We start from the raw sequence: 72,089 nt of genomic DNA, 5'->3' as shown, positions 1-72,089 counted from the left end.
GCGGTTAAAGAGGACTCGTCCGCTTTCCTCACATGTCTGTTTTAGTAACTACTTGCATTCTTCATGTAACAACAATTCTGGAACATCTTTTCTTAGGACTGTATGTTGTGTCATTCCTGAAGTTTATTAAGTTTATGAATGAGATGCCAGCAGTCTGCAATAAAGGTCCAGCTGGGTGTTACCAGTTGGGGGTGTGTCCTTGCACAGTCTGACACTATCCATTCAGAGTTTCTATAGTACCGCAGAGCGGGCACTACCATTCCTACACCCTGCTACTGTCTGTAATGGCTAACAAATAATGTCATCTGTGTATTTGATTGCAGGTCCTTTGGTATTGTGCCTTAATAACATTGATATCTAGCTTATGTATTGTATTATATGCACTGTGCCAGGTTGTCCAGCAGGTGGCAGTGTATCTGGCATTGAGTTATAGGTAGAATGGAGCTTCCCATTCCATTCTCCCCCTTTTGAGCAGAATTGGGCAAAACTGTTTCCTATGAAGGGAGGAGTTACAGGAAGCTGTAGTAAGTCGTTAATTGAGATTTGGAGATAAGAGACATGGCACAGTGATAGGAGCAACCCCCCTCCTGCCACAGGAGTCTTCCAGGAGAAGCAGCTCATAGAGCACCATGACTTCTTAAAATTAACGGACAGAGTATTACGAGAGGGTCAACAGCCAAAGGCACCCCACTCAATGGTACCAGAACTGTTGGAAAGTCCAGCTACCGGACCAAAGTCAGAGTCTAGCACAGCAGAAAAAGCTAAAGCAAGGTATCCAAGTTTGCCTGCCAGTTTACACCAAAACCTGCTGGAGCCAAGAGAAAGACCAAATACTGTCTGGATACAATTTTACTCAAGTAAAACTGTTGAACTCAACTTATTCTCCACCAGCTACAACTCTTCCCTTTATTGCTACGGAGCCTAACCCTGGGGAGCGACGGGACATGATCGGCCCTGGGGGGCGGCGCGTTGCACTTCCAGTGTCAGACTGTGAAGGGACACACCCCCAACTGGTAACAACCAGCAGGATCTTTATTGTAGACTGCACACAACACAGAGTTACAAGAATAGATGCCTGACATGTCAGGAGAGGCGACAGGTCCTCTTTAAGCCAACTGCAAAGTCACTGAACTATCCAGTAAGTTTATTAATTAGGCTTGTGCGAACCGACCTTCGGATCATAGATCCGAAGTCGATTCATTCAAATACTTACATTTTAATGCTGTTTCTGTACAACATAAATATGTGTTGATTCTGTGGAGCCAAAGTTCTTCTCGCCCCAAACTCACACGGGAGTCCGGGACTTTGTTTAATTCCTACTGTATGCATATCTGCATATTGAGAAACAATTTAAAATAGCAAACCAAACTGGACTTTGGTACCGAGGTACCAACCAGTAACAAAGCCCAGTTCCGATCGCTTTGTTTTTCAATACGCAGATATGCATACAGTAGGAATTAGCCGAAGTCTTGTGCGACTTCGGCTGAAAATAACTTTGGCTCCATGGAGTCAATACATTTTAATGCTGTGCGGATACAACAATAAAATGCAAGTATTCGAACGAATTGACTTTGGATCTATGATCCGAAGGTTGATTTGCTCAATCCTACTATTTATGATGCACTTCTCATAGCCTTGTGAGGATAGGTAAATTTTAAGGCAGGAATTGTGAGAGTTTGCTTCCTCTCACTTTTTTTATTTTACTATTAAATTACTATTTGGCTCCAAATTAGAACTTTATTTTGGTTTTCAAAAATAACCAAGCCCTTAAATCAAAGAGATATAAGATGAAAAATAATAGAGTAAATCAATAGTTTTTCATTCTATGACCCAGTTTCCGTGTGATTCTTTCAGTCACGTTAATCCTTTTCCGTGTCATTAGCGAAGATACAATCAAAAGATAAACACAAGAAACCACAAAAGTGATTAAAACAGCCAGTGGGTTATTTTGATTAGCTGATCATACAGCTCTGTGAGCAACAGGTTCAACCGTTTCCGTGTATTATACACGTGATTCTTTAGCAACGTGTTCAACCGTTTCCATTTGGCCCTTATAGTAAACATGGGTATATTTATACTCTATACAGTCATGTAATAAAGTATAATATCCGCTGTATTTTATGAGATATGGATGTGGGGGTTATTCTCATTTTCTATTAAATCCTGTTTTGTTCTGCAGGAAAGGAGGGAAGAAAGAAGGAAGGAAGGAGAGGAGATAAGAAAAGACTGGGAAGAAGGGGAGGGAGATTATATGTGGATTTCTTACAAATTAATTTGTCTCAAATCTCTATGTTAAAACCCTTTTTAGCCGATCAATCAATTAGACCTTTTTTAACAGGCGCCAAGACAGAAGTGCACCCATCAAACTGCAACTAAAACAGTAATACGCTAGTGCAATATGGCCTTTTGGGTTTAATAGAAAAATTACTTGTGATCACACTGTGGGAGCGCCAGTGATGTGATCATGCTCAGCACAGGTCCTTCGACAGGCCATTTTCAATCAAGAGAGGAGCGACTACCTTTGCGCGAGTAAGTGTATGAGGAATTTTTTTTCATGCTCTTTCTAAGACAACTTCAGCTGCCATTTTAGGAAAAATGATTTGTTACTAGTGTTCATCGAGCACCAAAGTGCTCGGGTGCTTGAGTAGAACACTTTGGGGTGCTCGGATGCTCTACAGAGCACCCGAGCACAAAGGAAATCAATGGGAGAACCCAAGCATTAAACCAGGCGCCCCCTGCTCTGAAGAGGGGAGAGTGTCTGGTTCATAGGAAAAGGTCAGAACTTGATGGAAACACCACTGAAATGGTTCGGGAACATCATGGGGGGATGTCTGGATGCATCTTGGACTCACAGGTCGCAGCTGGGAACGATGTTGTCCGAGTAGTACGTCACTTTTACAGACTGACAATAATACGCACCAAAATGAAGATGAAATCAATTTTAGAGGAAAAATTGTTAGGAAGTGAAAGGGCTGCCAAAAATTACAAGGAACTGGCACTCCAATTCACCCTTCATTACACATAAAGGAGGGCATCATACACACCCTTGAAAAATTATGATTGGTGGCCTGCTGGTGACCCTCAAAAACATTAGAAGCAAGGGCCTGCTGGTGACCCTCTAAAACATTAGGGGCAAGGGCCTGCTGCTGATCTGACCATCTAAACAATTAGGGGTGAGAGCCTGCTGCTGATCTGATCATCTAAAAAATTAGGGGTGAGGGTCTGCTGCTGAGCTGATCATCTAAAAAAATTAGGGGTGAGGGTCTGCTTCTGAGCTGACCCTATAAAACATTAGGGGCAAGGGCCTGCTGCTGATCTGACCATCTAAAACATTAGGCGTGAGGGTCTGCTGCTGATCTGACCATCTAAAACATTAGAGGTGAGGGTCTGCTGCTGATCTGACCTTCTAAAACATTAGGAGTGAGGGTCTTCTGCTGAGCTGACCATCTAAAACATTAGTGGCGAGGGCCTGCTGCTGATCTGACCATATAAAAAATTAGGGGTGAGGGTCTGCTGCTGAGCTGACTATCTAAAACATTAGGGGTGAGTGCTTGCTGCTGATCTGACCATCTAAAACATTAGAGGTGAGGGCCTGCTGCTGCTCTGACCATCTAAAAAATTATGGGTGAAGGTCTGCTGCTGAGTTGACCATCAAAAAAATTAGAGGTGAGGGTCTGCTGCTGATCTGACAATCTAAAACATTAGGTGTGAGGGTCTGACTCTGATCTGACCATCTAAAACATTAGGGGTGAGGGTCTGCTGCTGAGATGACCCTCTAAAACATTAGGAGAGGGCAGCCTAAAAAACATGTTGATATGATGGAGGAGAAGGAGAAGGAGGACAAGAAAAGGAAGATTGAACCATATACCCTTTTTTGTGGTGGAAGGGATGCATGGGAATACAGTGTATTCAATACACCATAAAAGCCACATTTAAAGTGCCTTTATGTTCAGCTGCTTTTCTCTGGTGGAGTAGAGAAGTCAGGGGTAATCCAGGCCTTTTTACTTTTTTTAAGAGTCAACCTGTCAGCGTTTTCAGTTCATAGTCGGATGCACTTATCAGTTATAATGCCCCCAGCAGCATTAAATACCCGCTCTGACAAAACACTGGCGGCAGTGCAGGCCAGCACCTTCAAGGTGTAGAGCGCCAGTTAGTGCCACGTGTCCAGCTTGGGCACCCAATAGTTTTAAGGCACAGAGGGGTCATGAGGACACTGACACGGTCTGCTACGTACTCCTTCACCATCTTCCAAAACTTTTCTCTCCTTGTGACACTAGGCTGCGCATCAGGGTGAGGGTGCTGGCGGGGTGTCATGAAACTGTCCCAGGCCTTGGAGAGTGTCTCCTTGCCTCTGTTAGAACTGCTGTGTGTTCCCCTCCCCTCCCCTACTCGCTTGCCCAAGGAACTACGTACTCTGCTGCCAGCGTTGTCAGCTGGAAATTTTTGGAGCAATCTTTCCACAAGGACCTTTTGCTAGTCCTCTCCACCACAAGAATGAGAGATGAGAAGTTCTCTTTGTAGCGGGGGTCGAGAAGGGTGGACAACCAATAATCGGTGTTGGCCCAAATGCATATAACGCGTGGGTCACGGGAAAGGCAGCATAACATAAAGTCAGCCATGTGTGCCAGAGTCCTAACAGACAAGACTTTGCTGTCCTCATCAGAAGGATGACTCTCAATATCCTCATCCTCTTCCTCCTCTTTGACCCACCCACGCTGAACAGATGAAATAAACCTGCTATGGATACTACCCTCTGTAACGGAGGCAAACACCTCCTGCTCCTCCTCCTCCTCCATCTCATTATCCAATTTGCGCTGAGAAGACGAACTGTGGGTGGTCTGGCTATCACCCTGTGTACTGTCTTCCCCCATTTCAGCGCTGCTAAAGCATTGCCAGACTGGCAGCAGCTGTAGATGACTTTCGGAAATGGGCACACACGTGGCTCACCTTCACCAGTAGCTCAGGCAAATTGGGGTAGGTATTGAGAAACCACTGAACTACTAAGTTGAACACGTGGGCTCGGCATGGTATGTGTGTGAGCTTGCCGATCTCCAAAGCCACCACCAAGTTATGGCCATTATCAGACACAACCATGCCTGGTAGTAGGTTGAGTGGCAAGAGCCACAGTTCAGTCTGGTCCCTTATACACTGCCACAGCTCTGCGGCGGTGTGCTGTTTGTCACCTAAGCAAATTAGTTTCATCACGGCCTGTTGCTTCTTCCCCACTGCAGTGCTACACTGCTTTTAGCTACTGACTGATGGCTGACTGGTGCTGCAAGATGAGAATTCAGAGGTGGAAGTGGAGGAGGAGGTGGAGGAGGAGAAGGGGGGGTTGCAGCCACTAATGTAGGTGTTGGCGGAAATCCTGATGGAAGTAGGTCCCGCAATCCTTGGCGTTGGTAGCAGCTGTGCCATCCTAGGGTACGATTCACTCCCGGACTCCACAACGTTCACCCAGTGTGCCGTCAGAGAAATGTAGCGTCTCTAGCCAAAAGGACTTGTCCATGTGTCAGTCGTTAAGTGGACCTTCCCAATAACTGCGTTGGTCAGGGCACGGGTGATGTTATGGCGTCGCTAGGGGGGGGGGCGAGGGGGGGCAATCGCCCCCCTATGTTGTTCTTTGCCCCCCCGGGTGCCCCCCCCCCGCTGATTCCCCCAAGTGAATACTAATGAGCGCTTCCATTATGGAAGCGCTCATTAGAACCGAGGGACCAGGAAGTGGTGAACGCTCTGTACTTACCACTTCCTGGTCCTCGGCTGTCGGCTGTGCAGGGCTGCGCACAGCGTGAGGGCGCTCTGTGACCTTACGCTGTGTGCGCCAGTTCAGAGCACAGTCGACTGAGGAAAGGCAGGTGGCGTCCAGGAGCAGGAGAGGTAAGTGATTTTTTATTTTATAAAAAATGTGGCTGCTGGGGGCATAAGGGGGCTAATGATGAGAGGCATATGGGGGCTATTGATGAGAGGCATATGGGGGCTAATGATGAGAGGCAAATGGGGCTAATGATGAGAGGCATATGGGGGCTAATGATGAGAGGCATATAGGGGCTAATGATGAGAGGCATATGGGGGCTAATGATGAGAGGCATATGGGGCTAATGATGAGAGGCATATGGGGCTAATGATGAGAGGCATATGGGGCTAATGATGAGAGGCATATGGGGCTAATGATGAGAGGCATATGGGGCTAATGATGAGAGGCATATGGGGCTAATGATGAGAGGCAGCATATGGGGCCTAATGATGAGAGGCATATGGGGGCTAATGATGAGAGGTATATGGGGGCTATTGATGAGAGGCATATGGGGGCTAATGATGAGAGGCATATGGGGCTAATGATGAGAGGCAGATGGGGGCTAATGATGAGAGGCATATGGGGGCTAATGATGAGAGGCATATGGGGGCTAATGAGAGGCATAATAAGTGTCATCCACAGATGCCCCCATAACAGTGTGTCATCCACAGATCCACCATAACAGTGCGCCTGCGCACTGACGAGAGACAGAAAGAAGGGGAAAGAATCCGCAGAAGCAAGCAGAGGATGGCACAGCAGACGACTGAAAGCTTCTTTTGTAAGTAAATTGTTTTATTATAAATGTATCCCTGCAGACCGCAATTCTCTCATATTTTGTAATCTTATTTATATATACTTATTTTGTTTTTGCCCCCCCATTTTTGACTGTGGTATCTTTGTGCCCCCCCTATATATTGTTCCTAGAGTCGCCACTGGTTATGGGACACATGCTGGTGTAAGGTGGGGACGGTACAGATCTCCTCATGTCCCTCTTCAAGCCCAAATCAAGGACTGGCGATGAAAATAGCTCCTCGGAATATCCGAGTGTGGGATCACTTGATTGCCTAGACTCTCCATGGTGGGAGGAAGGAGGATCAGCGTAAGGATTCTGTTGACCAGACCCTTGGCTACTAAGACTGGACTTTGTGGTGCTTAACCGACTGGAAGCATTATCTGCTGCAATCCAACCGACCACCTGCTCGCACTGGTGTGACGTCGAGAGTGATGTCCTGTGCCGCCCTGCAAACTGGGACATGAAGCTGGATATCGTGGATGAGTGTGTTTCTTGTGCTCTAGCAGTAGGCACAGTTTCACCGCACACAAGGGCATAGCTTCTGCGTGCACCATCAGCAGCACGGCCACTTCCCCATCCCTTACTGCTCGCCTATAGCATATTAAATGGTATATATGCTTGAAAGTATGTCACACGTACAGTAGCGCAGGTTTTGTAAGTGTATGGGCAAATAAATTAGAGTGAATGTCACTGATATTTAGGATGGGCAAACGTTATACTGGAGATGTAGCGCAGGTAATGTCGCTGTCACTGAATTTCACAGCGCAAATGTAACACAACAGATGTAGCAGAGGTTGTGTTACTGTCAGTAGCGGCCAAACAATTGCATGCAATTTAGCGCAGGTTGCGCTAATAATATATATTGCAGCCAGATAAAACAATAGTCCTTAAAAGGACTTTTGGGTCTCTAACACCTTTCAACACTAAACCCTGCCTAAAAAACAAAAAAAACAATTCCTGTCCCTACACTATCTGTCCCTTTTACAGCACAGCTCTCCCTGACTAAGACTGAGCCGAACCACGTGTCATTGGGTGCTATATAGCACCCTATGATGCGTTCCGGCCAGTCAATCACTGTAATGTCTGTAGCCAACATGGCTACGGCATTACAGTGAGTGCCAGAAACTCTGCACACATTTATTAGCTGTGTAGCAGCCAACAAACGTGTGGGGAGGAGACTTGAGCATCGCACACTCGAGTAAAAAAGTGTTCAGCCAAGCATGTTCGCCCAACACTATTTGTTATCACAAAACCCAAAGATATTCAGCTTCGTTGAGAATCTAATTTTTCCTAAAATTCGGACTGAATCCCACTTTGGATGCTTCGCCTCGCTCAATACTAGTGATGGGATGGTAGAAAAAGATTTAATACAAGAAGCAAAGAGAGAAGGAAGGGAACATGGTAGGGATAAAATAGAGGAAGGTAGGAAAGAAAGAAAGAAAGAAAGAAAGAAAGAAAGAAAGAAAGAAAGAAAGAAAGAAAGAAAGAAAGAAAGAAAGAAAGAAAGAAAGAAAGAAAGAAAGAAAGAAAGTGACGAAGAAAGAAGGGAGGAAAAAAAGAGAAAAAGAAAGAACGAAAGCGAAAAAGAAGGAAGGTAAGGACGAAGAGAGGGGGACAAAAGAAGGAAGACTGGTAAGAAGATTGATGTTATTGTTTTTCAGATTTAATATGAACTGCTCTGAAAGAAACGTAAAGGGAAGGAAAAATGAAGCAACCAAGGAAAGAGAAGAGAAGAGAGGAGCCAGGGAGGTGGAGGAACGAAGTAAAGGAGGGATCGAGAAGTTGATCCAGTTCATTTAAATGAAATCTGCTATTTAGTATTTTCTGTAAAGCAGATGATTGATTGTATATAATGCACAAATTGACAGTAAATTGTGTCGATGACTCAATACAGATAATGTCGATGTTGCTCGTACATCATGAAGATGAGATAAAAATCCCAGGTGATGTTTTTATTAGGGCTTTATAACATAAACACGCCCTAATTACCCTGTCATTGGTGTAATTGTTCTGCGGTTTCTTCATGTTTTCATGTGACATTTCCCATTGTTATTGACATAAAAAAAGGATTAAACGGAGGAAAGAAACATGACAGAAACAGTGTAAGTCTGAGGAATCTGTATGCAATCTGTCACTGTGACATACCTCGCCGGACTGCAGCTGGAGGCTTTGTTGTGTATACAGAGAATGTTAACTCTTCAGTACATGTAGATGAAGAACGTCTGCACAGCAGATTTAGATATGATAGGTAGATGTTACAGCGGCCGGTTGCGAGCCTCTGCTGTACTGCTTAACTGGCAGGTCCGGATGCTGGGTCTGCAGTGTCCCTCCACTCAGGCTGTGGTCTGCACTCTGGAAAGGCCTCATCTCCTCTGCCTGTAGGGCCCGTGTGTGCACCTCCTCTGGCTCTTAAAAGGGCCTGCGCGTGCAGCCTAATTTTTACCAGCCAGCGGTGGCAACCCTGGGTACTTAAAAGGGTTTTCTGAGATTTTAATACTGATGACTAGTGTTGAGCGAACAGTTCGAGCATAGTTCGGGTCCGTACCGAATTTTGGGGTGTTCGTGACACGGACCCGAACCCGAACTTTTTCGTAAAAGTTCGGGTTCGGGTTCGTCGTTCGGCATGTATTTTGGCGCATTTTGAAAGGCTGCAAAGCAGCCAATCAACATGCATCATACTACTTGCCCTAAGATGCCATCGCAGCCATGCCTACTATTGGCAAGGCTGTGATTGGCCAAGTGCAGCATGTGACTCAGCCTCTTATAAGCTTGTGCGCACGTCGGGACGTGCTCACTCCCGATGTGAATAGAACAGGGTTAGACGCAGCTGATGCTAGGGCGAGAATAGGCAGGGATAATTGAATAACTGGAAGCAAATTTCTCTCCTCCACCTGTGATTCATCTGAACAACTGCAGCTGAGCTGCTTTTTTGATAGGGATTGGCTATTTTTAGAGTGGCCAGAGTGATTTTTCCATCCACATGTACCCGGGCTGACCGCCGGCCGCCATTTTGCGACTTGTAGTGCTGCAGCAGAAGCTGCCACAGTGTGCATTCCAAAACTCCAAACAAGTCAGACATCTACACCTGGGATTCAGACCAATAGCGATTTAGCAGCACAGTCCAAGGCTATTTTTTTTAAAGGTTGTGCAGACCATTTTGTGGCACATGTTACTGGGCTGATAGGCGGCGGCCATCTTGGGACTAGTGCTGCAGCACAATCTCTCCCAACGTCCATTAATCACTTGTAATAGTGGTCTGTGCCATAGAAATCCTACATCAGGGACTTGGGTGTGCTTGTGTCACCCCTACTAATACCAGTCCACCTGTAATCCATACAGTGAAAAGCCATAAAGTATTCCAGTGAGGGAATTTTTTTTTTATTTAAAAAAGGCCAAGTTAGTTTATCTGGCGTTCAATATACTAGATACAGTTAGGCCTGCGTTTCATACATCTGGAATTAGCAAACTAATTTGCTGGGGTTGGGAAAACATATATGTACCCATACTAGAATCTGTCAAAGAAAGCGGTACTCACATATAACAGTCATTCCATCTGTAATCCATACAGTCAAAAGACTGAAAGTATTCCAGTGAGGGAATTTTTATTTTATTTAAAAAAGGCCAAGTTAGTTTATCTGGCGTTCAATATACTAGATACAGTTAGGCCTGCGTTTCATACATCTGGAATTAGCAAACTAATGTGCTGGGGTTGGGAAAACATATATGTACCCATACTAGAATCTGTCAAAGAAAGCAGTACTCACATATAACAGTCATTCCATCTGTAATCCATACAGTCAAAAGACTGAAAGTATTCCAGTGAGGGAATTTTTTTTATTTAAAAAAGGCCAAGTTAGTTTATCTGGCGTTCAATATACTAGATACAGTTAGGCCTGCGTTTCATACATCTGGAATTAGCAAACTAATGTGCTGGGGTTGGGAAAACATATATGTACCCATACTAGAATCTGTCAAAGAAAGCGGTACTCACATATAACAGTCATTCCATCTGTAATCCATACAGTCAAAAGACTGAAAGTATTCCAGTGAGGGGATTTTGCTTATAAAAAATAATATATTTCATTGTGGTGCGAGTTGAATCGCAACAATGAAGAAAAATACTATTAAGGGACGAGGACGCGGTCGTGGTGGTGTCCGTGGAGCCTCTGTTGCTGGTAGAGGACGTGGCCGTTCGGCCCCAGGCGCACACAGTAGGGAACGAACTCCCTCAACTAGCCGGCAGAATGTACCGCAATATCTCGTGGGGCACAATGCCGCTCTTAGGATGGTAAGGCCTGAGCAGGTACAGGCATTAATCGATTGGGTGGCCGACAGTGCTTCCAGCACGTTCACCACATGGTCTTCCACCCAGTCTTCTGCGGAAAGCGCACAGGTGGCACCTGAAAACCAAGCCCATCAGTCTGTCACATCACCCCCAAGCATATCAGGGAAACGGTCTGAGCCACAAGTTATGCAGCAGTCTCTTCTTCTGTTTGAAGACTCTGCTTCCAGGGTTTCCCAGGGGCGTCCACCTAGCCCTTCCCCAGTGGAGGAAGACATACCATGCACTGACGCACAACCACTTATGTCTCCAGATGAAGAGGACATGGGAATACCACCACAGCAGAGTCACCGACTCTCTGATGATGACGAAACACAGGTGCCCACTGCCGCGTCTTTTTGCAGTGTGCAGACTGAACAGGAGGAGGTCAGGGAGGGAGACTGGGTGGAAGACGATGCAGAGGACGATGAGGTCTTAGACCCCACATGGACTGAAGGTCGTGGCGATGACTTTCACAGTTCAGAGGAAGAGGTAGTGGTGAGACCGAGACAACAGCGAAGCCAAAGAGGGAGCAGGGGGCCAAAGCAGACGAGCCGCCGCCCCCAGAGTTCGCCTGCTACTGGACATCGCCAACAGGGACCCAGCCCCACAAAGGCAGCTTCAAAGAGTTCCCTGGCATGGCACTTCTTTAAACAATGTCCTACCGACAAGACCCGAGTGACTTGCACGCTCTGCCATCAGAGCCTGAGGCGAGGCATTAACGTTCTGAACCTCAGCACAACCTGCATGACCAGGCATCTACATGCAAAGCATGAACTGCAGTGGGGTACACACCTTAAAAACCAGGCACTCGCTGAGGCTCCCCCTGCTCCCTCTACCGCTGCTGCCTCGGCTTCCGCCTCGAGAGGAATGTTGCCACCTGCCGAGCAGCAAACAGAGGATGTGCCACCGCCACCACCACCACCGCCACCGTCAACTAGCGTCTCCACTATATCACACAGCAGCGTTCAGCTCTCAATATCTCAAACCTTAGAGAGGAAGCGCAAATTCCCCCCGAGTCACCCTCGAGCCCTTGGCCTGAACGCCAGCATTTCTAAACTGCTGGCCTTTGAAATGCTGTCATTCCGGCTGGTGGACACAGACAGCTTCAAAAAGCTGATGGCCATGGCTGTCCCGCAGTATGTGGTTCCCAGCCGCCACTACTTCTCCAAGACAGCCGTGCCTTCCCTGCACATGCAAGTGTCCGATAAAATCAAGTGTGCACTGCGCAACGCCATTTGTGGCAAGGTCCACCTAACCACAGATACGTGGACCAGTAAGCACGGCCAGGGACGCTATATCTCACTAACTGCACACTGGATGAATGTAGTGGCGGCTGGGCCCCCGGCGGACAGTTCCTTGGCGCACGTCCTTCCGCCCCCTAGGATCGCAGGGCATCATTCTCTGCCTCCTGTAGCCTCCTCCTCCTACTCGGCTTCCTCCTCCACTGCTTCCACCAGCTCATCCGGTCAGCCACACACCTTCACCACCAACTTCAGCACAGCCCGGGGTAAACGTCAGCAGGCCATTCTGAAACTCATATGTTTGGGGGACAGGCCCCACACCGCACAGGAGTTGTGGCGGGGTATTAAACAACAGACCGACGAGTGGTTTCTGCCGGTGGGCCTCAAGCCAGGCCTGGTGGTATGCGATAATGGGCGAAATCTCGTGGCAGCTCTGGGACTAGCCGGTTTGACGCACATCCCTTGCCTGGCGCATGTGCTGAACTTGGTGGTGCAGAGGTTCATTCACCACTACCCCAACATGTCAGAGCTGCTGCATAAAGTGCGGGCCGTCTGTGCGCGCTTCCGCCGTTCACATCCTGCCGCTGCTCGCCTGTCTGCGCTACAGCGGAACTTCGGCCTTCCCGCTCACCGCCTCATATGCGACGTGCCCACCCGGTGGAACTCCACCTTGCACATGCTGGAGAGACTGTGCGAGCAGCAGCAGGCCATAGTGGAGTTTCAGCTGCAGCACGCTCGCGTCAGTCGTACTGCCGAACAGCACCACTTCACCACCAATGATTGGGCCTCCATGCGAGACCTGTGTGCCCTGCTGCGCTGTTTCGAGTACTCCACCAACATGGCCAGTGGCGATGACACTGTTATCAGCGTTACAATACCACTTCCATGTCTCCTTGAGAAAACACTTAGGGCAATGATGTTAGACGAGGTGGCCCAGGTGGAGGAGAAGGAGGAGGATGAGGGCTCGTTTCTAACACTTTCGGGCCAGTCTGTTCGAAGTGGCTCAGAGGGAGGTTTGTTTAAGCAGCAGAGGACAGGTTCACAAGTCGCCAGCCAAGGCACTGTACTGGAGGACGAGGAGGATGAGGAGGAGGAGGTGGAGGGGGACGAGGATGACGCAAGTTCACAGCGGGGTGGCAGCCCAGGCCCATCACTGGTGCGTGGCTGGGGGGATACGGTGGACGATGACGATACGCCTCCCACAGAGGACAGCTTGTCCTTACCCATGGGTAGCCTGGCCCACATGAGCGAATATATGCTCCAATGCCTGCGCAACGACAGCAGAGTTGCCCACGTTTTAATATGTGCAGACTACTGGGTGGCCACCCTGCTGGATCCCTGGTATAAAGACAATGTGCCCACTTTAATTCCTGAACTGGAGCGCGACCGTAAGATGCGCGAGTACAAGCGCACGCTGATAGAGGCGCTCTTGAGAGCATTCCCACATGTCACAGGGGAACAGGTGGAAGGTGAAGGCAGAGGAGTGGCAAGAGGTCGCCAACGCAGCTGTGTCACGGCCAGCTCATCTGAGGGCAGGGTTAGCATGGCAGAAATGTGGAAAAGTTTTGTCTCCACGCCACAGCTATCTGCACCGACACCTGATACGGAACGTGTTAGCAGGAGGCAGCATTTCACTAACATGGTTGAACAGTATGTCTGCACACCCCTCCACATCCTGACGGATGGTTCGGCCCCATTCAACTATTGGGTTTCGAAATTGTCCACGTGGCCAGAGTTAGCATGTTATGCCTTGGAGGTGCTTTCCTGCCCGGCGGCCAGCGTTTTATCTGAACGCGTATTCAGCACGGCAGGGGGCGTCATTACTGACAAGCGCAGCCGCCTGTCCACAGCCAACGTGGACAAGCTGACCTTCATAAAGATGAACCAGGCATGGATCCCACAGGACCTGTCCCTCCCTTGTGCAGAGTAGTCCTTATTAACTGCCTAAAACATGTCTTGTTGTGCTACGGGCCACTTCTTTATTTCATACAAATTTTATGAAACCCACAGTTGAATGAAACTCTTCTCTGTCTGGGCGCCGGGGCCTAACCAGATGAAAGTGGCCGGTTAAACAAACGGGTGACATGAAGCCATAACCTCTGCCATGCTACCTCTGTCTTCTGTCTGGGTGCTGAGGCCTAAGTCAAATAAAGCGGTCTTCTGCTGTGCTGGGGGATATGAAGCTAATCTCTGACCTCTCTCCTCTGTCTGGGTCCAAAGGCCTAAATCACTGAAAGAGGCCTTCTCCTGTGGTGTGTGATATGATGCCAGAATATGTGCTGTGGGGCCTCTCTCCTCTTCCTGGGTGCAGGGGTCAAATAAACTAAATTGTGGCCTACTCCTGTGGTGGTTGATATGATGCCTGATTCTCTGATGTGGAACCTCTCTCCTCTGTTTGGGTGAAGGGGTCAAAGTAACTAAATGGTGGCTTCTCCTGTGGTGGCTGATATGATGCCAGAATATGTGCTGTGGGGCCTCTCTCCTCTTCCTGTGTGCAGGGGTCAAAGTAACTCAATCGTGGCTTCTCCTGTGGTGGCTGATATGATGCCAGAATATGTGCTGTGGTGCCTCTCTCCTCTTCCTGGGTGCAGGGGTCAAAGTAACTAAATGGTGGCTTCTCCTGTGGTGGCTGATATGATGCCAGAATATGTGCTGTGGTGCCTCTCTCCTCTTCCTGGGTGCAGGGGTCAAAGTAACTAAATGGTGGCTTCTCCTGTGGTGGCTGATATGATGCCAGAATATGTGCTGTGGTGCCTCTCTCCTCTTCCTGGGTGCAGGGGTCAAAGTAACTCAATGGTGGCTTCTCCTGTGGTGGTTAGTATGATGCCAGAATATGTGCTGTGGGGCCTCTCTCCTCTTCCTGGGTGCAGGGGTCAAAGTAACTCAATGGTGGCTTCTCCTGTGGTGGTTAGTATGATGCCAGAATATGTGCTGTGGGGCCTCTCTCCTCTTCCTGGGTGCAGGGGTCAAAGTAACTCAATGGTGGCTTCTCCTGTGCTGATTGATATAAAGCTGATGGTTGTGCCATCTGACATGGTTGCCAGGGTCTGATTCAATGGGGGCCTACTCCTGTGGTGGGTGATCTAAATGCCTGATTCTCTGCTGTGAAACCTCTCTCCTCCGTCTGGGTGTAGGGGTCAAAGTCTTTCAAAGTCGCCTTCTCCTGTGCTGATTGATATGAAGCTGATGGTTGTGCCATCTGACATGGTTGCCGGGGTCCCATTAAATTGTGGCCTACTCCTGTGGTGGTTGATATGATGCCTGATTCTCTGATGTGGAACCTCTCTCCTCTGTTTGGGTGAAGGGGTCAAAGTAACTAAATGGTGGCTTCTCCTGTGGTGGCTGATATGATGCCAGAATATGTGCTGTGGGGCCTCTCTCCTCTTCCTGGGTGCAGGGGTCAAAGTAACTCAATGGTGGCTTCTCCTGTGGTGGCTGATATGATGCCAGAATATGTGCTGTGGGGCCTCTCTCTCCTCTTCCTGGGTGCAGGGGTCAAAGTAACTCAATGGTGGCTTCTCCTGTGGTGGTTAGTATGATGCCAGAATATGTGCTGTGGTGCCTCTCTCCTCTTCCTGGGTGCGGGGGTCAAAGTAACTCAATGGTGGCTTCTCCTGTGGTGGCTGATATGATGCCAGAATATGTGCTGTGGGGCCTCTCTCCTCTTCCTGGGTGCAGGGGTCAAAGTAACTCAATGGTGGCTTCTCCTGTGCTGATTGATATAAAGCTGATGGTTGTGCCATCTGACATGGTTGCCAGGGTCTGATTCAATGGGGGCCTACTCCTGTGGTGGGTGATCTAAATGCCTGATTCTCTGCTGTGAAACCTCTCTCCTCCGTCTGGGTGTAGGGGTCAAAGTCTTTCAAAGTCGCCTTCTCCTGTGCTGATTGATATGAAGCTGATGGTTGTGCCATATGACATGGTTGCCGGGGTCCCATTAAATTGTGGCCTACTCCTGTGGTGGTTGATATGATGCCTGATTCTCTGATGTGGAACCTCTCTCCTCTGTTTGGGTGAAGGGGTCAAAGTAACTAAATGGTGGCTTCTCCTGTGGTGGCTGATATGATGCCAGAATATGTGCTGTGGGGCCTCTCTCCTCTTCCTGGGTGCAGGGGTCAAAGTAACTCAATGGTGGCTTCTCCTGTGGTGGCTGATATGATGCCAGAATATGTGCTGTGGGGCCTCTCTCCTCTTCCTGGGTGCAGGGGTCAAAGTAACTCAATGGTGGCTTCTCCTGTGCTGATTGATATAAAGCTGATGGTTGTGCCATCTGACATGGTTGCCAGGGTCTGATTCAATGGGTGCCTACTCCTGTGGTGGGTGATCTAAATGCCTGATTCTCTGCTGTGAAACCTCTCTCCTCCGTCTGGGTGTAGGGGTCAAAGTCTTTCAAAGTCGCCTTCTCCTGTGCTGATTGATATGAAGCTGATGGTTGTGCCATCTGACATGGTTGCCGGGGTCCCATTAAATTGTGGCCTACTCCTGTGGTGGTTGATATGATGCCTGATTCTCTGATGTGGAACCTCTCTCCTCTGTTTGGGTGAAGGGGTCAAAGTAACTAAATGGTGGCTTCTCCTGTGGTGGCTGATATGATGCCAGAATATGTGCTGTGGGGCCTCTCTCCTCTTCCTGGGTGCAGGGGTCAAAGTAACTCAATGGTGGCTTCTCCTGTGGTGGCTGATATGATGCCAGAATATGTGCTGTGGGGCCTCTCTCCTCTTCCTGGGTGCAGGGGTCAAAGTAACTCAATGGTGGCTTCTCCTGTGGTGGTTAGTATGATGCCAGAATATGTGCTGTGGTGCCTCTCTCCTCTTCCTGGGTGCGGGGGTCAAAGTAACTCAATGGTGGCTTCTCCTGTGGTGGCTGATATGATGCCAGAATATGTGCTGTGGGGCCTCTCTCCTCTTCCTGGGTGCAGGGGTCAAAGTAACTCAATGGTGTCTTCTCCTGTGGTGGTTAGTATGATGCCAGAATATGTTCTGTGGGGCCTCTCTCCTCTTCCTGGGTGCAGGGGTCAAAGTAACTAAATGGTGGCTTCTCCTGTGGTGGCTGATATGATGCCAGAATATGTGCTGTGGGGCCTCTCTCCTCTTCCTGGGTGCAGGGGTCAAAGTAACTCAATGGTGGCTTCTCCTGTGGTGGCTGATATGATGCCAGAATATGTGCTGTGGTGCCTCTCTCCTCTTCCTGGGTGCGGGGGTCAAAGTAACTCAATGGTGGCTTCTCCTGTGGTGGCTGATATGATGCCAGAATATGTGCTGTGGGGCCTCTCTCCTCTTCCTGGGTGCAGGGGTCAAAGTAACTCAATGGTGGCTTCTCCTGTGGTGGTTAGTATGATGCCAGAATATGTGCTGTGGTGCCTCTCTCCTCTTCCTGGGTGCGGGGGTCAAAGTAACTCAATGGTGGCTTCTCCTGTGGTGGCTGATATGATGCCAGAATATGTGCTGTGGGGCCTCTCTCCTCTTCCTGGGTGCAGGGGTCAAAGTAACTCAATGGTGGCTTCTCCTGTGGTGGCTGATATGATGCCAGAATATGTGCTGTGGGGCCTCTCTCCTCTTCCTGGGTGCAGGGGTCAAAGTAACTCAATGGTGGCTTCTCCTGTGGTGGTTAGTATGATGCCAGAATATGTGCTGTGGTGCCTCTCTCCTCTTCCTGGGTGCGGGGGTCAAAGTAACTCAATGGTGGCTTCTCCTGTGGTGGCTGATATGATGCCAGAATATGTGCTGTGGGGCCTCTCTCCTCTTCCTGGGTGCAGGGGTCAAAGTAACTCAATGGTGGCTTCTCCTGTGGTGGTTAGTATGATGCCAGAATATGTGCTGTGGGGCCTCTCTCCTCTTCCTGGGTGCAGGGGTCAAAGTAACTAAATGGTGGCTTCTCCTGTGGTGGCTGATATGATGCCAGAATATGTGCTGTGGGGCCTCTCTCCTCTTCCTGGGTGCAGGGGTCAAAGTAACTCAATGGTGGCTTCTCCTGTGGTGGCTGATATGATGCCAGAATATGTGCTGTGGTGCCTCTCTCCTCTTCCTGGGTGCGGGGGTCAAAGTAACTCAATGGTGGCTTCTCCTGTGGTGGCTGATATGATGCCAGAATATGTGCTGTGGTGCCTCTCTCCTCTTCCTGGGTGCAGGGGTCAAAGTAACTAAATGGTGGCTTCTCCTGTGGTGGTTGATATGATGCCTGATTCTCTGCTGTGAAACCTCTCTCCTCCATCTGGGTGTAGGGGTCAAAGTCTTTCAAAGTCGCCTTCTCCTGTGCTGATTGATATAAAGCTGATGGTTGTGCCATCTGACATGGTTGCCAGGGTCTGATTCAATGGGGGCCTACTCCTGTGGTGGGTGATCTAAATGCCTGATTCTCTGCTGTGTAACCTCTCTCCTCCGTCTGGGTGTAGGGGTCAAAGTAACTAAATGGTGGCCTACTCCTGTGGTGGGTGATATGATGCCTGGTTCTCTGCTGTGGGACCTCTCTCCTTTGTCTGGGTGCTGTGGTCAAAATAATAGTAAGTGACCTTCTCCATTGGTGGGTGACTTGAAGCCTGATTCTGTGCTATGGGACCTCACTCCAATTAATATTGTTTAATTTTTATTTATTTTATGTTAACTCATCATTTCCCTATCTACATTTGTTTGCAGGGGATTTAACTACATTTTGCTGCCTTTTGCAGCCCTCTAGCCCTTTCCGGGTGTGTTTTACAGCCTTTTTAGTGCCCAAAAGTTCGGGTCCCCATTGACTTCTATGGGGTTCGGGTTCGGGATGAAGTTCGGGTCGAGTTCGGATCCCGAACCCGAACATTTTTCGAAAGTTCGGCCGAACTCGTCGAACCCGAACATCCAGGTGTTCGCTCAACTCTACTGATGACCTATCCTCAGGATAGGTCATCAGTATCTGAAAGGTAGAGGTCCGACACATGGGAGCCCCATGGATCAACAGTTTTGAGATGGCACCAGCGCTCTTGTGAGCGCCACAGCCTTTTTTGAGCTTACCAAGCAGAGCATTGTATATTGCATACCACCTGTGCTTGGTATCTTGCTCAGCCCCATTCACTTCTATGGGGCAGAGCTGCTCCTAGGCCACGTGACCGATGAACATGACATCACTGACCGAGGGAAAACTACGAGAAGGCCGTGGCACTACTATGAGCGCCAGTGCCTTTCCAAGTGTCGGACCCCAACTGATCAGATACTGATGGCTTATCATGAGGATAGGTCATCAGTATTAAAATCTCAGAAAACTCCTTTAAGGCACCTTCCCCTGTAGAGAGATGCCTGAGCAATAGGTTGCCTAGTTTGCTAGTGTCCTGCTATGTTGTGCTGTATTGTTGGATTCTGACCCTCCACTGCCTGACCTGTGCCTGATGTCTGTATTTACCCTTCACTGCCTTCAATGACCTTTGACTGTGCACCGGACAGCATGTACTGTACTTCACCAGTCCTTACCTTGGCTTGTTACCGACTACAGTTTTCATTGATCCCTCTGTGCTCTACACCGGTGTCTCTGATCTCCGTGGTCAGCTGTCAATCATACAGAGACTATTCCGGGAGGGAGCAGCCTGGTCAATCCCCTGCAGTGCAGTCCAGATTCTTGTGCAGGGTACTGTGAGGATAAGACACTTAGGTTAAGCCCAAAGACACATCTGTTAGTTGACACAGTGGTTCCACACCAACTGCCATAACAATTGACAGATGGATAGTCAGTATGACTGGGCTCCAGGAAATATTCATGGAGCTAGCAGGAGAAAGTACTAAGGTGGTAAGCATTCTGTCATGGAGTGTTGTGCCAGTAAGCTAACATAAGGGAGCTGAGGGACTGGTAAATTGGAAAGTTTGGTACCAGTTGCCTGAGCATGGAGTGATGCTACTGTATGTATTAGCAACATAGTTTATAAGGCTGAAGAAAGACATCTGTCCATCCAGTTCAGCCTCTTATCCTGCAAGTTGATCCAGAGGAAGGCAAAAAAACACCTGTAAGGTAGAATCTAATTTTCCTCACTTTAGGGGGAAAAAAATCCTTCCCGACTCCAATCAGGCAATCAGAATTGTCATGGTGCGATTCACTGTGACAGTTGTGACTGTGTATGCTGCATGCTGGCTGTGGTGTCTTGTGTGAAATATGCCCGTGAATGTGTGTACTCCCCGTGATTGTATCTCTGTGCAGTTCCTGTCTCTGGTGCAGTGTAGGCTAGCTGCATGCGCTTTGTGTACTGGCTGTGCGTGTTCCCATGTATACTGGTTCTGCGATGCATGCTGGCTGCGGCTTGGTGTGACAAAAGGATCTGTATATGGATGCTTTTCTGTTTTTCACTGTGACACGGGTTGTTTGTGCTATGGTGTACTGGCTGCAGTGGACCCAGTGTATGCTGGTTGCCAGGGGCAACGTCGTGTACTGCAGCCTGTGTGTTCTCTGGTTCTGGCACTCCTGTTCTGATGGGGTTAACATTCCCTGATCTGTTTCTGGGTGTGGTTTATCAGGTGCCCTCATTTATAGAACTGTGGGGCTTGTGGTCAGGCTATCTTATGTCTTGCTGGGTGTAGCACCTTGCTGCTTACCCAGGAGGTCAGTCTGTCTTTTGTCTTGCTGGGTATAGCCCCTTACTGCAGGGGGTCTTGCCATCTACCCTTCTGTGTGGTGTCGCCTGACATGTTGTTGTTACCTGTTCTATGTTGCTGTTTTAGCCTTGTCTGATCTTCTGTACCTGTTCTCTGTCTGGATCCATTCTGTTCCATGTTTAGCCTGGCAGTGCCAAACTGCTTCTGATCCTTTCCTATCTCCAGCTTGGCAGTGCCTACTGCTTCTGATCTAGTCTGTTCCTTGTCTGTCCTGCCTTCATGAGAGGGCTCCTGGGTTCTCTGGAGGGAGGATCTCTAGTCGGTGTGCAGCTCTGCCTGATACCACCATGCTTCCATTCCACTTGGGGTCCAGGCATCTGCTTCTGTGCTGGTTCCTGTTTGTCTTGTTGTCTGATCCATGTCCTGTGTTTGCTTGGGTTCCAGTTCTGTAGTCTGTTCTACCTGGTTCTCTGCAGGTAGGGGCCATGTATACCGGGACCTTCCTGGAGGTGTGACCAGCGAGCCCTCGGCCCAGCTCATCCCCACCACCAGGGGCTCTGTGAAGAATGGGGCTCACTGGCTTTCTGCCCTCTGGGTTTTGCCTCTGGTCTGCCGGTGCACTTGGTTTTGTGGTAGTGCTACCACTATTGCCTAACCTGCTTTACTGTCATGTGCTTTTATAAAACTTGTAATAAAGTTCTCTGTGGGTCCCTGGCCTGTTTCTGCCTGTATCCTGTTTGCATGACGTCCCGGAGTTCTGCCTTGGGCCACCGGGACGTGACAAGAATAACTTACTGGATCAACAACCCATCTCTAGTAGCTATAGTCTGTAATATTATTACACTCCAGAAATACATCCAGGCCCCTCTTGAACTCTTTTATTGTACTCACCATCACCACCTCCTCAGGCAGAAAGTTCCATACTCTAATTGCTCTTATCGTAAAGAATCCTCTTCTATGTTTGTGTAAAAACCTTCTTTCCTCCAGACGCTGAGGATGTCCCCTCGTCACAGTCACAGTCCTGGGGATAAATAGATGATGGGAGAGATCTCTGTACTGACCCCTGATATATTTATACATAATTATTAGATCTCCCCTCAGTCGTCTTTTTTCTAATGTGAATAACCCTAATTTTGATAATCTTTCAGGGTACTGTAGTTGCCCCATTCCAGTTATTGCTTTAGTTGCCCTCCTCTAAACCCTCTCCAGCTCTGCTATGTCTACCTTGTTCACAGGAGCCCAGAACTGAACACAGTACTCCATGTGTGGTCTGACTAGTGATTTGTAAAGTGGTAGGACTGTGTTCTCATCACGGGCATCTATGCCCCTTTTGATGCAACCCATTATCTTATTGGCCTTGGCAGCAGCTGCCTGACACTGGTTTCTACACCTTAGTTTGCGGTTCACCAAAATGCCTAGGTCCTTTTCCATGTCAGTGTTACCCAGTGTTTTACCATTTAGTATGTACAGGTGTAGCCTGCTAAAGGTGCACTAAGCCAGACTGAAGCCACCCACAGGGGGGTGCAAGCAATAGCAGAGACATGTTGAGCGCCTAAGTGAAGCTGTACAGCAAGAGTTGAGTAGAGCCGATGAGAAAGGAGCTAATGGCTGGAAGCAGAGGCTGGGTGATCTGAGGGGCCTATATGATCCAGCACAGCAAGGCCTAAGAGTAGATGGCAGGAGACATGCCACTGAACATGACTGATAGACTATCAGTAGATTTGGCTTTCAATACCATCTCTATGCTGACGACACCCAACTATACACTTCATCCCCTGACATCACCCCTGCTTTACTCCAAAACACCAGTAACTGTCTGGCAGCTGTCTCAAACATCATGTCCTCTCTGTATCTAAAACTGAACCTCTCAAAAACTGAACTTCTTGTCTTTCCTCCATCTACTAACTCACCTAAACTTGATATTTCAATTTCAGTCTGCAGCACTATCATAACTCCTGTGCAACATGTCCACTGTCTTGGGGCCACGTTTGACTCTGATCTTTCCTTTGTTCCCCATATTCAATCACTTATACGCTCTTGTCGTCTGCACCTCAAGAATATCACCAGAATCCGCCCTTTTCTTACGGTGGAAACGGCAAAAACTCTTGTTGTTGCCTTGATTCATTCTGGTCTTGACTACTGCAACGCATTACTAATCGGTCTCCCTCTCACTAAACTCTCCCCCCTTCAGTCTGCAGCCAGGCTCAATTATCTATCCAACTGCTACACTGATGCTACTAGTTAGTGTTGAGCGCGAATACTCGAATTTCGAATATTTATATTGAATATCGCAACTTCAAGAATTTGCGAATATTTCTAATATAGTGCTATATATTTGATATATCTAATATTTGTAATTTTTTTTACATCTGAAAACATGATTCCTCCCTGCTTCTTGCTTCTGGGCCAATAAGTCATTGGCCCACAAGCAACTTAAGCAGGGAGGAATCATGACTTTAGATGGGAAAAATGCCGAATATTCTAAAAAACAAATATATAGCCCTATATCGAATATATTTGTTTTTTAGAATTTTCGTCTTTTTTTTTTCCAATCTGTACAGTTGTTCCACTTCGGCATACTCCTCCCCGACAAGCATCCCCGTCCCCATGGGAACGCCTGGGGGGTTAGAATATACGGTACCATCGTATTCGAGTTTTCACGATCTCAGTGAGATCGTGAAAACTTAGATCCGATGGTATATTCTAACCCCCAGACGTTCCCATGGGGACGGGGATGCTTGCCTGGGGGTTAGAATATACAATTGGATCTGAGTCTTCACGATCTCAGTGAGATCGTGAAAACTCAGATCCGATGGTATGTTCTAACCCCCCAGGCGTTCCCATGGTGATGGGGACGCTTGTCGGGGAGGAGTATGTCGAAGTGGAACAACACGACAAATTGAAAAAAAAAGACGAATATTCAAAAAAACAAATATTCTTCATTTTTTTATAGCAATATAGCGAATATTCAAAAAAACTAATGTAGAGCAATTAAGCTAATATAGTGCTATAATCTTCTTTGTCTAATAGTTGTAATTTTTTTCTCATCTGAAGTTCAGATTGGAAAAAAATTACAACTATGAAAAAAAAGATTATAGCACTATATTAGCTAAATTGCTCTATATTATTATTTTTTTATATTCGCTATATTGCTATATATTCTTGTTTTAGAATATTACAAATATTCGAAAAAACTAATATATAGCACTAAATTTTATGGTGCTATATATTCGTTTTTGACCCACGCCTGTATTGATCGTGTAATATTCGCATATTACGCGATCATTACCTTGGCAATTTTTTGAGTAAAAAAAAGTTGAATATAATGAATATTCAAATTCGTGAATATTTGCCAAAATATTCGCGAAATATCGTGAATTCGAATATGTCGCCTGCCGCTCGTCATCACTACTACTAGTCTGTGCCCATCCACCACAGAATACAGTTCAAACTTCTCACCCTCACCCACAAAGCTCTCCACAGTGCTGGACCTCCATACATCTCCTTCCACATTTCCATCTACCACCCTACTCATGCTTTCCGTTCTGTTAGCGACCTAAGATTAATAACCTCCATAATTTGTACCTCTCACTCCCGTCTTCAAGACTTTTCTCAAGCTGCACCTACTCTCTGGAACACTCTGCACCGGGAATATCAGGTCAATTCACAACTTCTTCACCTTCAAACGTGCCCGCAAAACACATCTTTTTTAAGGCAGGCTTATCAAGCTACCTAAAATGATTATTCCCCGAGTAAACCGCTCCCCCACCAACTCCTCAGGCCTGAACTCCATCCTCTAACAGTCCCAAACCCGAAGCAGATCGGCCGGCATCACTCCTTTCGTTTCAATAATGGCTTGAATCCTACTTATCACAATCAACTACCCGTCACCCCCAATTACTCATAGATTGTAAGTTCTTGCGAGCAGGGCCCTGACTCCTAGAATTTCAGTTGTATATTAGTCAGTTACTTTTGTTTTGTACATAAACCCTATGAATTTGTAAAGCGCTGCGGGATATGATGGCGCTATATAAATAAATATTATTATTATTATTAAAGGGACTGAGAGACTTTGAGAGAGATTGCTGATTTGGAGGCTCTAGCCTAAAATTGAAAAAAGCTGTGGTTAGTGAGAGATTGGCTGCCCAGAGGCCAATTGTCTCAGATCTAGTTGGATTGGACTGGTAGACAAACAGAGACAGTAATACATTTATCAGAAGTTACAAATTTAGTTGAAATATTCTTTAACCCCTTCCCGACACATGACGTACTATTACGTTATAGAAGCCAGTGCGTTCCCGCATCATGACGTAATAGTATGTCATGGTTAACTTCGGTCATCGCGCGGTGACCGGACTGAGATGGCTGCACTAATCGGCAGGCAGCTATCTTAGTTGGGGGTGAGGAGGAGTTTTCCCGCTCCCCTGCAGCTCCGATAGCTGCGTTTGGTCGGTTATTGAAGACCGGTCCATCGCAGCACCGGCAATTTATGGTGCTGCAGGGGGCTCGGCTAGAGGTGGGAGGGGCTAATGACATCAGAGTATGTCACTTCCTAGGTCAGGGAGAGGACACCAGACACAGGTGTCCCTTCCCAGTGCTGCAATGGCAGCGCTATACTACTATTGCCCTATCTGTGGTGCTGCTGGTGGCTGGGAGGGAGATGATTGGGGCTGATTACATCAGCCCACGTTACGTCCGAAATCAGGGAGGGGACATCAGGCACTAATGTCCCCTCCCAGCGCTGCGATTGGCTGGAACAACGCTCCAGCCAATGGCAGCGCTATGCAGCAGAAAGAACTGTTGGTGCCTCTCTGCAGGCAGCCATTCTAGCTTGGTGACTGCTTGCAGAGAGGACTTGTTCCCCACTGTGCTGCTGGTTGTCGGCTGGGACTTGTGGTACTACCACATAAATAAGTGCTTTTCACTCAGTGCTTTTCAGAAAAAGAAGAAGAAGAATATCTGGAACAGCTGTAGTGATCTTTGGCTCATCTGCAGCAGTTTCAGATCCCCATATTTCCTCTCCCTGTCCCTCCATCCCCCCCCTTTTGTGGGGTTTTTTGGGGGGGGATTTTCCAGCTCTGCACCACTTTTTCTGTGTGCGAGCTGCGACTGGCAAGTGCTAATCAGCACTTATGTTTTTTCAGTTAGCTATATATATATATACTGTATATACACACACATCCATACATATACATACAGGGAGTGCAGAATTATTAGGCAAGTTGTATTTTTGAGGATTAATTTTATTATTGAACAACAACCATGTTCTCAATGAACCCAAAAAACTCATTAATATCAAAGCTGAATATTTTTGGAAGTAGTTTTTAGTTTGTTTTTAGTTTTAGCTATTTTAGGGGGATATCTGTGTGTGCAGGTGACTATTACTGTGCATAATTATTAGGCAACTTTACAAAAAACAAATATATACCCATTTCAATTATTTATTTTTACCAGTGAAACCAATATAACATCTCAACATTCACAAATATACATTTCTGACATTCAAAAACAAAACAAAAACAAATCAGTGACCAATATAGCCACCTTTCTTTGCAAGGACACTCAAAAGCCTGCCATCCATGGATTCTGTCAGTGTTTTGATCTGTTCACCATCAACATTGCGTGCAGCAGCAACCACAGCCTCCCAGACACTGTTCAGAGAGGTGTACTGTTTTCCCTCCTTGTAAATCTCACATTTGATGATGGACCACAGGTTCTCAATGGGGTTCAGATCAGGTGAACAAGGAGGCCATGTCATTAGATTTTCTTCTTTTATACCCTTTCTTGCCAGCCACGCTGTGGAGTACTTGGACGCGTGTGATGGAGCATTGTCCTGCATGAAAATCATGTTTTTCTTGAAGGATGCAGACTTCTTCCTGTACCACTGCTTGAAGAAGGTGTCTTCCAGAAACTGGCAGTAGGACTGGGAGTTGAGCTTGACTCCATCCTCAACCCGAAAAGGCCCCACAAGCTCATCTTTGATGATACCAGCCCAAACCAGTACTCCACCTCCACCTTGCTGGCGTCTGAGTCGGACTGGAGCTCTCTGCCCTTTACCAATCCAGCCACGGGCCCATCCATCTGGCCCATCAAGACTCACTCTCATTTCATCAGTCCATAAAACCTTAGAAAAATCAGTCTTGAGATATTTCTTGGCCCAGTCTTGACGTTTCAGCTTGTGTGTCTTGTTCAGTGGTGGTCGTCTTTCAGCCTTTCTTACCTTGGCCATGTCTCTGAGTATTGCACACCTTGTGCTTTTGGGCACTCCAGTGATGTTGCAGCTCTGAAATATGGCCAAACTGGTGGCAAGTGGCATCTTGGCAGCTGCACGCTTGACTTTTCTCAGTTCATGGGCAGTTATTTTCACCTTGGTTTTTCCACACGCTTCTTGCGACCCTGTTGACTATTTTGAATGAAACGCTTGATTGTTCGATGATCACGCTTCAGAAGCTTTGCAATTTTAAGAGTGCTGCATCCCTCTGCAAGATATCTCACTATTTTTGACTTTTCTGAGCCTGTCAAGTCCTTCTTTTGACCCATTTTGCCAAAGGAAAGGAAGTTGCCTAATAATTATGCACACCTAATATAGGGTGTTGATGTCATTAGACCACACCCCTTCTCATTACAGAGATGCAGATCACCTAATATGCTTAATTGGTAGTAGGCTTTCGAGCCTATACAGCTTGGAGTAAGACAACATGCATAAAGAGGATGATGTGGTCAAAATACTCATTTGCCTAATAATTCTGCACGCAGTGTATATATACAGTCATGTGAAAAAATTAGGACACCCTTTGAAAGCATGTGGTTTTTTGTAACATTTTTAATAAATGGTTATTTCATCTCCGTTTCAACAATACAGAGAGATTAAAGTAATCCAACTAAACAAAGAAAACTGAAGAAAAGTCTTTTCAAGATCTTCTGTAAATGTCATTCTACAAAAATGCCTATTCTAACTGAGGAAAAAGATAGGACACCCTCACATGTATTCCCTCTTATTCCCTCTTAAATTGGCTCAGATCTCACACCAGGTGCACATAATTAGTAGATCGTTACTCTGCATGTTGAATGAGGCTTGCCCTATTTAAACCTCAGACATTTAGTTTGGTGTGCTCCTGACTGTTGAAGTGAGAGTGAGCACCATGGTGAGAGCAAAAGAGCTGTCAGAGGACTTCAGAAAAAAGATTGTAGCAGCCTATGAGTCTGGGAAGGGATTTAAAAAGATCTCAAAAGATTTTGAAATCAGCCATTCCACTGTCCGGAAGATAGTCTACAAGTGGAGGGCTTTCAAAACAACTGCCAACATGCCCAGGACTGGTCGCCCCAGCAAGTTCACCCCAAGAGCAGACCGCAAGATGCTAAAAGAGGTCTCCAAAAACCCTAAAGTGTCATCTCGAGAACTACAGCAGGCTCTGGCTACTGTTGATGTAGAAGTACATGCCTCTACAATCAGAAAGAGACTGTACAAGTTTAACTTGCATGGGAGGTGTGCAAGGAGGAAACCTTTGCTTTCCAAGAGAAACATCGAGGCCAGACTGACATTTGCCAGAGATAAAGTTGACAAAGACCAGGACTTCTGGAATAATGTTCTTTGGACAGATGAGTCCAAAATTGAATTATTTGGACACAACAGCAGAGGACATGTTTGGCGTAAACCAAACACAGCATTCCAAGAAAAGAACCTCATACCAACTGTGAAGCATGGAGGTGGAAGTGTCATGGTTTGGGGCTGCTTTGCTGCAGCAGGACCTGGTCAGCTCACCATCATAGAATCCACGATGAATTCTACTGTGTATCAGAAGGTGCTTGAAGAACATGTGAGACCATCAGTTAGAAAATTAAAGCTGAAGCGGAACTGGACCATGCAACATGACAATGACCCAAAACATACTAGTAAATCAACCAAAGATTGGCTGAAAAAGAAGAAATGGAGAGTCCTGGAATGGCCAAGTCAAAGTCCAGATTTGAATCCCATTGAGATGCTGTGGGGTGACTTGAAAAGGGCTGTACGTGCAAGAAACCCCTCAAACATCTCACAGCTGAAAAAGTTCTGCATTGAGGAGTGGGGTAAAATTTCCTCAGACCGATGTCGAAGACTGGTAGATGGCTACAAGAACCGTCTCACTGCAGTTATTTCAGCCAAAGGAGGTAACACTCGCTATTAGGGGCAAGGGTGTCCTATCTTTTTCCTCAGTTAGAATAGGCATTTTTGTAGAATGACATTTACAGAAGATCTTGAAAAGACTTTTCTTCAGTTTTCTTTGTTTAGTTGGATTACTTTAATCTCTCTGTATTGTTGAAACGGAGATGAAATAACCATTTATTAAAAATGTTACAAAAAACCACATGCTTTCAAAGGGTGTCCTAATTTTTTCACATGACTGTATATATATATATAAAAAACGAGAAAGTTCAGTGGCAGCACCGTCAAAGGGAAAAATACGGGTGCAGCTGGCCCAGTGTGGATAAAAGCCAATCCAAATAGATAAAATTGCAAAAAAGGGCAGCACTCCAGAAAGTAAAAGAAGAAAAACTTTAATTACCCATATGGGACAGGCGACATTGAGCCGAAACATCGCCTGTCCCATATGGGTAATTAAAGTTTTTCTTCTTTTACTTTCTGGAGTGCTGCCCTTTTTTGCAATTATATATATATATATATATATATATATATATATAAAGAAAAACCAGCAGCACCATCCAAGAAAAAAAGAGAGAAAAGGGTGCAGAGCCCAAGTAAAGCAAAAGGCAATACCCACTGATGTAGGACAAAAAATTGGACTCCACTCCGGAAGTCTTTTCAAAGAGGCAATGAACTTTATTCACCCATAAAGTGGCACAGAGCAACGTTTCGGCTGATACATGAGCCTTTCTCAAGCTTGAGAAAGGCTCATGTATGAGCCGAAACTTCGCTCTGTGCCACTTTATGGGTGAATAAAGTTCATTGACTCTTTGGAAAGTCTACTGGAGTGCAGTCCAATTTTTTGTCCTATATATATTGTGGCAATGTGAACATTGAGGTGTTGTTTCCCCAGGTTCCAGTCCGGGACTTGAGACATGCTCATGTCCAGGGATCTTATTTAATCCTGCTACTGGATCTTGGGTGTGGCTCAATCTGGAGAGTCTGTGTGCAGCAGAGGCCTGGGAAGGCTCTGTCTGTGTGGTCTCAGCTGGGCAAGGCTGAGGGACCACGAGGCTGGGAGATAGCCTGGAGTTGGGGGGACTACTGAGCCCCAATCCCCCACAAGAAACAGTGAACTAGAGACAGTGGGCATTCTGTGCTCTGTACAGCCAGGAGGCTGTGGGACATTGGCTGACAAAGCCGCACGAGTTCACAGGGTGTGAACAGGGACTTAGGTGAGTCAGGAAACTCTGTGTTAGTTAGAGCCTAGCTGGGCAAGTGTTTGTTATTTTATGTGGATGTCACATGTGTTAGGTGAAGCTGCGACTTCATGATGACCTATATTGGTTGGAGTGTAAAATAAATGCACTGTTTGGACCTGAAACCTGGTGTCCTAAAGTCGTATCTGTGAGAATGACCTCCGAATAAGAGGCGATCCCTTACAATATATATATATATATATATGTCAATTTTTGTTAGTACTAGGTTAGATTTCTGAACCCACACACGTGCCGTCTGCGTGCTTGGGCCCGGCACCTGCTGAGCGCCGGTCAGTTTAGATTTTTGAACCCACACATGTGCTGTCTGTGTGCGTGGGTCCTGCACCTGCTGAGCGCTGGTCAGTAGTGTCAATTACTGACAGCGTCTGCTCAGGTTTAGTGCTTTTTTATTTTTATTTTTTTAACGAAATCAGTTAGTGCTAGCTAGTGAGATATATATATATATATAATATATATATTTTATCGATTAATCACTTTGGTCAAGTGAGATACCGCTGGCACCCCTTTTACTGATTATTTTACTAGGTGTGCTGCCCTGATATTTTGTATATTCCTATATATATATATATATATATATATATCCATAGAAAAAATCTGGCAGCACTCCCTTTAGGACTGTATGCAACATAGGGTGCCCGCGGTAATCCCTCGATTCAGGACGGTAAACAGCAATGAAAGTCCGCAGCACTCCTTGAAAGATAAAATGTGCTCTTTATTCACACATATCAAGTGACAACGTTTCGGTTCTCTCACAGAACCTTTCTCAAGTCAGGCTCATCTGACTTGAGAAAGGTTCTGTGAGAGAACCGAAACATTGTCAACATTTGATATGTGTGAATAAAGAGCACATTTTATCTTTCAAGGAGTGCTGCGGACTTTCATTGCTATATATAACTAACACTAAACTAGTACTAACTAAAATTGACATATATATATATATATATATATATAATATATAAATATGTCAATTTTAGTTAGTACTAGTTTAGATTTTTTTAACCCACACACGTGCCGTCTGCGTGCTTGGGTCCTGCACCTGCTGAGCGCCAGTCAGTAGTGTCAATTACTGACAGCGTCTGCTCAGTGCTTTTTTTTTTTTTTTTTAGCCTTTTTTTTTTCAAAATGTTTTTTTTATTCTTTCACTTATCTTTTTCTCTTTTCCTTTTTCCTTTTTCTCTTTTTTCTTTATCGTAAATTTTATTTTAAATTCATTACAAGCCCCCTCACGTGTTAAATCACTACATACACCCCCTGACACTTTTCACCTTACACACACCAATAAAAAGAAATTTATATGCCCAGCAGTTTATAGCTCAAAACCTGACATACTCATATGCTAGGCCCCTAGGTTGGACCCCAGTAAATGCAGCCGACATTATTACATTTTGGGGGCTGTTGCTGCATATGGGCCTGGTAAAAAAAAAAAAACGAAATGAGACACTATTGGAGTTCAGATGTCTTGTACAACACTCCAATTTACAATATGGCCATGTCCCGCTCAAGATTTGAATCCATTTTGAAATCCCTACATTATAATAATAATAATGCAAATTGCCCCCCCCCAAAAAAAAAAATGACCCACAATTTGACCGCCTATTCAAAATTAGACCCTTCCTGGAGCACCTCAACTCCAAATTTACAGAGGTGTTTACCCCAAAAAAAGAAATTAGCATAGACGAGTCCCTTGTACATTTTAGAGGAAGAGTTAAATTCCGCCAGTACCTTCCCAGCAAGCTAGCACGGTACGGAATTAAAATGTACAAGCTGTGCGAGAGTACCTCCGGGAAACAGATTCTTGGCAATAACCAAAGACAATTATCTCTCCCAACTGGTTCAGGACCCGACTAGAGGGACGGCCATACTGGACTTAGTATTAACCAATAGACCTGACAGAACAACAGACGTGCAGGTCGGGGGACACCTGGGAAATAGTGACCATAAAGTAATAACCTTCCAATTATCATTCAAAAGAGCGTTTCTACAGGGAGGAACAAAAATACCAAACTTCAAATAAGCTAAATTTAGCCAACTAAGAGAGGCCATAGGCCTAACTAACTGGGACAAAGTCCTCAAAAATAAAAATACAGCCACAAAATGGGATATCTTTAAAAACATCCTAAAATCTCATTGTGAGAGGTACATACCGTATGGGAATAAAAGGTTAAGGAACAAAAAGAAACCAATGTGGATAAACAGAACTGTAAAGAAAGCAATAAATGACAAAAAGAAAGCATATAAAACACTAAAACAGGAGGGTAGCACGGAAGCACTGAAAAACTATAAGGAAAAAAACAGAACATGTAAAAAACAAATAAAAGCGGCCAAACTAGAGACTGAGAGATTAATTGCCAAAGAGAGTAAAACTAACCCTAAAATGTTCTTCAATTATATAAATGTTAAAAAGTATAAATCTGAAGGTGTCGGCCCTTTAAAGAGTAATGAGGGGGGATTCGCAGAGAGCGACGAGGAGAAAGAAAAGCTGTTAAATATTTTTTTCTCCAGTGTATTCACTGAGGAATATAAACTGTCAGATGACATGCTGAATGTTGAAATAAATTCGCCATTAAAAGTGTCCTGTCTGGAGGGGGCGGAGCTTGCACCGGAGCTAGATGGCAGCTTGAAGTGCAGCTCTGCTGTGTGAAAAGCCCTTGCAGCCTTTATCAATCGGCGATTTGGACCCAAAATGGTCACGATAGGTGGCCCCAGACCCGGGGATTCACAGGGACATAACAAAGAAGCGATTCCGAATGAATCTATGGATAAATTCCTGAAGAAAGCTGCTCAAGTTCATGTGGCTAAGTGATCCAAGATGGCGCCCGGCACGCCGAGAGTGGCAGGGAACAGTGGGAAAGCTGCAGCTGCCCCTGAGAAGGTAAGGGAGGCCTCCCCTGGGACTGACACCCTACCTATCTCCAGAACGTTCCTAAAAGATGCTCTGAGCGAAGCACTAGAACCCCTGAGATCCGACCTGACTTCTATTAAAGAAGACATGCGCCACATAGGAAGGAGGGTAGAAGTTCTAGAAGACACACAATCGGCGATCATATCGCATCATAAAGGTGTTACCTCCACTTTATCTCAGCACCAGAAGCACCTGAACTCCCTGTATACACTCCTGGAGGACCAGGAGAACAGGGGAAGACGCAACAATTTGCGATTTAGGGGCATACCTGAAACAGTGGGCACGGATGGAATACTTGAAGCAGTAACAAGTATATGCATGCAGCTGCTAGGCCCAGATTCACCACATGAAATAATCATAGAAAGGGCACATAGAGCACTTCGCCCTAAACCCCAATCTTCAGAACCCCCAAGAGATGTTATTTGCAAGTTCCTGCATTACCCTGTAAAGGACGCTATAATGAATAAAGCAAGAAACGCACCACAAATATACGTGGATGATTGTCCTATTTCAATATTTCAGGACTTAGCACAAACCACCCTAAAGAAAAGAAGAGCTTTGAAACCACTAACTGAGTGGCTGCGTGATAATAAAGTGATGTATAAGTGGCTATTCCCTTTTGGCCTGTCCTTCCTCTTCAATGGTCAGAGATTTTCCATCTCATCTTTTCAGGATCTGACCAAAGTATTTGACATCCTGCAAATAAATCATCTTCACATTGAAAATTGGGACATTATTCAAGAAAATATAACAGCAACCAACCTTCCTTCAATTGCCCCGTGGGAGACTCCTCGTCCAGCTAAATCCCAAAGATCAAGAAGAGGCCGTAACTCCTCCACGCCAAGACGCCTTCCTCTCAATGAAGATTAAAGGACTCTTTCTTTAATACATCCCTGACCTCCATCATATAAGTATTAGTGCCCCTGGCACATGTTTCTCTTTTATTAAGTATACCACTCAGGACATTTGTTCTTGTCTCTGAAAATTTATTAATATTTGTATTATTAATAATTGTATTATTATTATTCTCTCCACCTGTTCTTGTACCTATCAGGATCCAAAGTATAGATCCCAACGAGGGTGACACACTAAGTCACAATATGTTGTGTTATCCCCCCCTACCAATATACCTATTGAGCATTTTGGCTCTAACTCTCAAGGTTAATGATACCATTTATTGTAATGTTTTTCATTTATGTTGTTTATTCTTTGTTTTGATGACAGGCATTCCCAAGTGTCTGAGATACTTTCCGTTAGGGGAGGGCGTCTTCTCTGGAACCCAGATGCTCCACCAAGAGAGGCTAAGTACCTACAATTTCTTTCCACATAGGTTCTGCCAAAGCATACAGCAGACTGATTTTCCTATGGTAAATGGCTGACCTATGCATAGCTTCCTTTAACGTTAGGGGATTTCATGCCCCAGCTAAGCGTAGCCAGATCTTTTCACATATGAAAAATGAAAAATGCTCAGTCTTAATGCTTCAAGAAACCCATTTTAGGTTTAATAAATACCCTAATCTCTCTCGGTCCCTATTTCCGCAGTGGTATCACTGTGGTTCTGACTCAGCAGCATCTAGAGGTGTGAGTATCGGGTTCCGGAGGGGACTCCCTTTCACATATGTGTCGCACATTTAAGATGCAGAGGGTAGATATATTCTTCTGAAGGGAACTATTGCTAATCAAATGTACACTTTTGCTAATATATATGCCCCTAATGTTAATCAAGTTTCGTGGCTAGTAGAGATGCTCTCCCTTTTAGAGACATACAAAGAAGGAGTTGTACTAATGGGAGGTGATTTAAACATAACATTAGATCCAGCACTAGACTCAACTTCTAAGAAATCTACACTCTCTTTTAGAGCCCTAAAACACCTTAAGAAAAAGTTGCAACATAACGCACTGATTGACGCTTGGCGTCTCTTCAACCCAACCAGAAAGGACTATACCTTCTTCTCCTCACCCCACCAGTCTTACCACAGACTGGACTACATATTTGTATCCAAGGAACATCTCGGCCTGTGTACCCAGACCCAAATTGGTAATATGATTCTTTCGGATCACGCACCGATTTTTCTTACCATACTTGCCCCCTCAATGGAACCTAGAGCATTTAGATGGAGACTAAATGAACAACTTATATCTACGGAAGAAAATATAAAAATTACAAAGTCTTCATTAGAAGAATTTTTCTCCTTTAATGCCCTTCCTGGAACTTCTCCACATATCTTGTGGGACACCCATAAGGCCTATATGAGGGGCCAATTCATTTGCAGAGGAGCTAAAATTAAAAAAGAGAGAAAAAAACAAATAGAAGACCTTCTGTCCAACATCCAACGCCTAGAATCCTTGCATAAAAAATCCCTTCTGCAGTCACACCTTGATGAACTTTCTGAGGTAAAAGCAAGATTGAAAAACATCCTCAACACAAACTCGGCAAAGTTTTATTTACATACACAGTACAAATACTATGCACACGGGGATAAAGCATCTAAATTTATGATGCAACGTATAAAACAAAGGAGATCCCATAATTATATTCATAAGATTAAAACCCCAGACAAAAGAGAAGTATTTACTACCCCAGAAATTGCTGAACAGTTCCAAAAATTTTATATAACATTAAGGAAACTAAAGATACTACTAATAACTCCCCTCTGCTTTCACCAGAAAAATCTGTTGAGACTTATCTTACCTCACTATCTTTACCGAAATTATCGGACAATCAATCCCAGACCCTCCAAGCACCATTTACTCTAGACGAGATCATGACGGCTATTAAACAGCTACCAAAAGGGAAAAGTCCAGGCCCAGACGGTTATCCTGCCTTATACTATAGGACATTTAGTAATATACTAGGCCCCTACTTATTACCTGTCTATAATAGCTCCCTGTCTGGTGTCCCCCTCTCTTCGGATATGACCAAGGCAAATATCACGATAATACCAAAGGAAGGGAAAGATGGTTCTATTTGTGCTAACTATCGCCCTATATCATTATTAAATTTAGATTTGAAAATATTAGCAAAAATTTTAGCTACACGCCTTTCTAATTTTCTCCCATCCTTAATTAAGAATGATCAAGTTGGCTTCGTCCGTGGTAGGGAGGGCAGAGATAACACCGCCAAGGTTTTGAATGCAATATATTATGCAAAAAAAAGAGGTCGTCCTCTGGTCCTCCTTAGCACGGACGCAGAAAAAGCCTTCGATAGGGTTAGCTGGGATTACATGATGGAAGTCCTCCGAACCTTTAATATTCCTGAACCCTATATTATAGCTATATTATCTTTATATACCAATGCTTCAGCTTCTATTATCATAAATGATACAATGTCCCCACCCTTCATTATCCGCAATGGCACCAGACAGGGATGCCCACTCTCACCACTGATCTTTGTGCTGATCATGGAGACACTATTACAGTCACTTAGGAATGAGAAAGGGATAGAGGGAATCAGAATGGACCTACAAGAACATAAAGTGGCTGCGTTCGCTGATGACCTCCTGATACTGAATACCAATCCAACCAAAGCCCTCCCCCTAATTTATAATATCCTGGAACAGTTTAGTCTTCATTCTGACTTTAAAATCAATATGAGCAAGTCACATATTCTGAGTATTAATCTTCCTCCCTCACTTAGGAAAGTCTTAAAAGATAGTTCCCCTTTTAACTGGGATACCCCCTACATTACCTACCTGGGAGTTAAGATTGGCCCAGACCCTAGTACATTATTCCATTTGAACTATTCTTCTCTCATGAAATCGATAAGCGACCAGCTATCTGTATTAAAAAATCCCCCGCTATCATGGTTTGGTAGGAAAAATATTGTCACCTCACTAGTATTACCTAGACTGACCTACCTACAACAAGTCTTGCCTATTCCAGTTCCCAAAACATATTATGTTAGGCTCAAAAGGGAAATTAGCAAGTTTGTTTGGGATGGGAAGAGGGCTCGACTAGCTTGCTCTGTTCTCTGTAGACCCAGGGATAAAGGAGGGATTGGACTCCCTGACCCCGAGCTTTATGGGAAAGCTATCTCACTTTCAAGGGTAGTAGACTGGATGACAGGCCCTATAGAAAAGCCCTGGGTCTCCATGGAACAGTGTGAATTTGGCTCGAGTCTATCTGGCCTTTTGGTGGGAATGGAAAAATTCCCTGCCCAAAATAAACCACTTAATCCAATTGTTAAGTCGACATTGTCGACATGGAATTGGCTCCAAAATACACAATACATGATACCCCTCCCATCACCTTTACTTTAGATAAAAGACATCATAGCTCATGCCTCCTCTGACTTAAGAGATTGCCTTCCTATATCAATTAGGAATTCCACTATCAAAGTTCTTTCCTTATTTGGGGAAGAGGGCAAAGTATTGAACAACAAAGAGATCTTACACATTTTACCAGAATGCAAACCCTTCCCGCAGCTGATATCCTTTCTCCGGTCATTCATTACTAAAAATGTACCAATGGAGTCCCTCTTACGACCACTAATGTGGTTTGAAAGTTTACTGGTTGACCATTCTAGACATAGTAAACTAATATCCCAACTATATAAAAAACTTAATTCACCCATAAATTTGGTTAAGCCAGCTTTCATAGGGCAATGGGAAAAGGACCTAGGTATCTGTTTCTCTCAAACAGAGATCCTTCAATTGTTATTAATTCCACACAGAACATCCATGTGTCCGTACCCAGGAAAACAGTTATAAAGTCTTGACTCGTTGGTATAAGACTCCAGACATCACGTGTAGATATAGTTTGACTGGGTCGGACACATGTTGGCGTTGTGTAGAACATAGAGGGTCATTCTACCATATCTGGTGGACTTGCCCACTTATACAGAAGTGGTGGACTGAAATATTTAATTTGGCTAACAAAATTTGTAACTTAAAGGTCCCATTATCTCCCCAATTAGCACTTTTAGGTTCTTGTCCATCCTCCCAAAGAGGGAAACCCACTAAACTCTTCTATAGTATGTTAAGTGCAGCACGATTACTTATTCCGAAATTCTGGTTAGCAACTGAGGTTCCCTCCATATCTCAATGGAAAGAGAAAATAGATCAGATATACAGATTTGAGGAAATATCAGCTTGGGAAGATAGAAGGATCTCTTTCTTTAAATCCAGCTGGAGTGCATGGACCAAACACAGGAACTTTAACTAGAAACTCTATTAGGATAGTCCCCATCCTGACAACCTATATGTATGAAGATATAGAGTAGTTCTACCTCTCTTTTGTGTTATACCATAAAATTCCTGTGAACTAATATACTTGTCAGTAGAGAAAGTATTAAAGTAGGGTTCACTGACCTTTATTACCATTCACTGCTTACAATTCTATTGTATCTAAGCTGTCATTTTTCCTGTCATCATTGTAACTTGTTACCAGTATAACATGTACTTCATTTGTATGTTCTATTTTTACTTAATTTTCAATAAAAAATAAAAATAAAAAAAGTGTCCTGTCTGACCCAGGAAGAAGTACATCAGCGACTTAAAAAGATCAAAATAGACAAATCGCCAGGACCGGATGGCATACACCCCCGAATCCTAAGGGAATTAAGTAATGTCATAGCCAGACCCTTATTTCTGATATTTGCAGACTCTATACTGACAGGGAATGTCCCACAGGATTGGCGCATGGCAAATGTGCTGCCAATATTCAAAAAGGGTTCAAAAACAGAGCCTGGAAACTATAGGCCGGTAAGTTTAACATCTGTTTTGGGTAAACTGTTTGAAGGTTTTCTGAGAGATGCTATCTTAGAGCATCTTAACGGAAATAAGCAAATAACGCCCTATCAGCATGGCTTCCTGAGGGATCGGTCATGCCAAACTAATTTAATCAGTTTCTATGAGGAGGTAAGTTCTAGACTTGACAGCAGCGAATCAATGGATGTCGTATATCTGGACTTCTCCAAAGCATTTGACACTGTACCACATAAAAGGTTAGTATATAAAATGAGAATGCTCGGACTGGGAGAAAACGTCTGTAAGTGGGTAAGTAACTGGCTCAATGATAGAAAACAGAGGGTGATTATTAACGGTACATACTCAGATTGGGTCACTGTCACTAGTGGGGTACCTCAGGGTTCAGTATTGGGCCCTATTCTCTTCAATATATTTATTAATGATCTTGTAGAAGGCTTGCATAGTAAAATATCAATTTTCGCAGATGACACTAAACTTTGTAAAGTAATTAACACTGAAGAGGATAGTGTACTGTATATATATACTACAGAGGGATCTGGATAGATTGCAGGCTTGGGCAGATAAGTGGCAGATGAGGTTTAACACTGACAAATGTAAAGTTATGCACATGGGAAGGAATAATGCAAGTCACCCGTACATACTAAATGGTAAAACACTGGGTAACACTGACATGGAAAAGGATCTAGGAATTTTAATAAACAGCAAACTAAGCTGCAAAAACCAGTGTCAGGCAGCTGCTGCCAAGGCCAATAAGATAATGGGTTGCATCTAGAGTTGAGCGAACACCTGGATGTTCGGGTTCGACGAGTTCGGCCGAACTTTCGAAAAATGTTCGGGTTCGGGATCCGAACTCGACCCGAACTTCATCCCGAACCCGAACCCCATAGAAGTCAATGGGGACCCGAACTTTTGGGCACTAAAAAGGCTGTAAAACACACCCGGAAAGGGCTAGAGGGCTGCAAAAGGCAGCAAAATGTAGTTAAATCCCCTGCAAAAAAATGTAGATAGGGAAATGATGAGTTAACATAAAATAAATAAAAATTAAACAATATTAATTGGAGTGAGGTCCCATAGCACAGAATCAGGCTTCAAGTCACCCACCAATGGAGAAGGTCACTTACTATTATTTTGACCACAGCACCCAGACAAAGGAGAGAGGTCCCACAGCAGAGAACCAGGCATCATATCACCCACCACAGGAGTAGGCCACCATTTAGTTACTTTGACCCCTACACCCAGACGGAGGAGAGAGGTTACACAGCAGAGAATCAGGCATTTAGATCACCCACCACAGGAGTAGGCCACCATTGAATCAGACCCCGGCAACCATGTCAGATGGCACAAGCATAAGCTTTATATCAATCAGCACAGGAGAAGGCGACTTTGACAGACTTTGACCCCTACACCCGGACGGAGGAGAGAGGTTTCAAAGCAGAGAATCAGGCAATTAGATCAGCCACCACAGGAGTAGGCCCCAATTTAATGGGACCCCGGCAACCATGTCAGATGGCACAACCATCAGCTTCATATCAATCAGCACAGGAGAAGGCGACTTTGAAAGACTTTGACCCCTACACCCAGACGGAGGAGAGAGGTTTCACAGCAGAGAATCAGGCATTTAGATCACCCACCACAGGAGTAGGCCCCCATTGAATCAGACCCTGGCAACCATGTCAGATGGCACAACCATCAGCTTTATATCAATCAGCACAGGAGAAGGCGACTTTGAAAGACTTTGACCCCTACACCCAGATGGAGGAGAGAGGTTTCACAGCAGAGAATCAGGCATCATATCAACCACCACAGGAGAAGCCACCATTTAGTTACTTTGACCCCTGCACCCGGAAGAGGAGAGAGGCACCACAGCACATATTCTGGCATCATATCAGCCACCACAGGAGAAGCCACCATTGAGTTACTTTGACCCCCGCACCCAGGAAGAGGAGAGAGGCACCACAGCACATATTCTGGCATCATATCAGCCACCACAGGAGAAGCCACCATTTAGTTACTTTGACCCCTTCACCCAAACAGAGGAGAGAGGTTCCACATCAGAGAATCAGGCATCATATCAACCACCACAGGAGTAGGCCACAATTTAGTTTATTTGACCCCTGCACCCAGGAAGAGGAGAGAGGCCCCACAGCACATATTCTGGCATCATATCACACACCACAGGAGAAGGCCTCTTTCAGTGATTTAGGCCTTTGGACCCAGACAGAGGTCAGAGATTAGCTTCATATCCCCCAGCACAGCAGAAGACCGCTTTATTTGACTTAGGCCTCAGCACCCAGACAGAAGACAGAGGTAGCATGGCAGAGGTTATGGCTTCATGTCACCCGTTAGTTTAACCGGCCACTTTCATCTGGTTAGGCCCCGGCGCCCAGACAGAGAAGAGTTTCATTCAACTGTGGGTTTCATAAAATTTGTATCAAATAAAGAAGTGGCCCGTAGCACAACAAGACATGTTTTAGGCAGTTAATAAGGACTACTCTGCACAAGGGAGGGACAGGTCCTGTGGGATCCATGCCTGGTTCATCTTTATGAAGGTCAGCTTGTCCACGTTGGCTGTGGACAGGCGGCTGCGCTTGTCAGTAATGACGCCCCCTGCCGTGCTGAATACGCGTTCAGATAAAACGCTGGCCGCCGGGCAGGAAAGCACCTCCAAGGCATAACATGCTAACTCTGGCTACGTGGACAATTTCGAAACCCAGTAGTTGAATGGGGCCAAACCATCCGTCAGGATGTGGAGGGGTGTGCAGACATACTGTTCAACCATGTTAGTGAAATGCTGCCTCCTGCTAACACGTTCCGTATCAGGTGTCGGTGCAGATAGCTGTGGCGTGGAGACAAAACTTTTCCACATTTCTGCCATGCTAACCCTGCCCTCAGATGAGCTGGCCGTGACACAGCTGCGTTGGCGACCTCTTGCCACTCCTCTGCCTTCACCTTCCACCTGTTCCCCTGTGACATGTGGGAATGCTCTCAAGAGCGCCTCTATCAGCGTGCGCTTGTACTCGCGCATCTTACGGTCGCGCTCCAGTTCAGGAATTAAAGTGGGCACATTGTCTTTATACCGGGGATCCAGCAGGGTGGCCACCCAGTAGTCTGCACACGTTAAAACGTGGGCAACTCTGCTGTCGTTGCGCAGGCATTGGAGCATATATTCGCTCATGTGGGCCAGGCTACCCATGGGTAAGGACAAGCTGTCCTCTGTGGGAGGCGTATCGTCATCGTCCACCGTATCCCCCCAGCCACGCACCAGTGATGGGCCTGGGCTGCCACCCCGCTGTGAACTTGCGTCATCCTCGTCCCCCTCCACCTCCTCCTCCTCATCCTCCTCGTCCTCCAGTACAGTGCCTTGGCTGGCGACTTGTGAACCTGTCCTCTGCTGCTTAAACAAACCTCCCTCTGAGCCACTTCGAACAGACTGGCCCGAAAGTGTTAGAAACGAGCCCTCATCCTCCTCCTCCTCCTCCACCTGGGCCACCTCGTCTAACATCATTGCCCTAAGTGTTTTCTCAAGGAGACATAGAAGTGGTATTGTAACGCTGATAACAGTGTCATCGCCACTGGCCATGTTGGTGGAGTACTCGAAACAGCGCAGCAGGGCACACAGGTCTCGCATGGAGGCCCAATCATTGGTGGTGAAGTGGTGCTGTTCGGCAGTACGACTGACGCGAGCGTGCTGCAGCTGAAACTCCACTATGGCCTGCTGCTGCTCGCACAGTCTCTCCAGCATGTGCAAGGTGGAGTTCCACCGGGTGGGCACGTCGCATATGAGGCGGTGAGCGGGAAGGCCGAAGTTCCGCTGTAGCGCAGACAGGCGAGCAGCGGCAGGATGTGAACGGCGGAAGCGCGCACAGACGGCCCGCACTTTATGCAGCAGCTCTGACATGTTGGGGTAGTGGTGAATGAACCTCTGCACCACCAAGTTCAGCACATGCGCCAGGCAAGGGATGTGCGTCAAACCGGCTAGTCCCAGAGCTGCCACGAGATTTCGCCCATTATCGCATACCACCAGGCCTGGCTTGAGGCCCACCGGCAGAAACCACTCGTCGGTCTGTTGTTCAATACCCCGCCACAACTCCTTTGCGCTGTGGGGCCTGTCCCCCAAACATATGAGTTTCAGAATGGCCTGCTGACGTTTACCCCGGGCTGTGCTGAAGTTGGTGGTGAAGGTGTGTGGCTGACCGGATGAGCTGGTGGAAGCAGTGGAGGAGGAAGCCGAGTAGGAGGAGGAGGCTACAGGAGGCAGAGAATGATGCCCTGCGATCCTAGGGGGCGGAAGGACGTGCGCCAAGGAACTGTCCGCCGGGGGCCCAGCCGCCACTACATTCATCCAGTGTGCAGTTAGTGAGATATAGCGTCCCTGGCCGTGCTTACTGGTCCACGTATCTGTGGTTAGGTGGACCTTGCCACAAATGGCGTTGCGCAGTGCACACTTGATTTTATCGGACACTTGCATGTGCAGGGAAGGCACGGCTGTCTTGGAGAAGTAGTGGCGGCTGGGAACCACATACTGCGGGACAGCCATGGCCATCAGCTGTTTGAAGCTGTCTGTGTCCACCAGCCGGAATGACAGCATTTCAAAGGCCAGCAGTTTAGAAATGCTGGCGTTCAGGCCAAGGGCTCGAGGGTGACTCGGGGGGAATTTGCGCTTCCTCTCTAAGGTTTGAGATATTGAGAACTGAACGCTGCTGTGTGATATAGTGGAGACGCTAGTTGACGGTGGCGGTGGTGGTGGTGTCGGTGGCACATCCTCTGTTTGCTGCTCGGCAGGTGGCAACATTCCTCTCGAGGCGGAAGCCGAGGCAGCAGCGGTAGAGGGAGCAGGGGGAGCCTCAGCGAGTGCCTGGTTTTTAAGGTGTGTACCCCACTGCAGTTCATGCTTTGCATGTAGATGCCTGGTCATGCAGGTTGTGCTGAGGTTCAGAACGTTAATGCCTCGCCTCAGGCTCTGATGGCAGAGCGTGCAAGTCACTCGGGTCTTGTCGGTAGGACATTGTTTAAAGAAGTGCCATGCCAGGGAACTCTTTGAAGCTGCCTTTGTGGGGCTGGGTCCCTGTTGGCGATGTCCAGTAGCAGGCGAACTCTGGGGGCGGCGGCTCGTCTGCTTTGGCCCCCTGCTCCCTCTTTGGCTTCGCTGTTGTCTCGGTCTCACCACTACCTCTTCCTCTGAACTGTGAAAGTCATCGCCACGACCTTCAGTCCATGTGGGGTCTAAGACCTCATCGTCCTCTGCATCGTCTTCCACCCAGTCTCCCTCCCTGACCTCCTCCTGTTCAGTCTGCACACTGCAAAAAGACGCGGCAGTGGGCACCTGTGTTTCGTCATCATCAGAGAGTCGGTGACTCTGCTGTGGTGGTATTCCCATGTCCTCTTCATCTGGAGACATAAGTGGTTGTGCGTCAGTGCATGGTATGTCTTCCTCCACTGGGGAAGGGCTAGGTGGACGCCCCTGGGAAACCCTGGAAGCAGAGTCTTCAAACAGAAGAAGAGACTGCTGCATAACTTGTGGCTCAGACCGTTTCCCTGATATGCTTGGGGGTGATGTGACAGACTGATGGGCTTGGTTTTCAGGTGCCACCTGTGCGCTTTCCGCAGAAGACTGGGTGGAAGACCATGTGGTGAACGTGCTGGAAGCACTGTCGGCCACCCAATCGATTAATGCCTGTACCTGCTCAGGCCTTACCATCCTAAGAGCGGCATTGGGCCCCACGAGATATTGCGGTACATTCTGCCGGCTAGTTGAGGGAGTTCGTTCCCTACTGTGTGCGCCTGGGGCCGAACGGCCACGTCCTCTACCAGCAACAGAGGCTCCACGGACACCACCACGACCGCGTCCTCGTCCCTTAATAGTATTTTTCTTCATTGTTGCGATTCAACTCGCACCACAATGAAATATATTATTTTTTATAAGCAAAATCCCCTCACTGGAATACTTTCAGTCTTTTGACTGTATGGATTACAGATGGAATGACTGTTATATGTGAGTACCGCTTTCTTTGACAGATTCTAGTATGGGTACATATATGTTTTCCCAACCCCAGCACATTAGTTTGCTAATTCCAGATGTATGAAACGCAGGCCTAACTGTATCTAGTATATTGAACGCCAGATAAACTAACTTGGCCTTTTTTAAATAAAAAAAAAATTCCCTCACTGAAATACTTTCAGTCTTTTGACTGTATGGATTACAGATGGAATGACTGTTATATGTGAGTACCGCTTTCTTTGACAGATTCTAGTATGGGTACATATATGTTTTCCCAACCCCAGCACATTAGTTTGCTAATTCCAGATGTATGAAACGCAGGCCTAACTGTATCTAGTATATTGAACGCCAGATAAACTAACTTGGCCTTTTTTAAATAAAATAAAAATTCCCTCACTGGAATACTTTCAGTCTTTTGACTGTATGGATTACAGATGGAATGACTGTTATATGTGAGTACCGCTTTCTTTGACAGATTCTAGTATGGGTACATATATGTTTTCCCAACCCCAGCACATTAGTTTGCTAATTCCAGATGTATGAAACGCAGGCCTAACTGTATCTAGTATATTGAACGCCAGATAAACTAACTTGGCCTTTTTTAAATAAAAAAAAAATTCCCTCACTGGAATACTTTATGGCTTTTCACTGTATGGATTACAGGTGGACTGGTATTAGTAGGGGTGACACAAGCACACCCAAGTCCCTGATGTAGGATTTCTATGGCACAGACCACTATTACAAGTGATTAATGGACGTTGGGAGAGATTGTGCTGCAGCACTAGTCCCAAGATGGCCGCCGCCTATCAGCCCAGTAACATGTGCCACAAAATGGTCTGCACAACCTTTAAAAAAATAGCCTTGGACTGTGCTGCTAAATCGCTATTGGTCTGAATCCCAGGTGTAGATGTCTGACTTGTTTGGAGCTTTGGAATGCACACTGTGGCAGCTTCTGCTGCAGCACTACAAGTCGCAAAATGGCGGCCGGCGGTCAGCCCAGGTACATGTGGATGGAAAAATCACTCTGGCCACTCTAAAAATAGCCAATCCCTATCAAAAAAGCAGCTCAGCTGCAGTTGTTCAGATGAATCACAGGTGGAGGAGAGAAATTTGCTTCCAGTTATTCAATTATCCCTGCCTATTCTCGCCCTAGCATCAGCTGCGTCTATCCCTGTTCTATTCACATCGGGAGTGAGCACGTCCCGACGTGCGCACAAGCTTATAAAGAGGCTGAGTCACATGCTGCACTTGGCCAATCACAGCCTTGCCAATAGTAGGCATGGCTGCGATGGCATCTTAGGGCAAGTAGTATGATGCATGTTGATTGGCTGCTTTGCAGCCTTTCAAAATGCGCCAAAATACATGCCGAACGACGAACCCGAACCCGAACTTTTACGAAAAAGTTCGGGTTCGGGTCCGTGTCACGAACACCCCAAAATTCGGTACGGACCCGAACTATGCTCGAACTGTTCGCTCAACACTAGTTGCATCAGAAGGGGCATAGATGCCCGTGATGAGAACATAGTCCTACTACTTTACAAATCATCAGTCAGACCATACATGGAGTACTGTGTACAGTTCTGGGCTCCAGTGAACAAGGCAGACATAGCAGAGCTGGAGAAGGTCCAGAGAAGGGCAACTAAAGTAATAACTGGAATGGGGCAACTACAGTACCCTGAAAGATTATCAAAATTAGGGTTATTCACGTTAGAAAAAAGACGACTGAGGGGAGATCTAATTACTATGTATAAATATATCAGGGGTCAGTACAGAGATCTCTCCCATCATCTATTTATCCCCAGGACTGTGACTGTGACGAGGGGACATCCTCTGCATCTGGAGGAAAGAAGGTTTGTACACAAACATAGAGGAGGATTCTTTACGGTAAGAGCAGTGAGACTATGGAACTCTCTGCCTGAGGAGGTGGTGATGGGGAGTACAATAAAGGAATTCAAGAGGGGCCTGGATGTATTTCTGGAGCGTAATAATATTACAGGCTATAGCTACTAGAGAGGGGTCGTTGATCCAGGGAGATATTCTGATTGCCTGATTGGAGTCGGGAAGGAATATTTTTATTCCCCTAAAGTGAGGAAAATTGGCTTCTACCTCACAGTTTTTTTTTGCCTTCCTCTGGATCAACCTGCAGGATGACAGGCCGAACTGGATGGACAAATGTCTTTTTTCGGCCTTATGTACTATGTTACTATGTTACATGACATGGCAGCTAAAATCCATGTCGGTTTATTCAGGCCTACAAAAAACAGTTTTTGCACTTTGCCTCAAGAGACCTGCTGTGCGCCAATACAGCAGGCTACAAGCACATATGGAGTGTTTACAAAAAGGGGAGAAAATGGGGAACATATACTGGTGTGCATTTTCTCCTTTAACCCCTTGTGAAAGTGAAAAATTGGGGTCTGCTAGAAATTTTTCATTTTTACAAATGTGTGATTTGAATGCTTTCTTAAGTATTTCTGTCTTTTGTGTTCGTACGGGGGTGCTTCTTCCGAAATGGGGTCACTTCTTGGGGTTTTTCATTTCTGGCGACCTCAAGAATTTATTTAATGCGACATGGCACCTAAAATAAATGTCTGCCAATTCAGGTCAGCAAAATCCATATTTAGCTGTTTGACTCTAGAACCCTGCCATGCACTTATACATAATTTTTTAAACACATATGGGGAGTTGGCGTATTCGGGGGAAATAGGGAACAAAATGTGGGGTGCATTTTGTTCTGTTACCCCTTGTGAAAGTGAAAAATGTGGATGTAAAGCAACTTTTTCTGGAAAATATTGTAATTTTTCATTTTCACATTTCCTAATTCTGTGAAACGCCCGATGGGTCAAAGTGCTCACTACACACCTTGAAATATTCCTTGAGGGGTGTAGTTTCCAGAATGGGGTCACTTGGGGATTTCCACTTTAGGGGTACCTCAGGGTGTGTTCAATTGCAAGATGGCGCCTGTGAATTACAGTCCTGATCAAAAGTTTAAGACCACTTGAAAAATGGCAAAAAATCATATTTTACATTGTTGGATCTTAACAAGGTTCCAAGTAGAGCTTCAACATGCAACAAGAGGAAATGAGAGTGAGACAAAACATTTTTTGAGCATTCAATTAATTGAAAATAGCGATTAAACTGAAGCAGGCTGTTTTTCAGCTGATCAAAATTTTAGGACCACATGCCTTTAAAAGGCCAAATCTGTGCAAAGATGTGGATTCATTGTCATTTTCTGTCAGGTAGTCACACGTTGTGATGGCAAAGGCAAAAAAAACTTTCCCTTTTTAAACGTGGTCGGGTTGTTGAACTGCATAAGCAGGGTCTCTCACAGCGCGCCATCGCTGCTGAGGTGGGACGCAGTAAGACAGTCATTTGGAATTTTTTAAATGATCCTGAGGGTTATGGAACAAAAAAGTCAAGTGGAAGACCCAAAAAAATTTCATCAGCACTGAGCCGGAGGATCCAATTGACTGTCCGTCAAGACACTGGACGATCCTCGACCCAAATTAAGGCCCTTACTGGTGCTGACTGCAGCCCCATAGCATCAGACGGCATCTGAGACTGAAGGGCTTCAAAAACAAAAAACGTCTTCAGAGACCTTGTCTCTTTGAATGCCACAGAACTGCTCGTTTGGACTTTGCAAGAAAGCACCAAACATAGGACATTCAAAGGTGGAAGAAAGTTTTATTCTCTGATGAGAAAAAATGTAACCTTGATGGTCCTGATGGTTTCCAACGTTACTGGCATGACAAGCAGATCCCACCTGAGATGTTTTCTACGCGCCACAGTGGAGGGGGTGCCATAATGGTCTGGGGTGCTTTTTCCTTCAGTGGAACAATGGAGCTTCAGGAAGTGCAGGGGCGTCAAACGGCCGTTGGCTATGTCCAGATGTTGCAGAGAGCATTCCTCATGACTGAGGGCCCTTGTCTGTTTTGGTAACGACTGGGTTTTTCAACAGGACAACGCTACAGTACACAATGCCCGCAGGACAAGGGACTTCTTCCAGGAGAATAACATCACTCTTTTGGCCCATCCTGCGTGTTCCCCTGATCTAAATCCAATTGAGAACCTTTGGGGATGGATGGCAAGGGAAGTTTACAAAAATGGACAACAGTTCCAGACAGTAGATGGCCTTCGTGCGGCCGTCTTCACTACTTGGAGAAATGTTCCCACTCACCTCATGGAAACGTTTGCATCAAGCATGCCGAAACAAATTTTTGAAGTGATAAACAATAATAGCGGAGCTACTCATTACTGAGTTCATATTTGGAAGTTGGATTTCTGTTTTGGCGGGGTTTCGTTTTTTTTTTGGAGGTGTGGTCCTATTCGTTGTTTTCATTAAATTGAATGCTCAAAAAATGTTTTGTCTCACTCCCATTTCTTCTTGTTGCATGTTGAAGCTCTACTTGGAACCTTGTTAAGATCCAGTCATGCTAAATATGATTTTTTGCCATTTTTCAAGTGGTCTTAAACTTTTGATCAGGACTGTATTTCGGTGAAATCTGCCTTTCTTAAGTCATTTAGTGCTCCTTTCCTTCTGACCCATATGTTACGCCCATATAGCAGTATACAAGCACATATGGGTATTGCTGTAATCAGGAGAAAATGGCCAATAAATTAGGGGTACATTTTCTCCAGTTCCCCCTTTTGAAAGTGAAAAATTTTAATTTTTCATTTTCACAGCCAATTCCATAAATCACCTTTGAGAACAAAGTTCTCACTACACATCTTGAGATATTCCTTGAGAGGTGTAGTTTCCAGAATGGGGTCACTTTTTGGGGATTTCCACTCTAGGGGCACTTCAGGGTGTCTTTATATGCGACATAGCTCCCAAAAGCCAATCCTGCAAAATATGTCCTCCAAAAGCCCTATGGCGCTACTTCCCTTTTGAACCCTGCCATGCACCCATACATCATTTTTTGAGCACATAAGGTAACAAAATGTGGGGTGCATTTTGTCCTGTTACCCCTTGTCAAAGTGAAAAATTTGGGTGTAATTAAATTGTTATGCGCATTCTACTGGGTACGGAAATGTCATAAATGTGGACATAAATTACTGTTTGGGACTCTGCAGGGTTCAGGACGGAAAACCACTTTTTGGCTTTCGCACAGGTGATGGATTGGTGTGTGGGCTCCATGTTGCTTGAGTGCCAGTGCAGCTAATTTCTGAGAACCATACATCTTTTATTTTTCTCTCGACGAAGCTGTATGAGGGCTTATTTTTTGCACTATGAGATGCCTTCTATTTTGAGGTACATGCAAATTTTAGATTTTTTATTATTTCACTTTTTGGGAATCAAGTTAAAGAAAAGGCAGCAATTCCATCATTGCTTTTTGGGTTTTGTTATTATGATGTACACCATGCGGGAAAAGTGACATGTTAACTGCTGGTCAGTAGGCTCATAGAGATACCAATTTTATATGTTGTTTTTTTTTTACTTTTTCTACTTTTGCACAATTAAAGCATTTTTTTAAATTATGTTCTTGTGTCTTCATATTCTGAGACCCATATTTTCTTCTCACAATGTCTGAGAGCTAACTTTATTGCCTACAGCTCCTGGTTGGGTATGCAGCAGAAGAACATCAACATTTGGAGAACCCACTCTTCATGAAAATCTGACATTCTACTGCAGCATACATGAGCAAGAGCTGAAGGCAAGCAAGTGTCCAGCTCCACTTCGGCCTGGCATCTTCTCCAGCTGCAGCATTATAAACAGCAGTATATAGCACTCTATGTACCGTATGTCTTTACATATATAAAGTAAATACTCATTGTTCGGAGTCAGGTGACGATACTGCTATGAGATGGGAGGTCACCTTGACTCACTCCTCAGATATATCAGTTATACCACTATAGTACTTGTTTAGTATTTGGAGATATAGTGCCATGGAGAATGGGTACTGTGGACTACGTAGATTTGTGGACAATTGCCTCTATTACTACTATGCCAAGACATTAAAGGGTATAGTAGGAGTAGCAGCACATAGGGGTATACTGGCGTTATATGTGGTGGTGCACGCGGTGTTAGACGCCTGTCCGTAGCGTCCCTCCAAGCAGGCATCCATAAATCAACAAAACCGCAGCACTCTCTCGTCTCTTTTTATATCCTAGTTATATGCTTATTTGGAGATATAGTGCCATGGAGAATGGGTACTGTGGACTACGGATATTTGTGGACAATTGCCTCTATTACTACTATGCCAAGACATTAAAGGGGTTGTCTGAGTTATTTTTTGTTCTTTGTATGTTTCTAACTAGGCAGATGTAAGGACTTTACAATGCACTGAATTTATCACCAATTGCTGCTTTCTAAGATTTAACTGAGGGTCACATGACCTGTGATGTCAGCTTCTCTCCCTGCTCTGAGGATGTTTCGTGCACAAGTCTGAGAGACCTGATCTGTGTCTGTACACGAGACGTCACTGTGCAGGCCACGCCCCCTTGCACTGGCCAAGCTTCAGCCCTCTGCTCTCTCCCTGGATTCTTCAGAAAAAAACTGTAACCCCTTCAGTAGCACAGACTCAGGGCTGAAGGCTTTACTGAGTAGCTGCAGGCAGTTAGGAGACAAATGCTGGGCACAGGAGCTGACAGGAGTTCTGAAGAGCATTGTGCAAGAACAGGTAGGGGGAAGATCCTGTGTTTATCAGCAGTGCCATATAGCCGGGACTTGTAGTCCTACACATACAACATGCTGCTGAGTCTCCCAGCAGGCAGACATGTCACTCAGGGGAGCACTTGTATTCACCCCCTTAGTAGAGTAGGGGGAGGGGCACAAATATTCATGAGGAAAACTTCAGAGATTGTTATTATTGCAGGTAAACAAAGGGCGAGAAGAGAACCAAGGAAACGAGAAATTTTTTTTAAAAAATTTGCCTAAGTTTGCTTAGCTTAGTTATATATTGCTGCCCATCAGATTTACAGTGCTATATTTGTTTTTCATAACTCGGATAACCATTAATAAACTTACTGATAGCATGCCAAGGTGTGTAAGTGCGCGTATCTCTGCGCATGACGCTCGTACTGGATACTGAATAAATCAAGATGTTTTGAATATTTTATATCCATTTTTAATCTTTATGTATTATCGGTCTCATGATTTCAAAAATGACATGACTTTTCCTTCTTAGTGTTGCAATTTCAGGATTATAAGTGTTAGAAAGGGTATAATGTGTATGGATATGATAGGGTTAGTAACTGAGATAGCAATAAGTTATGGAAGAAGTTTATGTTGAAAGGGTTAATAAAAATGGGATGTATTTCAGTGTTAAATACATTTGTAAGCTGTAAGGATGGTTGATTGGCTGGTATAGCATAACCAATGGTATTAGAAGAAGAATGAGCATTAAATGATCGGTTAATTGAGATAATTGATACAAAGTAATTCTTTCCTGTTGTTTTAGTAAACAGAGGTGCGTCTTATAAGATAGATAGACAGATAGATAGATATGGCATAGATAGACAAATAGAGATAGACAAACAGAAAGATGCCTAGTTGACCTTGGAAATACATTGTTTATTAGGTAGACATGCATCTTTGATATTAATGATAATGGAGAAAGAAACTGCGGTGTTATTATAAGGACCAAACTCTAACCATTATCTGGGACATATTGCTTAATGTCAGCTGCCATGTTATACTTCCCTGATCAGTGTATGACCTACATTTACTTTGGTGGAAGCCAATATTATTCTATATCTAGAACCTTTGAGCTCCTTCCAGCTTTGATAAAACAAGCAAATAAGTCATTCTCGCTTTGTAAATATTTTGCGACCTGAGAAAGGAGAAAGAAATAATGCGGGCGCTTATCATGTCCATGGATGTAACAGCACTACAGGCCTTCAAGTTATCTGTCCTCCTAGAAGTCTATATTCTCTCACACAAAAAACAGATTAATACGTTTCCAATTACAACAACCCTAAAGCTGGTGATATACCCAGGATCAAGTTCTGAAGTCAATGATCTATTACATATACAGTACAGACCAAAAGTTTGGACACACCTTCTCATTCAAAGAGTTTTCTTTATTTTCATGACTATGAAGGCATCAAAACTATGAATTAACACATGTGGAATTATATACATAACAAACAAGTGTGAAACAACTGAAAATATGTCATATTCTAGGTTCTTCAAAGTAGCCACCTTTTGCTTTGATTACTGCTTTGCACACTCTTGGCATTCTCTTGATGAGCTTCAAGAGGTAGTCCCCTGAAATGGTCTTCCAACAGTCTTGAAGGAGTTCCCAGAGATGCTTAGCACTTGTTGGCCCTTTTGCCTTCACTCTGCGGTCCAGCTCACCCCAAACCATCTCGATTGGGTTCAGGTCCGGTGACTCTGGAGGCCAGGTCATCTGGCGCAGCACCCCATCACTCTCCTTCATGGTCAAATAGCCCTTACTTTCAAAGTTTTCCCAATTTTTCGGCTGACTGACTGACCTTCATTTCTTAAAGTAATGATGGCCACTCGTTTTTCTTTACTTAGCTGCTTTTTTCTTGCCATAAAACAAATTCTAACAGTCTATTCAGTAGGACTATCAGCTGTGTATCCACCTGACTTCTCCTCAACGCCACTGATGGTCCCAACCCCATTTATAAGCCAAGAAATCCCACTTATTAAACCTGACAGGGCACACCTGTGAAGTGAAAACCATTTCAGGGGACCACCTCTTGAAGCTCATCAAGAGAATGCCAAAAGTGTGCAAAGCAGTAATCAAAGCAAAAGGTCACTACTTTGAAGAACCTAGAATATGACATATTTTCAGTTGTTTCACACTTGTTTGTTATGTATATAATTCCACATGTGTTAATTCATAGTTTTGATGCCTTCAGTGTGAATCTACAATTTTCATAGTCATGAAAATAAAGAAAACTCTTTGAATGAGAAGGTGTGTCCAAACTTTTGGTCTGTACTGTGTATATGACAGTAAAAAGATTTGGCATGATAAAATTGTAACATATTCAACAGATTACTCCAGTAGATATGACATTGCCAAAGGAAGTGTTTTGAGAGGTCAAAGGGGTCTGCAGTAGATGCATAGGGGATATGGAGGAGACAGAGAGATCTGAAGTGTTTCAGAAGTGTCTGAAAGTGATAGAGGTGAGTGGAGAATATTGAGGTCACAGTAAAGCACAGATTCACTTCCTTCTCCACTGCCCCAGAAGAAGGCACTAGCAAACAGTTTATTTTTATTTTTATTAAATATAATTAATGTTATTCTATCTGTATTAACAGATAAAATAACATTAATTATATTTAATAAAAAAAAAAATGTTTGCTAGTGCCTTCTTCTGGGGCAGTGGAGAAGGAAGTAATGTAGTCAGCATAGCATTTGTATGGATTGATTGGGTTAATGATCCTAACTTAACCCTAGCAGGAAGTTAGTCATGGGCTTAGGTCCGCCCTTAGCTAAGGGCTAGTGAGTAGTGTGTTAATTGAGGAAGTGAGAAGAAGCTACATTTGCTTCACTCCTCACAGGAATATGCCAAAGATCCTAAGAATTACCTTCTCTGAGGATTATTTAGGCTACTTTCACACTGGCGTTTTGGCTTTCCGTTTCTGAGACCCGTTTAGGGCTCCCACAAGCGGTCCAAAACGAATCAGTTTTGCCCTAATGCATTCTGAATAGAAAAGGATCCGCTCAGAATGCATCAGTACCGCCTCCGTTCAGTCACCATTCCGCTCTGGAGGCTGCCTGCAGCGTTTTGCTGTCCATCTGACGAAGCTGTGCCAAACGGATCCGTCCTGGCACACAATTTAAGTCAATGGGGACGGATCCGTTTTCTCTGACACAATAGAAAACCCATCATGGCTATATAAGACATAATACAACCGGATCAATTCATGACGGATGCATGCGGTTGTATTATTGTAACGGAAGCGTTTTTGCAGATCCATGAAGGATCCACAAAAAACACTAATGTGAAAGTATCCTTACTCAGTGAAAGACCTCACCATTTCTACAGTACTTCAGAAAGACAGAGTGATTAAGGAAAGAACAAAAAAAGATCCAGAATCTTCATGGCTGAGTCAGTCAGTAAGGATTTTGCTGATCAAGGCTAACAGACTTTAAGGCCTCTTTCACACGGGCGTCGTGTGTGAGGGCTGGACAAGATGCGGGTGCGTCTCAGAAAAATGCGCAATTTGTCCGCACGAGTGCAAAGCGTTTTAATGCGTTTTTCACGCGCGTGAGAAAAATCATCATGTTTGGTTGTGTAGATTTTATTATTTTTCCTTATAACATGGTTATAAGGGAAAATAATAGCATTCCTAATACAGAATGCTTAGTAAAATGTCTATTGAGGGGTTAAAAATAAACTAATTTAACTCACCCCATCCACTTGACCGCGTAGTGGATCTTCTCTTCTTTCTACTTTCTTCAGGACCTGGCTAAAGGACCTTTGATGACGTCACAGCGCTAATCACATGGTCCATCACCATGGTGATGGACCATGTGATGAGCGCAGTGATGTCACCACAGGTCCTTTTCATCCAAAAAGAAAGAAGACATGCTAGGTTGAGCGTTCAAGTGGATTAAGGTGAGTTTATTAATAGTTTTTAATTTTTTAACCCCTTCATCACTATTTTACTTAGCATTCTGTATTAAGAATGCTATTATTTTCCCTTATAACCATGTTATAAGGGAAAATAATAAAGATCGGGTCCCCATCCTGATCGTCTCCAAACAACCATGCGTGGAAATCGCACCGCATTCGCACTTGCTTGCGGATGCTTGCAATTTCACGCAGCCCCATTCACTTCTATGGGGCCAGCGTTGCGTGAAAAACACACAATATAGAGCTTGCTGCGATTTTCACGCAATGCACCAGTGATGCGTGAAAATCACTGCTCATGTACACAGCTCTATTGAAGTGAATGGGTCCGGATTTAGTGCGGGTGCAATGCGTTCACCTCACGCATTGCTCCCGCACGGAATTCTTGGCAGTGTGAGAGGGACACTGATAAAACACAGTCAGGCCAACCCTTTGACCTCAGTGGTAAATTCCAGCCATTATTGCAAGACTAATATTGCCAGCTTTAAATTCTGCAGATATAGAGAGTCGTTGGAAGGCCAGAGGAAAGAGTATAAATCCCATCCTTGCTTAAAGCCTTTGAATCCAGAGGGGAAAAAAAGCAGTCTGGTTTGAGAGCTGCACTTATACAATCAGACAAACACTGTGAGTTTGCGAGTATTCGCGTGTTTGAGCTCAAGTGTATGTTTGTATTAAGTGTGTGACTTTAGATTACGTGAGGGAGTATCTGTGAGAGCTAAATTATTTGTGTCCATTGCTGAGTGGCTGTGCCTGACTTTATTGTACTCTATACCAAGTCAGAGCAGTGTAGTCTAGTTTATACACTGTGACTTGCTTTTGCTGCCAGGTTTATTTCATAGCAGCTGAGAGTATACTATGATTACGTTATTTTATTTTTTTCTCCCTTTCTTCTCCAGGGTGTTGCACAGGTGAGTAATTAGGGTGTGGCTATCTAATTAGGAGAAGTTAAATAGACAGTCTTGAGGGCAGCTCAGTCCTTTGAATCCAGAGGAAAAAAGCAGTCTGGTTTGAGAGCTGCACTTATACCAGCATACAAACAACGAGAGTTTGTGAGCGTTCGCGTGTTTGAGTTCAAGTGTGTGTTTACATTACGTGTGTGACTTTAGATTACATGACTTGAGATTCAGGGACTTTAGGAAAAGACTACAGTAAGTTAGATTCTTATCCCTGCACTATATTGTATTTTTTTCTCTTTTCTTACGTAATTCCCATTTAGTTTGTGTTCCATTATTGACAGCGCAGTCCACTGCACATTGTGTCTAATGTATGCAGTCCTGGAACAACCGTTTTGAGGGTTCATATCATTGTTCAAAATTTGAGCAAATTGCCCGTTTGGAATCGCACATCGCGTATCTAACCAGGCGAGTTTCAACACTGAGAAACGTTGACAATTTGGAAAAGAGTTTGCTGCTCACTGAGCAAGCACTCTATAGTGTAGATATGGGGGAAGGTGGTAGTGAGGAGGTTCAGGAAAGTAAGTTGTCTTCCTGGCGCTTGAGTTCGATACATCGCGGATCGGGTTGACAGATTACTGGAATGGGCTCGAGAAGATACAGCAGTCATGGTCCATATTGGAACAAATGACAAAGTTAGAGGTAGGTGAAGTTTCCTTAAAATGATTTTAGGGATTTAGGTCACAAGCTTAGGGCAAGGACCTCAAAGGTAGTGTTTTTCAAAATACCACCTGTACCACGAGCCACACAAGAAAGGCAGCTGGAGATTAGGGAGGTTAACAAGTGGCTAAAGAACTGGTGTAGGAAGGAGGGGTTTGGGCTCCTGGAGAACTGGGCCGACTTCTCTGTCAGCTACAGGCTTTATTGTAGGGATGGGCTGCACCTCAATGGGGAAGGAGCAGTTGTGTTGGGGGAGAAGATGGCTAGATGGTTGGAGGAGTGTTTAAACTAGGGACTGGGGGAGGGTAATTACGTTATAGGATGGGAAGATAGTGCAGATAGAGACCGTAGCAAGGTAATGGGACTGGGGGAGGGATGGAAGGAGGGACTAGAACAGTTCAGACATGGCTGGATGATAGCTATGACTGGGCAGTTAATGTACAGGGTTACAGTCTGTTTAGAAATGATCGGCAAAACCAGAGAGGGGTCGGAGTCTGCCTTTATGTAAAGTCCTGTCTAAAGCCCACAGTCCGAGAAGATATAAGTGAGGGACAAAACCATGTGGAGTCACTGTGGGTAGAAATACATGGAGGCAAAAACAATAATAAGATACTAATAGGAGTTTATTATAAACCACCTAATATACCAGAGTCCACAGAAAATCTGCTACTAAACAAGATAGACGAGGCAGCAAATCATAATGAGGTGGTTATTATGGGGGACTTCAACTACCCAGATATAGACTGGGGAACTGAAAGCTGTACATCTCATAAAGGAAACAGGTTCTTGGCAATAACCAAAGACCTTTCCCAACTGGTTCAGGACCCGACTAGAGGGACAGCCATACTAAACTTAGTATTAACCTGGGAAATAGGGAAATGGGGACACCTGGGAAATAGTGACCAAAAAGTAATAACCTTCCAGAAATAGTGACCATAAAGTAATAACCTTCCAATTGTCATTCAAAAGAGTGTTTCTTCAGGGAGGAACAAAAATACCAAACTTCAAAAAAGCTAAATTGGATAAATAGAACTGTATAGAAAACAATAAATGACAAACAGAATGCATTTAAATCACTAAAAAAGGAAGGTAGCGAGGAAGCACTGAAAAACTATAAGGAAAAAAATAGAATATGTAAAAAACAAATAAAAGCGGCCAAACTAGAGACCGAGAGATTAATTGCCAAAGAGAGCAAAACTAACCCTAAAATGTTCTTCAATTATATAAATGGTCAAAAGTATAAATCTGAAGGTGTCGGAATGGGGGGACTACAGTACCCTGAAAGATTATCAAAATTAGGGTTATTCACTTTAGAAAAAAAATGACCGAGGGAAGATCTAATAACTATGTATAACTATATCAGGGGTCAGTACAGAGATCTCTCCCATTATCCATTTATCCCCAGGACGGTGACATCCTCTGCATCTGGAGGAAAGAAGGTTCCTACACAAACATAGAAGAGGATTCTTTATGGTAAGAGCAGTGAGACTTTGGAACTCTCTGCCTGAGGAGGTGGTGATGGTGAATTCAGTAAAAGAGTTCAAGAGGGGCCTGGATGTATTTCTGGAGTGTAATAATATTACAGGTTATAGTTACTAGAGACGGGTCGTTGATCCAGGGAGTTATTCTGATTGTAGTCGGAAAGGATTTTTTTCCCCCTTAAGTGGGGAAAATTAGTTTCTACCTCACAGGGGTTTTTTGCCTTCCTCTGGATCAACTTGCAGGATAACAGGCCAAACTGGATGGACAGATGTCCCTTTTCGGCCTTATAAACTATGTTACTATGTAAGCCATACATTGCTACCTGGGACGCTTTGCACTGTGAACTATGTGGAAATGTGTTTTGATACCATTGGATGTACTACAGGGTGGGCCATTTATATGGATACACCTTAATAAAATGGGAATGGTTGGTGATATTAACTTCCTGTTTGTGGCACATTAGTATATGTGAGGGGGGAAACTTTTCAAGATGGGTAGTGACCATGGCGGCCATTTTGAAGTCAGCCATTTTGAATCCAACTTTTGTTTTTTCAATAGGAAGAGGGTCATGTGACACATCAAACATATTGGGAATTTCACAAGGAAAACAATGGTGTGCTTGGTTTTAACGTAACTTTATTCTTTCATGAGTTATTTACAAGTTTCTGACCACTTTAACCACTTAAGGACCACAGGTTTATACCCCCCTAAAGACCAGGCCCTTTTTTACAAATCGGCACTACACTACTTTCACCGTTTATTGCTCGGTCATGCAACTTACCACCCAAATGAATTTTACCTCCTTTTCTTCTCACTAATAGAGCTTTCATTTGGTGGTATTTCATTGCTGCTGACATTTTTACTTTTTTTGTTATTAATCGAAATTTAACGATTTTTTTGCAAAAAAATGACATTTTTCACTTTCAGTTGTAAAATTTTGCAAAAAAAACGAGATCCATATAGAAATTTTGCTCTAAATTTATAGTTCTACATGTCTTTGATAAAAAAAAAATGTTTGGGTAAAAAAAAAATGGTTTGGGTAAAAGTTATAGCGTTTACAAACTATGGTACAAAAATGTGAATTTCCGCTTTTTGAAGCAGCTCTGACTTTCTGAGCACCTGTCATGTTTCCTGAGGTTCTACAATGGCCAGACAGTACAAACACCCCACAAATGACCCCATTTCTGAAAGTACACACCCTAAGGTATTCGCTGATGGGCATAGTGAGTTCATAGAACTTTTTATTTTTTGTCACAAGTTAGCGGAAAATGATGATTTTTTTTATTTTTTCTTACAAAGTCTCATATTTCACTAACTTGTGACAAAAAATAAAAACTTCCATGAACTCACTATGCCCATCAGCGAATACCTTGGGGTCTCTTCTTTCCAAAATGGGGTCACTTGTGGGGTAGTTATACTGCCCTGGCATTCTAGGGGCCCGAATGTGTGGTAAGGAGTTTGAAATCAAATTCTGTAAAAAATGACCTGTGAAATCCGAAAGGTGCTCTTTGGAATATGGGCCCCTTTGCCCACCTAGGCTGCAAAAAAGTGTCACACATCTGGTATCTCTGTATTCAGGAGAAGTTGAGGAATGTGTTTTGGGGTGTCTTTTCACATATACCCATGCTGGGTGAGATAAATATCTTGGTCAAATGCCAACTTTGTATAAAAAAATGGGAAAAGTTGTCTTTTGCCAAGATATTTCTCTCACCCAGCAGGGGTATATGTAAAATGACACCCCAAAACACATTCCCCACCTTCTCCTGAGTACGGGGATACCAGATGTGTGACACTTTTTTGCAGCCTAGGTGGGCAAAGGGGCCCATATTCCAAAGAGCACCTTTCGGATTTCACAGGTCATTTTTTACAGAATTTGATTTCAAACTCCTTACCACACATTTGGGCCCCTAGAATGCCAGGGCAGTATAACTACCCCACAAGTGACCCCATTTTGGAAAGAAGACACCCCAAGGTATTCGCTGATGGGCATAGTGAGTTCATGGAAGTTTTTATTTTTTGTCACAAGTTAGTGGAATATGAGACTTTGTATGAAAAAAAAAAAAAAAAATCAGCATTTTCCACTAACTTGTGACAAAAAATAAAAAATTCTAGGAACTCGCCATGCCCCTCACGGAATACCTTGGGGTGTCTTCTTTCCAAAATGGGGTCACTTGTGGGGTAGTTATACTGCCCTGGCATTTTCCAGGGGCCCTAATGTGTGGTAAGTAGGTAAATGACCTGTGAAATCCTAAAGGTGCTCTTTGGAATATGGGCCCCTTTGCCCACCTAGGCTGCAAAAAAGTGTCACACATGTGGTATCGCCGTATTCAGGAGAAGTTGGGGAATGTGTTTTGGGGTGTCATTTTACATATACCCTTGCTGGGTGAGAGAAATATCTTGGCAAAAGACAACTTTTCCCATTTTTTTATACAAAGTTGGCATTTGACCAAGATATTTCTCTCACCCAGCATGGGTATATGTAAAATGACACCCCAAAACACATTCCCCAACTTCTCCTGAGTACGGCGATACCAGATGTTTGACACTTTTTTGCAGCCTAGATGCGCAAAGGTGCCCAAATTCCTTTTAGGAGGGCATTTTTAGACATTTGGATACCAGACTTCTTCTCACGCTTTGGGGCCCCTAGAATGCCAGGGCAGTATAAATACCCCACATGTGACCCCATTTTGGAAAGAAGACACCCCAAGGTATTCAATGAGGGGCATGGCGAGTTCATAGAAATTTTTTTTTTTTGGCACAAGTTAGCGGAAATTGATATTTTTAATTTTTTTCTCACAAAGTCTTCCGTTCCGCTAACTTGGGACAAAAATTTCAATCTTTCATGGACTCAATATGCCCCTCACGGAATACCTGGGGGTGTCTTCTTTCCGAAATGGGGTCACATGTGGGGTATTTATACTGCCCTGGCATTCTAGGGGCCCTAAAGCGTGAGAAGAAGTCTGGAATATAAATGTCTAAAAAATTTTACGCATTTGGTTTCCGTGAGGGGTATGGTGAGTTCATGTGAGATTTTATTTTTTGACACAAGTTAGTGGAATATGAGACTTTGTAAGAAAAAAAAAATAATAATTCCGCTAACTTGGGCCAAAAAAATGTCTGAATGGAGCCTTACAGAGGGGTGATCAATGACAGGGGGGGGTGATCAATGACAGGGGGAGTGATCAATGACAGGGGGGTGATCAATGACAGGGGGGTGATCAATGACAGGGGGGTGATCAGGGAGTCTATATGGGGTGATAACCACAGTCATTGATCACGCCCGTGTAAGGCTTCATTCAGACGTCCGTATGCGTTTTGCGGATCCGATCCATCTATCAGTGCATCCGTAAAAATCATGCGGACGTCTGAATGGAGCTTTACAGGGGGGTAATCAATGACAGGGGGGTGATCAGGGAGTCTATATGGGGTGATCACCACAGTCATTGATCATGCCCCTGTAAGGCTTCATTCAGACGTCCGGATGCGTTTTGCGGATCCGATCCATCTATCAGTGGATCCGTAAAAATCATGCGGACGTCTGAATGGAGCTTTACAGGGGGGTAATCAATGACAGGGGGGTGATCAGGGAGTCTATATGGGGTGATCACCACAGTCATTGATCACGCCCCTGTAAGGCTTCATTCAGACGTCCGGATGCGTTTTGCGGATCCGATACATCTATCAGTGGATCCGTAAAAATCATGCGGACGTCTGAATGGAGCTTTACAGGGGGGTAATCAATGACAGGGGGGTAATCAATGACAGGGGGGTGATCAGGGAGTCTATATGGGGTGATCACCACAGTCATTGATCATGCCCCTGTAAGGCTTCATTCAGACGTCCGGATGCGTTTTGCGGATCCGATCCATCTATCAGTACATCCGTAAAAATCATGCGGACATCTGAATGGAGCTTTACAGGGGGGTGATCAGGGAGTCTATATGGGGTGATCACCACAGTCATTGATCATGCCCCTGTAAGGCTTCATTCAGAAGTCCGGATGCGTTTTGCGGATCCGATCCATCTATCAGTGCATCCGTAAAAATCATGCGGACATCTGAATGGAGCTTTACAGGGGGGTGATCAGGGAGTCTATATGGGGTGATCACCACAGTCATTGATCATGCCCCTGTAAGGCTTCATTCAGACGTCCGGATGCGTTTTGCGGATCCGATCCATCTATCAGTGCATCTGTAAAAATCATGCGGACATCTGAATGGAGCTTTACAGGGGGGTGATCAGGGAGTCTATATGGGGTGATCACCACAGTCATTGATCATGCCCCTGTAAGGCTTCATTCAGACGTCCGGATGCGTTTTGCGGATCCGATCCATCTATCAGTGCATTCGTAAAAATCATGCGGACATCTGAATGGAGCTTTACAGGGGGGTGATCAGGGAGTCTATATGGGGTGATCACCACAGTCATTGATCACGCCCCTGTAAGGCTTCATTCAGACGTCCGGATGCGTTTTGCGGATCCGATCCATCTATCAGTGGATCCATAAAAATCATGCGGACGTCTGAATGGAGCTTTACAGGGGGGTAATCAATGACAGGGGGGTGATCAGGGAGTCTATATGGGGTGATCAGGGGTGATCAGGGGCTACTAAGGGGTTAATAAGTGACGGGGGGGGTGTAGTGTAGTGTAGTGGTGCTTGGTGGGACTTTACTGAGCTACCTGTGTCCTCTGGTGGTCGATCCAAACAAAGGGGACCACCAGAGGACCAGGTAGCAGGTATATTAGACGCTGTTATCAAAACAGCGTCTAATATACCTGTTAGGGGTTAAAAAAAACACATCTCCAGCCTGCCAGCGAACGATCGCCGCTGGCAGGCTGGAGATCAACTCTCTTACCTTCCGTTCCTGTGAGCGCGCGCGCCTGTGTGCGCGCGTTCACAGGAAATCTCGGCTCACGCGAGATGACGCCTATTGGCGTTAGCGTAGCCTGGGGGAGCCGCCGCAATGACGCCTTTCGGCGTTAGCGTGGCGGCAAGCGGTTAAAATGTGTTCAATGTGCTGCCCATTGTGTTGGATTGTCAATGCAACCCTATTCTCCCACTCTTCACACACTGATAGCAACACCGCAGGAGAAATGCTAGCACAGGCTTCCAGTATCCGTAGTTTCAGGTGCTGCACATCTCGTATCTTCACAGCATAGATGATTGCCTTCAGATGATACGAGATGTGCAGCACCTGAAACTACGGATACTGGAAGCCTGTGCTAGCATTTCTCCTGCGGTGTTGCTACCAGTGTGTGAAGAGTGGGAGAAGAGGGTTGCATTGACAATCCAACACAATGGGCAGCACATTGAACACATTTTATAAGTGGTCAGAAACTTGTAAATAACTCATGAAAGAATAAAGTTACGTTAAAACCAAGCACAGCATTGTTTTTCTTGTGAAATTCCCAATAAGTGTGATGTGTCACATGACCCTCTTTCTATTGAAAAAACAAAAGTTGGATTCAAAATGGCCGACTTCAAAATGGCCGCCATGGTCACCACCCATCTTGAAAAGTTTCCCCCCTCACATATACTAATGTGCCACAAACAGGAAGTTAATATCACCAACCATTCCCATTTTATTAAGGTGTATCCATATAAATGGCCCACCCTGTACAGCTCCCATAAAGAGACACGGTTATTATGTACATATGGCCTGGTTACTGACTCCTGCACTATACATCAGCCATTGCCCCTATACCACATGCCTTGCACCCAGTCCAAAACTATAACATCAAGGGCACTCTAACTACCATTAGACAGGAGCACCAACATCAGGGTGTGCCTCAAGGAAAGAAAGGGTGTGCACTCTCCTAACACTGCAAGGCACTAGGGAGCATTAGTGTGAGAACTTCTATGTGATTGACTGTTAGAGCTTGAACCACAACCACTCCCGTCCTCCACTCTGTTCCTCCTGGGCTGGCTGGCACACTTCTTTCCTGGAATAATGTGATTGTTAGACTTAATAAAGTCTATCAAATTGTTTATTTTGATAAAGCATGACTTTAACTTGGCAATCATAAGTGACAATCAGTTGCCAATTCACTCCCCCTGCTTTGAGGATCCTTAGCTTTGTCTCAGTAGCCCCTTCCTCCAAGGGCCCCATAGCAGCTGTGTGGTCTGCATCCATTGGAGGTATGCTGCTGACTGTAAAGCCCAATACACACAACCATTTTGCGGTCATGTGTATCTCAGATCCACAAAATATGGATGGGGTCCATGTTTCATCCGTATATTTTGCGTACCCGTTGAGTGGGTATGTGGTCCGCAGATAGTTTTTGTCAATACAAACTTATCCGCTATACACAGGATATTGGAGACCACCACTGATCATGAGAACTGGATTCTTTGTCCCCATATGAATGAAGTGGCAGGTCGAGCGTGCACATTGCTACTCTTTTCATTCTCTATGGGACTGCTGGAGATAGCCGAATACAACGCTCAGCTGTTTCCAGAAGTCCCATAGATAGTGAATGAAGCAGAAGCAAACATGGTTGACCTACCATTCCATTTCTTTGGGGACCCAGCAGTCCCCACCGATCAGATACTTATATCCCTATACTGTATGCAGGGGATTAAAAATAAGCTGAGCTGTAAAACCAAGAAAGGCCATCACGATTTAATCAGCATGGGTCTGACAACTTGCACTCCCACTCCTTTAACTATGAAGATTCATAAAGAGGCTCAGACACGCAAATACTTAATATACACTGACTTCTTTATTAACTGCAAGGTGGTATCAAATGTACAGTAGATGTTCTCAGTAGAAGTCAGGGCACTGGTCTTAAATGTGGCCCTGTTGATGATGGGCCTTTGACTTATGAAGAGTTGGGCCTTCAGCTCTCAGGAGAGTAAAAAACCCCAGTGGAGGAAACCTCTAGGGAAGCATGGTGGAGGGACTGCCCTTCTTCTGGGCGGTCGAAGAAAAAGATGGTACATTATAGGTACAGTTGATTTTTCTTTGAATCAATAGTTACCGTATTTTTTGCCCTATAAGACGCACCGGCCCATAAGACGCACCTAGGTTTTAGAGGAGGATAATAAGAAAAAAATATTTTCCTTTACACCTCAGGTCACACCAGCAATCAGACCCCCAATGTTAATCAGACCTCAGATCAGCCCCCCATGTCAGCCATCAGCCCCCCATGTCAGCCATCATCCCCCCATGTCAGCCATCATGCCCCCATGTCAGCCATGATGCCCCCATGTCAAACATCATGCCCCAGTGAGGTCACATGGTGCGCAGCCCTGCACAGCAGACAGCCGAACAGAGGACCAGGAAGCGGGGAGTACAGATCCTTCACCGCTTCCCGGTCATCCGGTACTAATGAAGTGCTTTCAAAATGGAAGTTAGTATTCGCCCCATAAGACGCAGGGGCATTTTCCCCCACTTTGGGGGGGGGAAAACTGTGTCTTATGGGGCAAAAAATAGGGTAATCACAATGGACTTCTGCGGTGAATACTTCTAACTGCAGAAAGACCCGTGGATGTTAAGTCCAGTGGTGAATGCAGAAACCAATCCTGGAATCTGCCTTTGTTGCAGCATTATGCAAGCAGGTGTGGACCCACTGCACCACTGACCGGCTATACCCTGGAGGGGTTTGACTAAGTGACTACCTGGTCTTCACTAGAGCCTCTAATGAGGATAGACTTGGGCCATTAGTGTTGTTACTAGGTACCACTCCAGAGCAGTTCACAGGTCAGTGGCAGCTGACCTGGGGGACAGAGATACCTGTGCAAAGCACCAAGGGAAAATACGTGGTCAGGAAGTCTGGAGTCAGGGCAGGCAACGATCGACCCCCTGACGAAGGCACGCCGAAACGCGCGTTGGGGTAGCGCCACCCTGGGTCTTTTTGCACACGGTCTTCCCAGGTGAGCTCCGGTCTCCTGCTGCCCCCCTCTGGCTGTGTGATCCTTCATCCACTTGCACTTGGCTTCCCTCCTGCAACATATTTCCATCTCTCATGTGCTTGCAGCTTTTGCCATGGGGGGTGCATGAGTTGACCTGGCTTTACTTGGCATGTTATGGTTAGATTATCTGTCTACTTTTTTCATGGGTTGGGCACTGTACCCATTACTCTTCTTGTCCCCATGCTATATATCTTCATATACCATAACTTTCCATCATATTTTCGTGTGCTTGTTCTCCCAGGGTGGTGCTCTTTTTTGTTCTCCGCTCCTCATATTTTTGGTATCATGAGCTCTCTTTTCATTTATTTCTGCAGGCAACGATCAAGTCTGTAATTGAAGTCGTGTTTTGTGGACCACAGATTGCCGATCCACAAAACATGGATGCCGTCCGTGTGCCTTTCGCAATTTGCTGAACGGAATGGACGGCCCATTATGGAAATGCCTATACTTGTCCACAAAACGAAGTGCTGTTTGCATCTTTTGCGGCCCCATTGAAATTAACAGATAGTGTAAATGAGCCCTTAAATACATGCAACCAAGCCATAGGCTGGGGAGATAGAGGGCGAGTACGTGCTGCCTCGCACGTCTCTCACAAAAGGAGGAGAGACACACCCACGCACGCCATAACAAACACTTCAGCTCTAGCATGGAGCACAGCTACAACAGTTTAAGCTACCTGCTACCATGCACGGAGCGCTGGGCTAACAGTACCCCCCCTTCCACCCCTTCTCCTCTGTCTGTATTGATCATAGTCAATTGCCTCAACAAGGTGAACCCAGCAGCAGGCTGGCTGGTCTTTGTTACAGGCCTGTCTTCCACGTAGGCCCCTATCTCTGGCATGTACTCCTCTGGGGTGCTCAGCTAGTCAATCTAGGCCCTGAGGTAAAGGACCCTTATGGGTAGTGCCTAACGCCACTCACCTCCACTGGTAGCTAGCTACACTCAGGAATCCACTATGACTTTCATCTTACACTATTGTCATCTCTCTAACTTTGGTGGCTCTCCTGCCTCTCTCTTTGTGAGTTCTGTCTGAATTTATATTTATCTCCTCTGGGGAATGGCCTATTTTGCATGGTGATGCCAGTGGTGTTATCCTGACGATGATCCCTGATGCTGTGTTACCAGGCAATAAAGCCTTAATTGCCTACGGTGGTTCGGCACATCACATACTTCTTACTGGAAGTACATAATCATCAGTATATAGAGTGGACCATCTGCAAAAGCCCTGCCCATGGTACATGACTTTTTAGAAGCTTTGAAATACTGTCTTGGCTCTCTGTGACATCATACATAAATTCCCACAATGGTCATAAGTAGAGATGAGCGAATTTCATATTTTGAAATTCGTTCATGCTTCGTTTACTGGTAAAAGGTGAATTGCGTTATGGATTCCGTTACCACGGACCATAACGCAATTCCATGACGGAATGTCTATAGAGGCATTCCGTTATACATTCCATCATAATAGAAGTCTATGGGCTGCATAACGGATCCATCCCGTTTCCGTTATCGCTCATCTCTAGTCATAATACATACAGGGCGTTTGACCCACAGTAGTGCACAGCATATCTGATTACGTTGCTGGCATCAGCACATGCTATCTCAACATAGTGTTGTAACATACATGGGTGCCATTACTTGGCGCACTTAAGTGAGGTGAGAAATAATTGCATGCATGTACAACGTGACGCCCTCCCCCAGGGCCGATCGGGTCCCAGTGTTCAGGAATTCTGAGTGGTATTTTGTGGCCTTAATAGTTTGTGTCACGGTGCTCCTAACTGGATACTGGATACCCGGGGTTAGGGTCTGTAGCAACAAAGGAGTTGTAGTTGGTGGAGTAAGAGTCCAGTAAAGTTCAACTGTTTTTACTTGAATAAACTTACAATAAACTTGTGTCATCCAAACAATACTTGATCCTTCTCTTGGCTCCAGCAGGCTAAGGGTAAACTGGCAGGTAAACTTGAATATTTTGCTTTATCTCTCTGCTGCTGCACTAATCCCTGGCTTCAGTCCGATGACTGGAGTTTTTAGTAGTTCTGGTACAGTAGAGTGCATTGCTTTTGGCTGTTGACCGCCTCATAATAGTCTATGACAGGGATTCCCAACCTGCAGTCCTCCACCTGTTGCAAAACTACAACTCCCAGCATGCCCTGATAGCTGTAGGTTGTCCAGGCATGCTGGGAGCTGTAGTTTTGCAACAGCTGGAGGGCCGCAGGTTTGGCAGCCCTGGTCTATGAATTGCCCGGAGCCGGATGGGGACGAACACTCCTCTCACTGCACCGTGTCTGGTCTCTTTTGACTCCAAAACTCAACTCTGTATACAGCTTCCTGCAAACTCTCCCTTGGTAGGAAACAGGACTAGCCCACTTCTGCCCAAAAGGGGGTAAAAGAATGGGAAGTTCCATTCTATCTAAAATTACTCTCTGCCAGATACACTGCCACCTCTTGGTGAACCAGGCCCAGTACATGAGCATAACAGTTTTTGCATATAACAAAATGAAACTATGCTGGTGGTAAGGTTGATGGCACAAACCAATACCAATGGCGGCAAACAGGCTAGCAATAGGAATGTATGAGTGATAGTGTCCATCTGGCCACTACACATGCACACAACATAAACTTAACAGTTCAGTGTAGGCGATGTTGCCACCTCAACATCAGCAACTCATAGTGACATAAAACTGAAAAAGGGTACTTTTTTCTTATATAGTGCTATATTCCGCAGCGATTTACAGACATTAGCATCAATGGAGCTCACAATCTAAGTATGTACACTGCTCAAAAAAATAAAGGGAACACTTAAACAACACAATGTAACTCCTCGTCAATCACACTTCTGTGAAATCAAACTGTCCACTTAGGAAGCAACACTGAGTGACAATCAATTTCACATGCTGTTGTGCAAATGGGATAGACAACAGGTGGATATTATAGGCAATTAGCAAGACACCCCAATAAAGGAGTGGTTCTGCAGGTGGTGACCTGACCACTTCTCAGTTCCTATGCTTCCTGGCTGATGTTTTGGTCACTTTTGAATGCTGCCGGTGCTTTCACTCTAGTGGTAGCATGAGACGAAGTCTACAACCCACACAAGTGGCTCAGGTAGTGCAGCTTATCCAGGATGGCACATCAATGCGAGCTGTGGCAAGAAGGTTTGCTGTGTCTGTCAGCGTAGTGTCCAGAGCATGGAGGCGCTACCAGGAGACAGGCCAGTACATCAGGAGACGTGGAGGAGGCCGTAGGAGGGCAACAACCCAGCAGCAGGACCGCTACCTCCGCCTTTGTGCAAGGAGGAACAGGAGGAGCACTGCCAGAGCCCTGCAAAATGACCTCCAGCAGGCCACAAATGTGCATGTGTCTGCTCAAACGGTCAGAAACAGACTCCATGAGGGTGATATGAGGGCCCGACTTCCACAGGTGGGGGTTGTGCTTACAGCCCAACACCGTGCAGGACGTTTGGCATTTGCAGAAAATACCAAGATTAGCAAATTCGCCACTGGCGCCCTGTGCTCTTCACAGATGAAAGCAGGTTCACACTGAGCACATGTAACAGACGTGACAGAGTCTGGAGACGCCGTGGAGAACGTTCTGCTGCCTGCAACATCCTCCAGCATGACCGGTTTGGCATTGGATCAGTAATGGTGTGGGGTGGCATTTCTTTGGAGGGCCGCACAGTCCTCCATGTGCTCGCCAGAGGTAGCCTGACTGCCATTAGGTACCGAGATGAGATCCTCAGACCCCTTGTGAGACCATATGCTGGTGCGTTTGGCCCTGGGTTCCTCCTAATGCAAGACAATGCTAGACCTCATGTGGCTGGAGTGTGTCAGCAGTTCCTGCAAGACGAAGGCATTGATGCTATGGACTGGCCCGCCCATTCCCCAGACCTGAATCCAATTGAGCACATCTGGGACATCACGTCTCGCTCTATCCACCAACGTCACGTTGCACCACAGACTGTCCAGGAGTTGGCAGATGCTTTAGTCCAGGTCTGGGAGGAGATCCCTCAGGAGACCGTCTGCCACCTCATCAGGAGCATGCACAGGCGTTGTAGGGAGGTCATACAGGCACGTGGAGGCCACACACACTACTGAGCCTCATTTTCACTTGTTTTAAGGACAATACATCAAAGTTGGATAAGCCTGTAGTGTGTTTTTCCACTTTAATTTTGAGGGTGCCTCCAAATCCAGACCTCCATGGGTTAAAAAATTAGATTTCCATTTTTTTTTTTTGTGTGATTTTGTTGTCAGCACATTCAACTATGTAAAGAACAAAGTATTTCAGAAGAATATTTAATTAATTCAGATCTAGGATGTGTTATTTTTGTGTTCCCTTTATTTTTTTGAGCCGTGTATTTAGAGTGTGGAAGGAAACCAGAGTACCCGGGGGAAACCCACCCAAACACAGGGAGAACGTGTATCCCTTCATTTTCCTGCAGTATCCCAGTTACCACTACCAGGACCATTTAGGATCAGCACAACCTTTGAGGAGCCATCAGAAGAGCAAAGGTTGTCCAAACAGGACACTAATTATACCAACTAAATTCATTTAGCTAATGTAATCACAATTGTATTCCCAAGCATTAGCTCCTAAAGTTATCAGTATTGCATTTCCTGAACATCCTGTACCTGGTGGACTTCAGTTCTCCAAGATGAGCGTAACAAAGGGAAACAAGTAAGTACAGTATAGTGGTCCCTGCTTTTCCAGACACAGCAGGAAGTCCATATATGTGACTACCGGTCATCCTCATTCAAATGAGCCTGGTGGTTCCTATGTTATGCAGATCGTTGGGGTATTGGGTATGCTGTGGTTTGGGGGCTGCAATTTTTAGCAGTGTATTTTATGTCACATTATTAAATATTGTTACAGAGTGGTATGACCTATGTAATAAAACACAATATTACAAATGTAATATATTCAACCCTTAATTAAATATTTTAATGTATGACTATGCGCTGATCTATCGTGTTTCCAATGCAAACTCTCATTATGTGTACTGTATGCACATAACTCATGAGTCATAACCTAATTTATGAATCATATATTTAATTAGTAATATGTTAATGAGGCGTTATTGGTAACTAGGATGATACTGGAAGACATCATAGAGGTGTGAATATATGACAATTACAATACAATGGGCTAATAATACCTATGTCCTTGCAAGATGTGATTGTTTTGATATATAAAGTATATGGCAGCGTCTACACAGCAGTATCCGCCCTTGCAGTGCAGTACAGCAGTGTTGTAGTACCCTTGCAGCAGTATTAACACACTATAGTACGGGAAAGCATTAATGAAACATGTTAAAGTGACCATTCTGGTGCTGGCTACATCTGCACTATTTAACCTCTTAATGACACAGGGCGTACAGGTACGCCCTGATGTCCGAGTCCTTAAGGACACAGAGCATGCAGTTATGCCCTGTGTATTTCCGATCACCGCCGCGCAGCAGGAGAGAGGAGCCTGTCCGTCCACCTCTGGGCCCAGCACCCCCACGTGACCCACCATAGTGCGATCTGGCACTCAAAGGTTTGCAGGGACAGGTTTAGGGAAAGGTTAGATTAGGCAGGGAGACTAAGGGATAGTTTTAGGAGAAAAAAAAGTTTTATTTTTGGGCTTCACCCTGATCGATAGAGATGTCGCGAACATAAAATTTTCCGTTCGCGATCGGCGAATGTGAATTTACGCAAATGTTCACGAACGGGCGAACCGCCATAGACTTCAATAGGGAGGCGAATTTTAAAACCCACAGGGACTCTTTCTAGCCACAATAGTGATGGAAAAGTTTTTTCAAGGGGACTAACACCTGGACTGTGGCATGCCGGA

This window comes from Bufo bufo, chromosome 1, assembly GCF_905171765.1.
Source record: "Bufo bufo chromosome 1, aBufBuf1.1, whole genome shotgun sequence".
In the NCBI taxonomy this organism is placed as follows: Eukaryota; Metazoa; Chordata; class Amphibia; order Anura; family Bufonidae; genus Bufo; species Bufo bufo.
Note: the sequence above shows the minus strand (reverse complement) of the source record.